The 72,089-nt window shown below is 32.4% G+C and overlaps 1 protein-coding gene and 2 long non-coding RNA genes across 3 annotated transcripts; 2 read left to right on the top strand and 1 right to left on the bottom strand.

The window, feature by feature from the left end:
- Positions 1-20,358: 20,358 nt before the first annotated feature.
- Positions 20,359-23,889, bottom strand: LOC126265900 (uncharacterized). Its single transcript, XR_007548388.1, has 4 exons — positions 23,683-23,889; positions 22,393-22,470; positions 21,079-21,179; positions 20,359-20,805 (listed from the first exon to the last, which is right to left on the bottom strand). It is a non-coding gene; the product is annotated as an uncharacterized LOC126265900 (long non-coding RNA).
- A 4,921-nt stretch (positions 23,890-28,810) lies between these two features.
- On the top strand, positions 28,811-31,048 carry LOC109606043 (uncharacterized). The gene is made up of 5 exons (XM_020022615.2): positions 28,811-28,990; positions 29,424-29,522; positions 30,100-30,255; positions 30,304-30,417; positions 30,507-31,048. The coding sequence occupies exons 2-5, from the start codon at positions 29,426-29,428 to the stop codon at positions 30,731-30,733; spliced, it is 594 nt and encodes a 197-aa protein (XP_019878174.2). The 5' UTR covers positions 28,811-28,990; positions 29,424-29,425; the 3' UTR covers positions 30,734-31,048.
- A 3,956-nt stretch (positions 31,049-35,004) lies between these two features.
- On the top strand, positions 35,005-36,564 carry LOC109606044 (uncharacterized). The gene is made up of 3 exons (XR_002192034.2): positions 35,005-35,139; positions 35,319-35,433; positions 36,206-36,564. It is a non-coding gene; the product is annotated as an uncharacterized LOC109606044 (long non-coding RNA).
- Positions 36,565-72,089: the final 35,525 nt, after the last annotated feature.

Here is a 72,089-nt window from a genome sequence, read left to right as displayed (position 1 = left end):
TAACTTGCTCCTGTTGCAGACATGCACTACTGTGGGCCTGTTGTGGATGTACACTACTTTGGCCTGTTGCAGACATACATTACTGTGAGCCTTTTGCGGACATACGCTACTTTGGGCCTGTTGTGAATGTTCATCAAGATTTCCTGTACTTTACCATACAGTTTTTGAACCAAATTTTTATTTGGTTGTGAGTTAAATTTTATAAATACGACGACCATTTACTTCAAAATAAAATGAACTTAAATTTTGAAAATTTTCATTAGATAAATAGTTTAACGCACCCCTATTTGTACTACCTTGATTGCAAATTGTAACTCTAATATTTATACCAAGAACTTGAAAGATACGTGATTTTAAATTAGAAAAATGGTATGCCACAACTTGTTTCCAATTGTCAGACAACCCTCGAATTATGAAAACTAGAGCATGCTCAGCTTTACTAGAAGTTTCACCAATATGAACAAAATCTTCAAAAGTACAAATTTCTTGATCTTTAATATTAAAATGTAAACCTGAACTTTATTATTACATTACAACGATTCACACCACAAATTTCTACAGAATTGAACAATGTATTGTTGAAGAAAAAGTCACAACACAAACATAATTAGTACAGGTACCCAATTCAAGTAGTACACGGCCGTATCCTTGTTGTTTGGATAGAATAGCGTGCTCATGTTGAAGACTTGCACTACTGTGACCCTTTTGCTGACATGCACCATTTTAGGCCTGTTGTGAATGTTCATCAAGATTTCCTGTACTTTACCATACAGTTTTTGAACCAAATTTTTATTTGGTTGTGAGTTAAATTTTATAAATACGACGACCATTTACTTCAAAATAAAATGAACTTAAATTTTGAAAATTTTCATTAGATAAATAGTTTAACGCACCCTTATTTGTACTACCTTGATTGCAAATTGTAACTCTAACATTTAAACCAAGAACTTGAAAGATACGTGTTTTTAAATTAGAAAAATAGTATGCCACAACTTGTTTCCAATTATCAGACAACCCTCGAATCATGAAAACTAAAGGATGGTCAGCTTTACTAGAAGTTTCACCAATATGAACAAAATCTTCAAAAGTACAAATTTCTTGATCTTTAATATTAAAATGTAAACCTGAACTTTATTATTACATTACAACGATTCACACCTCAAATTTCTACAATATTGAACAATGTATTGTTGAAGAAAAAGTCACAACACAAACATAATTAGTACAGGTACCCGGCTTTTTATGTATGTAAGAAAACCTTCACTGTTCTCTTGCATATGTGTGCCGTTTTCGTTTTTTTTTTTTCATTGTGCGGATTTACATTTGGATTAATATCTTGATGATTTATAATCATTGACCTATTGTCCATTTGTGGTTGGTGGTATTACACAGTGTTCAATCAACAATTTGATTTTGTAAACTTTTGCTAGTTCTTGGTTTCCATTCAAGATTTAAACTACAAGAACTTATTATTAGGTTTTTATTTTGCTCCTTGCGTACTGCATGTATTTACTCGACAATTTATTTAAGAAAATCTAAAGAATTTTGATGAGCATGAATATCTAAAAATTTCTATAATTCATATGACAATAATAAATTAATTAACAAATTGCTGGGGTAAATTAATTTATTATTTTTATCACCATACTCCTTAAAAGACATAAAAAAATGATTTTGATGATGAGTCACATTGTGGAATTTGAATTTTTTTCAATAAATACACAGCTACATAAGCAGCACCCTGAAAGGAACTACTTTCATTAAAATCATTTTCAACATTTATTAAATCTGACTCGAAAATACAAACATTCGGGTTCGAAACAGGCTTAACGTAATTTGAAATACATTTAGGGAATACCCCTAAAGAATCACCACCATCATTTTTTGAATTACTATTAATTATTATAGGACTTAATTTATTTAGAACTACTGTTTTTAAAGCTGCAATAAATTGGTGATATGTTGGTTTAGTATTAAAAAAAACGTGTTCTCGAACATGGCAAAATATATTTTCAATTGGATATTGATTTAATAATCTAGTATTCAAAAATTCATTGTCTTTCTTTTGTAAATCGCCCCATAAAGAAATGATAGCCCTTATTGCGACCACCCACCCTTTAATAAAATTGTACTAGTTAGTAATATTTTTTCCACTAGTGTTGGAACTAATTTTGTCAAGATGGCTAGAAGCCGACCAATTTATACCCGCCCGAAGGGCAAAACAAGCGGCGGAGACGATTAAAAAAGACGAAGTTCACGTTAAAGAGAGTGTTGTTCTCGACACATCGAATTCGATATTTCGATTTTATTCACAAAATATATTTCGATAAATTACATCAATTAAGACAAAAACAACGAGAAATCAGCAAAAAGGCAACAGCACGCGGTATTCCTAAAACTAAGCTAAACTAAACTAAAATATACTTTATTCGTCTTTTGATAAAATACATATCATTGTTTCGTACAACTCGAGTCTCCAGTGGGCACTATGTATCGTAGGCTCCGTTCTTGGGGGGGTGGGTTACCGAATGGAGTCCGGGGTTGTCCACCATTTGGGAGAGTGACTTGACCAATTGCCGGTGTAGTGGCATCTCTGAGCGTCAACAACGATTTTGAAGGTAGAATAGGTCCAAGACCCCCCTCACATGGTCGTAGCATTTCTGGGGGCATTTTGTCTCCAATATGGATTAGATAATAGGATTTGTAAACAAAATTAGCAGAAAATGTTGCTGGATGGCCCGTTCTGTAATTTAGTGTGTTCGGGAAAAACTTTGGCAAAAGACCTGGACTAGAACTAATAATAATAACGTTTATTGTCATAATCCTTAAAAATCTAACAACACATTCAGTATTACAAATTTTCCAATTTAAAAGTGGGTCCTTCGAGTGCGGTTTTGGGTGCAGCCATCGGGAAACGGGAATCCAGAGCTTCTCCTTAGCCAACTCTGGTGTCGATCTTGTGACATTTGTCCTACAGTGTGTTGTGTATCATGATCAAAGCTCGGCCACCGTCGCGCTGGGCGCATCCTCGAAGGTCTTCCGGCTGTCCGTGCGAACCTCGCATTCTTGTCTGTCCGTGAATCTTCTGGGTCTACTTTGCAGGGCACCTATGGCATCAGTCGACAGGGGAAAACAATCTGTAAAAAACCCTCTTTCAGTAGTTGGACTGGTTGTGTGATCTGGGTTGCGTTTTTGTTTTTGTTTGGTGGGTGGGGTTTGTTATTGTCTGGTCAGGTCATTGACCCGAGACCTGTATACAGTCTGTTCTTGATTGAATTTCGGTGTTTAACTTTGCCGAATGTCGTTGTCTGTGTTAATTAGTCATGGGGGCTCCCAAAAAATGGGTAGGGCTTCATGGATAAGCTGGTGGCGGTGGGATGAGTTTTTGTTGAGGTGATGTGTGTCCAGTAGTTGTCTTGTCAAGGGGTTGTTTTTGACTCGGGAATGGAAGTATTTGTTTGCGATCTCGCTTATCTGTGTCTATTTTTGTGATTCCGGTGTTTTCGTGGAGGGTGTCGATGTTAGTGGTGTTAGGTAGGTTTTTCGCGTGTCTTAGCATTTTGTTTTGTGTGCGTTGAAGTGCCAGCATGTTCGTCTTTGTTATTGTCGACCAGACAGGGCAGCCGTAAGTTATGATGGGTCGGATCAGGGTTTTGTAAAGGAGAATCTTGCTCTGCACGCCGGGTGGGCTCTTTCTGTTGATGAGCGGATAAACGGTCTTAAGTGCGCCGCCTCGTTTGGTTGGTGTGTTCCTGGAAAAATAAGCGTTTGTCGAAGTGTATTCCTAGATACTTGACGCACTTTTTCTCCCGGATGCTGACCCCACCCACGACAGGTGGTCGAGTAATTCTGGTGTTGGTGAATTTTGGACGAGAACTAAAATACATTTATTTATTTAGACGTTACTAGCTAAAATCACAATACATTCTGTACAACTAAATATATGTGTCTCTAAATTATATATGATTGGTCCAGCGATGGGGGTGTCGCCACCGACATCGGGGACGCCGAGAACACGTGGGTCGGTGGTCGGACCGTGCTAAGTTGTCCCAGAATGTTTCAGTCGTTAGATGGAGCCAACCTTACACGCGGGCGTTTCCAGAAGGCCTTCTGGTTTTAATTGTCCATAGAGTGTTTGGATATTGTTTGTATTTTACATTTTGTGGCTCAACAGCATACTGGGGGTGTGGGTATGGGAAAAGGAAGTGAAAAAACCCATTTGCAATCTTTGATTGTTGATTTTTGTGAAGGTGTTTTGTGTGTTAAAATTGTTTGGGCATTTGGGTTTGAGATTGAGGGATGGGAAGGTTATGGTGGTTCATAAAATAGAGGAAGGGTTTCGTGGATTAATTCGTGTTTGTGGGCAGGATTTTTGGCATCGTGTCTTGTGTTTGTCAGATTTATAGTTAATGGCGAATTGCGCAGTTTTGATTTGTAAAATTTATTGGCTATATCGGTTATGTGTTCGTCTATCATTTTCAGTCCTGTGTCGTTATGCAGTTCTTCAACTCTTTCGTATCTTGTGGCGTTTTTAACGTGTCTGAGAAGTTTGTTTTGAATTCGTTGAAGAACTAGCATGTTTGTTTTAGTTATGGAGCACCACACCGGGCAACCGTACGTCATTATCGGTAGGAATAGGGATTTATAAAGGATCAACTTGTTCTCAACACTGAGGACACTGCTCTTGTTGATTAAAGGGTAGGCTGCCCTCATCGCGGTAAAAACTTTTGACTTTAATTTATTTATATGCTGTTTGAAGGACAGCCTTTTGTCCAAAGTTATTCCCAGGTAGTTGACGCAGTTCTTTTCCACGATGCTGACTCCTCCTATGACAGGTGGCTGCCGTATTTTGTTGTTTGTAAACTTTTTTATAAAATTGATGAGTTCCGTTTTTTGAGCATTAATTTTTATTTTCCACCTGACATAGTATTTGGTGAGGTTCAGCATGTGGTACTTGATCTGCGCCATTGCCACCTGGGAACTGAAGCTGTGTGAGTAGATAGCAGTGTCGTCAGCATAGAGAGCAAGCTGTATTTGGTGGTGTTTGGGAGTGTCAGAAGTGTATAGGGAGTAAATTTTGGGGGCGAGGACCGTGCCTTGTGGTACGCCAGCAAGGATTTGTTGGGGTTGGGAGAGTGAATTGTCCAGTTTGACGCGGAAGGAGCGCCCTCTCAGATAAGAGTTGAGGAGGCGCACCATGTACTCCGGGAACTGTAGGATTCGCAGTTTGTGCACCACACCATCGAGCCAGACGGTGTCGAACGCTTTCTCCATGTCTAGAAGCAGTAAAACCGTGTTTTTCCCACGATTATACGCTTCCTTGACAGATGCCACGATTCTGGCCGCCTGTAATGTGGTGCTGTGTTTCTGACGGAATCCGAATTGCTCCGGCGGGGTTACGGAAAGCCTCCGATCAAATCTGTTGATTCTTTCGAGGATTATCCTTTCGGTCAACTTGGACAAGGTGTTTAGGAGGCTGATGGGTCGATAGGAATTTGGGTTCTTTGGGTCTTTACCGGGTTTGTTTATGGGTATGACTATTGCGGATTTCCATTGGGTGGGGAAGTGCTGGAGATTGAGGATGGAATTGATGATGTACATCAGTTGGATGATGGATTTGCGGGGGAGGTTCTTTAAAAGGATGTTGTCAATTTTGTCGGAGCCAGAGGCTTTGTTTGAGGGGAGGGTTTTGATTGTTGACAACAGTTCTTTTGGGGTTGTGATTATTTTGGAAAGGATTTGCGGAGGGATTACGATGCGGTCACTCGATGCGATCTCTTCGCCGATTGTCTGGGTTGCTGTCTGTTCAGGAGACAAATTATCGGTGTCTCTGCGGTGTACAGAAGCGAAGTGGGTGGCAAACGCCTTCTCACTGCTTGTGAGGTACTCGGAGTCGTTGAAGTAGAGTGAAGTAGGCTGAGTTTTATTGTTTCTTAGACGCCGCAAAAACGTCCACAGAGAATTGTCGTTGGTGTTTAGTTTTCTGAGTTTTTCCACCCAAACTTCGCTTCTGTAGTCGCGTATTTCTTGTGTCGTCTGGGATTTTAAGGTGAGGTAGGTGTTTCTGTCCTCGATTCGTCTGAACCTGTTCCACTTTTTCTTGTATTTGTTTTTGATTTTTATTTTAGCGATTATGTTCTGCGGAAGATCATCTTCGGGCGGTTTAATTTTAATAGTTTTACATGAAAGATCGCGAGCCCTGATTGTGTTTTGTGTAAAAATGTCGACTTCTTCTTCTAGGATGTTGGGTGAGGTGATGTGGTTGTTTATTCGGGTGTGGGTATTAAGGAAGTTTCGGAACTTGCTCCAGTCTGTTTTGTTGTACAGGATTTTTTGTTGGGATTGTTGACGGAATTTTAAGGATGTGAGTTTTACCAGGACGGGGACGTGGTCAGAATCAAGTTCATGGATTACGATGGGTTGGGAGATTCCATCGACACTTTTACACATCGCAAAATCAATGGTGGTTGGCGTTGTGCCGTTGTTGGGGTAACATGTTAGTTCATTCGAAAAGAGGATCAGCGTGTCGGTGTCAATCAGGTAATTCTGTATGGCGACTCCATTTGCATTGTTGACATGAAGCACATTCGAAAATTACTAAAAAGATTTATAATATATTCAAATTTAACAAATTTATCTTTTTGAATTCGATGTTGCCACGCAAAAATGGAATATAAAGGAACAGTACCGGTTTCAATGTACCAAAAGAAACATTGATATGTTACTTGCATGGTTTTCAAAAATTGCCGTACCGAATGATCTATTTAACTAAAAATTTCTACAAAATATCAAAAATAAATAAAAATACATGGAACAATGTTAATATGATTTGTGAATTGTTGTTTTGATAAATAAATTGTTTAATTAATTATGTGTTTTATTTACATTCAAGATGTTTAGATGACAAAATATTAAAAATACATAATTCTAGTGAAAAACAATAGTTGGATTGAAAATCTATGTGTAATTTATTATATTTTTCATATGTGACTTATGTCATTTATGTGGTTGAATTCTAAAAAAGATAAAATTCGGCTAATCACAGTTTAGTTTATTAATTAGAATATTAATTTTTTAGTTACTCTTGATTTCTTTGATAGTTTAATTATTTAATAATTAAGTAAATTTACAAAGGGAAATAATTTTTTATTATATATATATATAGAAAAAATTGTTAATAGAAAAATCTATATGTAATGTATTGTCTTTTTCATAGATAAAATTATTTAATGATTAGGTAAATTTACAAAGGGGAATGAATTATTTTATATAAAAAATAATACATTAATATATAATTAACAAAAAAATATATTTATATTAAAAAACATTGTCAATTGACAAAAAAAAAAATCTATTACACAGGATTTTGCTTCCTGATTCAATTTAAAGTCCTCATATACATATTATGATTTTTAAGTTTATTTCACTATATGAATTCGTGGAGGTACGATGGAAATAGATCTTCCGAGGAACAGCTATGGTCTATGTAACGAAAAAAAAATGCACAATGCAAATATAGTAAAAATTATTAATAATTAAAAAATAATAAAAATACATTTTTAATTAAATACAATTATCTATTTAGTAAAATATATTAATTAATTAATAAACCATATCAATAAATTAAGATTGTACTTACCAACATAATAATAAATTCAGCACACAGATAATCTATAAAGTAAGATAACTTAACTTATATACAAATTGATATGTTGCTTATAATGTTGGTATTAGACATTACATTTATTATTACAATCATATTAGAAATAAAATAACCTCAAATTTGAAAAAGATGCTTTATATATTAATATACTTTTTTTATCTGTTGAATAAATTAATGTTATTCTATAGGTCAAATAGTCTGCCGGACAATAGACTCGGCACTTTTTAGGTATGTTAATTTTATTCTATATATTATTAAAAGTGGGTATTCTAGGTTCCAACTACAATGGGAATTAGGTAGTTTTATTAAAATATAGAATTTTTTTCTGTACTTTTATTTTATAATTCAATAAAATGAGTTCTTAGCCTCAATATCTGTCTGATTACTGTGTTAAAATGTGTTTCAATATATATTATATTATGTTTCAATATATATTATAGTGATGTTCATAATCCTAATTTTAAAAATAAATCTTTTTTAAGCCACCTTTCGATTGCAAATTAAATTTCGTATGGCATTCAATTTGTCAATTTGTAATATTAATCCCTCTATCAAAACATGTCTGTGAAGATCATTTCTCTCCATCAGATCTCTCTATAACAAGAAAAATTCGTCGCCTTAAATCTAAAACAGTTCCTTTGCCACTTCCAAGTATCTTAATTTTAATATTTTTGAATATTCATTGTCTAATTTAAATTCTAGTCAGTCTATTCTTTCCACTTCCAGAGATTTTAATTTTAATGTTTTTGAAAGTTCATTGTATAATTTGAATTCTAATTTGAATTATTAATTTTTTTGTTCTTTGTAATTGTTGTTGAAGAAATTTATTGTGTTGTATCTGTATTTATTTATTTATTTTTGCTATATATAGTATGTAGTATACAGAAGACTGATGTATTTTTTTATAATGTACAATAAATAATTGATAATAAAAATGTTTTAATTCCATAGCTTGTTTTATTTCTCACAATTCACCCTATAATATACCAATTAATTTGAATTTGAAACTATTCCCGGCAATTTTGTCAAATGTCAAAACAGAAAACTATAAAGGCGACATCTATTGAATAATTTAAACACTACAAATCAATTTATCGTCCAGTGTTGCTTCTCATTTTAAGTAAGAGAATATAACCTGTAAGGAATAATATTTTAATTAATGAGTAATAATTATGGAATTAGAAGAAAAAATATATTTACCAAAAAAAATAAAAAAATATAAAGCACAATATCAACTATAATTCAACCACAAAGAATAGGATCAAATTGAAACAGCCGAATGTTCCCGAATTTACACTCGTTTTCTAAAATTGATATGTTGTTTATAATGTTGGTATGACAGTTGGTAATGGTTATTTAACTAGATCTGGTGGTGTACTTATTGACCAATCGCAGCGCAGTATTTTAAATATTTCTCGGTTTGTTTTCTATCCGAGGATGCCAGGACGATTGAATAGAACCAACGAATTAAAATAGTTTTAGGTAAGTTATTACTTTTAAACCTTTACTAACTTAAATCGTAGTTGTATTTTATGCTTTGTAATTAAATAATTTATTTCATAGTATGTTCTATTTTAAATTACAATCATTTTATAAATAAAACAATCTCCAATTTGAATAAGATTGTTTATATATTAATATGCTTTATCTTAACTGTTGAATAAATTAAAATTATTTTTAGGTAAACAGGCTCCCGGACCATTGATTTAACCAAAATAAACTCGGTACTTTTTAGGTATGTTAATCTTAATACATATATTATTAAAAGTAGACATTTTAGATTTCAACTATGTACAACAGAAAAGATTTGATCAATGAAAGTAAGGTGAGGTAATTTTTCTGTGATTTTATTTTATTATTTTACTATTTTATTTTATTATTTTATAAAATTCAACCAACAGTTCTCAGCCTCAGTTTCTATCAGGTTACTGTGTCAAAATTTGTAGCTATCCTTCATGTTCCAATACATGTTAATAATTCTAATTTTAAAAATATTTTTTGTCATCTTCTGGTTCTAAATTAAAATTAGTACGGCGTTCAGTTTGTAATATTAATCCTATCAAAACATTTAATGTCCGTGAAAATCATTTTTCTCCATTAGATTTCTCTACAACAAGAAAAATTCATAATGTTAAACCAAAACAGTTATATTATAAAATCGCTTTGTTAATAAGTTAAATTTTGTATTCCTTCCCCTCCCTATCTATCTATATTTTGTTGAAAAGTTTCTCCTGTTCTAAGTAATCACTCTAACAATTCCAATGGTTCACTTAATCACTATTACAGTGATTCAGTTAATTTACGTTATGATCTTCCTTTCCAGTGGTTTAAATTCTTCTAATAATATCAATGGATTACATTTTTATTTGTATTTATTTTGTTGTATTTGTATTTATTTTTGTTGTACATTGTTCTTAAGAAAATTTATTTTCAAATTTAAACTACAAGAACTTATTATGCATTTATTGTATTTACTCGACAATTTATTTAATAAAATTTACCTGACATTTTTTTGTTTCTATTAATCGAACTAACAAAATATAAAATTATTCTTTTAATTTAAGTGAAATCATAGAAATATTTAAAGTTGCTATAATTTTGTTCAATAAAAAATAAAAAATGTACACAAAATAGCAGAAAAAAAAATTATAAGTATATGTACAAATTCAAGTAGTACATATTAATTGTTATAATTATTCAATTATGTGAGAAAGTTTTAGACATTAGAACTTGAACACAATTTGTTGTTTAAGTGAAATTAGTTAGTAATGATAATTTTGAGACTAATAATCCAGGATCTATTTGTCAAACAGTAAAAGAGATTGGTTCAGACATTTTGAAATAATAAAGAATGCCAAACAAAAAATTGTACTATTTGGTGTGTTTATTTTGGTCAATTATACCAAATTTTAAATATCCAGCAATAATAAAGTAGAATGCAAAAGTCATAATTTTACTATTATAAATTAATTACTTAAATGTTTATATTTTTTTAAACATTTTATTTTTTTATTCTATCTTTAGTTATAAAATACTGTTAAATAACATACAAAGCAACAATAGAAAAAGGTTTCACATAATTTTATAAATCAAGATTATTTTAGTGACTATGACTACTAATATAATAATGTGTATTGTAATAATTAATATTACTAACTAATCAAATGAAATGAATTTATTTATTGTTCATCATTATGTGATACTTGAATATTAAAGCCGGTCCTTGGTCTTTTAGAAAGGGGTTCTACCTTTTAATTAAAATAAAGGGTTCACCGGTTGAACTCCGAAGTATTTGGCGTCCTTTGTCCATTTCACTTCATTTCCATCGATGCTGATGTTTTCTGCTGCGGGCAGTCTTCTTTTTTAGAAGGGTATTGCTTGACACTGCATTTACCACTTGACGCACCATTTACGGATGTCATCCATGGCAGTCTGAAGACGTCTTTGGATGACTCCAGTGTTTCGCAAGCTGGTCTCAGGAGCCGTGTCATCTGCGAATTGGGCGATGCTATTATTTATTTTTAAGAGGTTACAAAAGGCTTTTTTGGGGAGGCTTTTGATCATTGCATTTGTAGGTTTGAGATTGTTGACAATGACCAGCAACTTTTTGAGTGAAGTTGGTTTTATGGCTCCAGAGGTAGGTGCTTTGTTCTGTATTTCTCTGTCTGTATAGTTCACTGTTTCAGTGTTATCGTCATCGTCGCCCTCAAACTCATTTAATCCGCATTTGTTTCCCATGGTGTCGAAGAAGGCCTCCGCTATTTCTTCGTCCTGGTACACTATTCCATTTGGGTCATGTATTGAGGGGATAACAGTTTTCTCTCTGCTTAAGGGAACATTTGCCATGCAGTTTGATTTTCGTGGAGAGCTCTTTGACCTTTTTTTCTCAGACGCCTTGCCTGACATCTTTCAGTACCCTTTTGAGGTGTTGGCTGTGGTCATTCAAGCTGTAAATTTCTTAGTCGAAATGGTTCCTCGCATATTGTCTCCTCAGTCTTCTATTTTCGAAGATGAGGTTTCTGATATTTTCAGGGATGTCGTAGAAGTTTTGGAGTATTATTGGTGACATCGTGGTGGTATCAAAAGCGTCTGTAATTTGGTTTTGAAAGTCGTCCACTGCGTAGCCAATCTCCTTAAAAGTTTCCATCTTTGGTATGTTTGTGAGCGACCTGTTTAGTATAAATTGGAAGCTTTTCCAGTTCGTTTTCCTCTCCTGTGCCCATGATAAGTGTTAGTTTTTAGCTCTGCTGTTACAATCCACATTTTTGCATTTTCTTCCCTTATGAGTGGTAATTAGGGAGTTTATATATGAAGTTACTTTGTATTTCCATGAATGTGTTATGCATTATGATGTTTGAGTTCATGTAGTACGACAGTAGCAACGACATTGATCCAGACACCAAGGACTCCTCGAATGATGATAGAAATAGAAGGATGATTTGTTTATTCCCACAGACCAGTTACATACCTTAACAAATGTCATTATTCAAAATAAAGAAAAAAAGAAGAACCACCTACCAGTACTACCCAGGGGAATTCAAATGGGTGACATTGTAAGTTAAGAGACAGTGGTAAGTATCAATGATCTTTTTCTTTTGGACAAACATTTCTCTTTGACACATGAATGTTAAGTAAAGTTTAATGAAAATAAATAATTTGGAAATAATATTGAAACTAATAATACGGGAATTAATAAATTAATAATCACAACGGAACAACCAACAACAGATACAAAATTAAAGGCGCAAATAGCAAACCAGTTCCATTATATAAAAAGACTCAATTAAGGGACTTGGAAGAGACCGTTAAGGAACAAGCGGCTCAAATCCAACTACTACTGACCCCGTCCGGTAAATTCTCACTCAGCTAACCCTCACCTTAAGGTAAGTGACATCAATAAAAGAGGGCAAAGAGCCACACCAGTACCAGTCTCTCAGATATAGATTGAAACAACGTCCCCTCCCTTTAACCCGAATGACCCGGTATCGCCAGTCGTACTGACTTATAAGCGAAAAATTAATCTTTCGTCAGCTTAGGAAAGTGGGGGTTTTTAAGGAACACAAACGAAACTGTATCCTACGACAATCACACAAGTCTACTGTAGCTGAACAAGCACTGTCAGATGGAAATCATAAGTTAAAATTCCAAGATAAAAAATTGCTTACCTTGACAACTGGATATCAAAACAGAATGATTATGAAAGCAAAATAAATCCATAAACACGGAAATAAGTTCAACAGAAAAAAAGAAGTATTGAAGCTGGATAAAATGTGGACGCCAGTGCTCAAAAACACCAAAATTGCTAAACAGATAAGAACGGCCAACGAACAGGACGAAATTTCCTGAACATCAGTTGTCCCAAGTTGTCATCAATAAAGAATAAAGAGAAGCGTCTCTGTAAAAACCAGTCTGTCGGCGCTTCAAAAGTTAATTTTCCGTAAAGTTGATCTTAGGAATAAGATCAAGAAACTGGAGAAAACTTTTGGGCGAAATCAAAGAGCTGAACATTAAGTGCTATCGATAAGTCCTTGTAGTACCTCTACCCCTAACCCTAATCCCAATCCCAATCCTCCATCCCACGGATTCAATGGAGAAACAAATTAATATCGATAGTTGGAACGCCAGAGGGGTAAGACAGTACCCCTTAGAACTCTCAGAGATCCTGCGGCAATTCATTGAACATAAGAAAATTGAGACTTCCTCCTTTCTAAGTAAGTCGATTAATGTCGAACTTGTAACTAATGGTCGAACTCTGAAAGTTGTGTGAGCTTATATAAGGCCTACGGATAGAATGTCGTAACTCAATCTTACCTCTCCATTCCATCCGAGCGTTCCAACTCAATGCAATTACAATTTGCAATTCCAAGCATATGGCATACTTTAGGAATAAGATCAAGAAACTGGAATAAACTTTTGTGCGAAATACAAGAGCTGAACATTAAGTGCTATCGATAAGTCCTTGTAGTACCTCTACCCATAACCCTAATCCCAATCCTCCATCCCACGGATTCAATGGAGAAACAAATTAATATCGATAGTTGGAACGCCAGAGGGGTAAGACAGTACCCCTTAGAACTCTCAGAGATCCTGCAGCAATTCATTGAACATAAGAAAATTGAGACTTCCTCCTTTCTAAGTAAGTCGATTAATGTCGAACTTGTAACTAATGGTCGAACTCTGAAAGTTGTGTGAGCCTACGGATAGAATGTCGTAACTCAATCTTACCTCTCCATTCCATCCGAGCGTTCCAACTCAATGCAATTACAATTTGCAATTCCAAGCATATGGCATACTTTAGGAATAAGATCAAGAAACTGGAATAAACTTTTTTTGTGCGAGATACAAGAGCTGAACATTAAGTGCTATCGATAAGTCCTGGAAGTACCTCTACGCCTAACCTTAATCCCTATCCTTCCTCCCATAAAGGACTATTTGAGTGATAGGGAAATTAGGGAAGAATTCTGGAATTTACAACATGGAAAAGGGTTGTCCACAGGGTTCTACTTTGGGCCCTGCACTGTGGATAACCCTTATGGACAATTGGTTTGATTATTTAAAGACCAAGATTGTTAAAGATGGAGTCAAGCTTTATCCTATGCTGATGAGCAAGTACTAGCAATTAGAGGGGAACATTAAATGAAATCGAGAAGAAATGGGAAAGTGTGGAAGAAATTTGTTTTGAGTGGGCAAAAAAAAGAAAATTAAGGTATAATGAGAAGAAGACAGAAGAGGTTTGTGAATACTTAAGGAAACTAAGAACAGGGAGTCCAAAAATAAAAATGGGCAATTGCCAAAAAACATTTAAGTTGCCACTTGACATTCGAAGAATTAAACATTTTTACTGGTTCAAGTGGAGGCAATATTGAACTCCCATCTAATGACATCCTTGTCGGATGATCCCAATGACCTAGTTCCTCTTATGCCCACTCAATTTTCTTTGGGACGAATAATGAAGTTAATTACTGGTTGTTACAATAAAAACACAATGGCTATGGTGAAAACTAGGTTTGATGAAATTAAGCGAACTTGTGTCCACCTTCTTTGTCTGGGACTGAATAATTATTTGTCTTAATTTTGAAAGCTACAGCTTTCAATGTGAATGAGACAGTTCATAAATATGTTAGTGGTGTGTTTATTGATTTTAAAGGCGTATTTGATAATCTAGATGGGAACGGGTGCTTACAGTACTGTCACACCAAAAATTACTTGTGAAGCTCCTTTTGTGATCTCGTCCACTTGCCGGGGTAGTGCAAAATGAAACAGGTTGAGAATGCACAACCAAAATGTATAAACTGTGGTGATGCTCACAGTGGTAGGTATCGATGGTGCCCAAAAGCATCCAAACCTGTATCAAAGGATATGTCTGCTCCAGGGAATATCGTTCCTAGATCCTCTCCAACAATGTTATCTTCCAAACCTAGAACAATCTGTACAGGTATAACGTTTACGGCTGCTGTTTCACCAAAAACTTGATTTCCTCCTCTTTCTACCCAGTTAAACCTATTTAAGAAGTGACGGAACATCCTCAAAGGACAAAATAGTTCAGGAACCCTGAAACCGTTTGAAAAAAAATTAAATCAAAAACCATTGCTACTAGTGTAACAATAGTGATAAAAGTCAATATAACATACTCCAATGTTTGTGGAGCAGCAGGTTATAAACCTTAAATTGACAACGCATATCTATATTTGTTCGGGTTTATAGGTCGACGTTTCTTGAAATTATTTCCTGACGTTTCGCTAGCACGAGTGGCTAGCATCTTCAGAGGTTTGATGTGGTTCTTGTGTTTTATATCTGATGACAACTTAAACAGATTTTCTAAAACTAAAGGATATAACTCAAAACACGGGACTTGTATCAAACATAATTCCTGTCCTGTGTCTGCAGGAGACTAAAAACTGTCCCAGGAAGCAGGATGGCGTCTATAGGCTATCATTTCTATAGATATGACAGAGACACTCCTAATGGAGGCTGTTTTCTGGAGACGGATCAGGAAGTTACGATGGATAACATCACCATAGTGCTGAATACTACTTCCGGACCTATCAAGATTACCACCACGTATAAATCCCCCAATCTGCCACTGATACTGGAGGACATGCAAAAATTGGCTGGGTCGGATACGCCGACAATTGTAGTTGGTAGAGGGTTCTTCCCAGCGAGACGAGACGACTTCAGGAGCATCACCAGCTTCCTCAGGAATAAGGAGGAATTTCACTCATACCTACTCCCTGAAGCCAAACAGATCCAGGTGGTAATTAGAGGACTGCCCCCGGCAATGACATTAATACTAATAAAGGTTGCTCAGTTGTAGAGGTTTGGACACGCACAGACAAACTGTACGTTGTTTAAAATGCGCTGCAGATCAAAATAGAGCGGATCCGGCAAATGCGCCGATCTATCCGATGAAGTCGAAGAGACTGGCATAGAATACCACTCAGATGCAAGCTGGTACCACACTTGGAGAAACCTCTACGAATCCCCGGACGTCCTCTGCGCCCACCTACAGCCATGGAAGGAGTAACAACGACGATGAGCACGGTTCAAGCCACCCTGACGACGCTCCTTAAGTTAACCCAGCATTGACAATCAGAAGCATTAAGATAGTCTGGAAAAACGTGAAAACAAGATCAAAATGGAGTAGGGGAAAAAAGGAAGAAACAACGCAGAAAACCATTAAAATATCCAAAAAAATGCGAACTGTGGGGGTGATCATCCGGCAAATGATCACCCCCCCACAGTTCGCATATTTTTGGATATTTTAATGGTTTTCTGCGTTGTTTCGTCTTTTTTTCCGCTACTCCATTTTGATCCTGTTTTCAACGTTTTTCCAGACTATCTTAATGCTTCTGATTGTCAATGCTGGATTAACTTAAGGAGCCTGTACCACACTTGGAGAAACCTCTACGAAACCCCGGACGTCCCCTGCGCCCACCTACAGCCAACGACGATGAGCACGGTTCAAGCCACCCCGACGACTCTCCTTAAGTTAATCCAGTATTGACAATCAAAAGCATTAAAATAGTCTGGAAAAACGTGACGTCACAAAAACCCAAGCACCAAATGTCGCCAAATCGATCCAGTTCCCTACCAAAGCAAAATTGAACCAAGCTCATTTTATGTCGTGCTTGTGGAGACTGAAGATTTGGTCTATAAAAACTTGTAAGTAGTTGGCCTGAGTCAAAGTATCTTGAAAGACTTGCTTGCATCCAAGCAAATAATCCCAAAATCTTCATCAAAGAAATGTGTCATGTGACAGGTTTAACAATTAATCAAATAAGATATAGTGGAGAAAAGCCAATCTATAATGAATATCTAAAAGCATCTTAGAAGTCAGTAAAGTCAAATCCATCTACTCTCCTCCTCAAGAAGATATGTATGATACTTTGACTGAATTTCTAGATAAAACCATCCGTTCTAGAAAACCAACCGCCATATCCTGGTTCAAACCACTGCTGTGCAATGGCATTAGTCGATGGTGTAGTTATTTTAGGCGACAATACTGAAGAAATAACCAATCATCCTAAATGCAAACTACTGCAAAGCCAAATGGGTCTGTTCCTTTTGCTCTCTCGTCCAACAATCAGATTTATACAGTCAGTCGCTAAAATTTGCAAAAGCTGCTGAAACTGAATGACTTGTCTTTCTACAATGTCGCCAGTCTACATTTTTAATCAGAAAGTTGCATCAGAGTCAGAAGGGGGTACAGGTGAAATAGTAATACTAATAACAAAATTGTCAACAAATTTGGGGATTAGAATTAATGTTAAGTGTGGAATAAACTTACTCAAGAAAGATACGATAAATTTCTCAAAAAATGATGAGGAACTTGTGGAAATCTTAGATATCCCTCTATCTCCGATGTTAAAAAGAAGCTGAAGATTATTGTGAAAACGAAAAACACCAAAAGCAGCTATTGAAGTTATGGACCAGATCAAGGAAAAATTCGTGACCTCGAAGCTACAACTTTATCTGATGATATAATTATGATAACTGTTTAGTTTTATGAGAATAATGAAAATAGTCGTATTATGTCAGGGCTCAAAAAATAAGTTTTACATTAAAAAATCTGCTGAATATCGAGTACAAATTCAGAAGAGGATTATTTGATTTGATAGGTTTATCAAAATGCGTCCCGGTGATTAGAAACGAAGATAACACCAATCACAAAAAATGGAGGCTTTAGAAAGCAGGGGAGTTTAGTCTCAACGACATAGGCAATAGAGCACATGGCAGAACCTATTAATAAATTATCAGACTCCAAAAATTAGTATTTGGTTTTGTTATATTTTTGTTTAAATTATTTTTTAAGTAAAAAATTCTTTAGTCGCGTTGGACAATTTTTGGTTCCTTGTTGATTTGGCTGGTAAGCTCGGTTACTAGACCAACAAACTATTGTCTATCTAGAGGTACCTAAAAAACTAGACCTTAAGAATAAAATCTCGGAACTAGGAGGCGAGTTACAGAGAATGAATGTTGATACTTATTTAACTCTATACTTTGGAAGCTGTAGATGCTGTAGATACTGTCGACAAAAGTGTGAAAACTGAAAATTAAAAGCCTTTCCTAACAAATAATAATATATTTAATGTATTTTTGAAGGAAAAACTTCCTAAGCCTTTTTGTTCACGACACCGCAGTGTACTGTGACACTTTTTGGATGGGTGACATCTCGTGCGTTCGCGTCACCGACATGCTTATAGCAGTATGTGTCCGTAGCTATACAGCTGACAGTGCTGTGCATCTTTTGTGGAATTGAATGAATTTAGTAAAAAATTTATTTAAATATGTCCAATGATCGAAAACTACTACAAAACATACTAACAACGTTTCCACATCACACAACTCAGGACAATGTTGATGAATGAATGTTGATACTTATTAGTTGATTGTTGAGCATTTTGAAATGAGGCACCGCCGCTTCTTGGCTCATTAGATCTCTGCAAGGGACCTACATGAGGCTAGTGAGGTGTCCCATACTATGTTCGTAACAGACAAGTCTGTTTCGAATACAACATTTCCTCCCTTTCGGAGCTGCGGCGCAAGCATGCCCTCAATCTCCGGATATCTATCTTTCAACTCTCTAATCCGGAAATTGCATGCTTGCATGACATCCAACCCTGTGAATCCGACAGATACAAGAGACCTTGTCTCTTGGCTGTCTAGACCTCTGCGTCTCTTTGGGACATCTTTTCATTACTATGTAGCGATTGCTACGTACCTCTTTATTTTTTCCCTTCTTTCTATTTTCCTAAACCTTTATGGTTAACTACTCTTAGACCATGATCTTCGGATCGGTGCCCGTCTTGTAGATTTCCCCCTCTTTGTTCCAATAAAAAAAACCTTATGTAATTATAACTTAAAAAATTTGGAATGGAGGATGCGCAACCTATTCACATACCGGTACAACCAGAAATAAGGCTGATCAAAAATGACAGTGATCGCCAGAAGGGACGCCAATACAGGGAATTGGTAGGAGTACTTATGTATGCGACGATTGGTACTAGACCAGATATAGCCCATGTAACCACTGTTTCATCACAGTTTAACGATTGTCATACAAATATTCATTTGGGTGCAGCAAGGGGAGTTTAACGTTAACTTCAAGGAACCAAGGATTGTGAACTCCGGTACTCTACGTGCGATAAAGATATAATTGGATATGTAGATGCAGATTGGGGACGGTGTTTAATTGACAGGATGTCATATACCAGATATGTTTTTACCCTCTCTAATGCGGCAGTTAGCTGGAAATCTCAGAAACAAAGGTTCATAACCATAGCCTTATCCTCAACTGAGGCTGAATATGTCAGCATATCAAATTTTATAAAAGAAATTGGTTTAAACGAATTACAAGAAATTATAATTAACAATGATAATTTTGGTGCGAAAGTATTGGCTGAAAATCCCGTGTTTCACCAAAGAACAAAGCACATAGACATCAGGTACCACACTATTAGAAATATCATTTCAAAAGGAGATATTAAACGTGCTAACCAAGGCACTTCCCGGGCCTAAGCATTATAATTGCTTATTAGGCATCATGTGCAATAGAGGCAGGAAGTCTCCCACCATAGGATAGACTTCTACTGTCTCTGTCATGCATGATATCTCTCTCTAAATTCAGACGGGTGAAACGCACTTCTTACTGTATAAGTATGTTCATACTATAAATGTCTCCACGATACAAAAATTAAGATGTGTACAGTCTAAAAAATACAGATTGGTCCGAAATTGAAATTGCTGAAATTTCTTTTAGTCTTTTCCATAATAAATTGATAAGTGCCTTTAATATAAATTGTCCACAAAAAAAATCAAAACAAACGGATTAAAAAAAAATACAACAACTTTAGAATTAAAAAACAATTGGATGTAGCCGAAAATATAATGGGAGCAAAAAAAAGAATTACAAATGCTGTATAAACATCTAAAAAGTGATTTTAACAAATTAATCCAACAAATATATCAAAAATTCTGCGAAAATAAAATAAATACATGAAAAAACAAAATCAAAGCAATTTGGAGCATTATAAACGTAGTTACATAGAACTATAAAAATAAAGAAATAAGTAGAACTATAACTGCAAATGAATTTAATACCTATTTTATTAATATTAACATAAGCAAATTTTGACAGTAAAGGAAATATGTTTTTGTTCGAAATTACTCCTGAAAAAATGGAGTAAATTCAAAAGTACTCATGGCAGTTGAAAGCGAAATCATTTTTCCGTTGTGTGATGTAATAAATGCTAATAAATGATTGTTTCAATTAAGGAATCTTTCCAAGTGAATTAAAATAAAAAATAATATACCAATTTACAAAAAAAATAATGTTGATATATGTAATAACCATAGACTAATGGTTTAAGACTGAATACAGGAAAGACCCAGAATATTTTCCTCTCCAAAAGACTTAAGTCCAGTCCTGAGACCATACAGATTTTAGGATTTACTCTGGACAGTGCCATGTTATGGATTCAGCATATAAATAATTTAGCAAATAGAAGTTGTCAAATTCTGTCTATTGCATACGAAGAATAAGAGAGAAATAATGGATGAAAATACAGCAAGGGTGAGGTACTTTTCCGAGTTTCACAGTATTGCGACATGTGACATTATTATGTGGGGGTGCTTCACCACATCTAAATAAAATTATAAAACAAATTTTGAAAAATGGTTCGGACTATCAAGGAGCTTGGCCACCCCTGTACTATACAGTAGGAAAAGCGTTTGACCTGTCTGAATTTAGAGAGAGACATCATGCATGACAGAGACAGTAGAAGTCTGCCCTATAGTGGGAGAGTTACTGTCTATTGTACATGATGCCTCTTTCTGGATTCAGATGGGTAAAACTCTTTTCGTACTGTATATGTATTAAATTACACAAGAACCAAATTAAATCAATGTATACTGACCTTAAATATTTTGCTTCAGATTTCAGATGTATTAGAACATTGATAAACACAGCTGCATAAATGTAATGGTGAACATCATTTTAGTTTTTCAGATATAGACTCTTAAAACATAAAACAAAAGATCAAAACAGGCACAATCTATATGTAGACTGTAAAAACAAAAAATTATCGATTATCTATTGCCTTCTAATTAAGAACACATGAATGATGTGGAAGTAAATTACCAAGAAAAAATCTTAATAGTACACGTTACCTTTTAACACAATATTAACATAAAGTAGCAAAAAGATAATGAGAATTGTTTGAAAATTAAATTTCAATATTATATTGTATAACTCATTGGCAGTGTTCTAACAACCGTTTACAGTAGTGGTCAAAATCATTCTGCATTCAGGATAATTTGGTACAATTTTGATACAAAAAGACCTTATGACACAAGTATCATATTAATATAGCATAAGTGTAGATTAATATAAATATGTTAATGATTAACAATTATATTTATTTATATTTTGCTTTCAGCTGCCCAGATGTAATGGTGGACATGAGTTTAGCTTTTCAGGTATTGATATCTAAAAGATAAGACACAATCTATTTTAGAAGACTGTAAAAACAGAAATATAATTGATCATTAGGACTATAGAATAAGAGTACTGTAATAAAAAAATACTAATTAAAGTAAATACACATTGAAAATAAAATACTGTTCACAATGATTAATTAAATCACACAAGTAACAAATTAAGTGTGAATGCATGCTGACCTTAAAAATGTTGGTTTCAGTTTTATTTAAGTATTGAACAGTTTTACAGTTATTGATGTCTAAAACATAAGAGAATAAATAAAAACTGCTACAAATCTATTTGAAGACTGAAAAAACAAAAATGTAAAGCATTCCATTTTAACATTATCTATCTTATTTTGGCAAATATTAATCAGAACTGTGTAAATTAAGTGTAAATTAAAGAATAAACAATGAAACTAGAAAAGAATGACTATGATTGTTCTACTTTCAGGGTTGCATATTGGAACATTTCTATCTATTGCTTACTGATTAAAAACACATGAATGGAAGTAAATTACAAAGGAAAAATCAAGTAAACACAGATAAGATTAATGGAAATTTAAGGTCTTTTGTAACCATTGTTTGAATATCTATATTTGTTTGAGTTTGTTGACGCAACAACTACAAACCCAAACAAATACAGATATTTAATGGGAATTATTGCTTGAATATTATATTGTATAACTCATCTGCAGTAATCTACAGAATCTACATTTAAGTTACTCAAGTGACATAGTAAATACGCATACCTTTCAGATTTAATTGTAGATGGAGCAGACTGCTTCACACATAACCTAAATGTATGTCAATTTAGTTTTCAACACCACCTAAAACAAAGTTAACTGGAACAAATATGTTAGCAGAAACAACAGTAATATAATTAAATCCATTATATTTCTAATATTTTACATAGTATATTTTAATGGTTATTTTAACCTTGCAAAACATTTTACAATAACTAACTTGTTAAAATTCATAGAAAACCTAAGTAGTACCAACCCAATGTTATAAATAAGAAATATAACTAGGCACGATTTCGGGATGTGGTCATGTTGCCATATTCAACGCAGTGTTGCCAATTCTTATACATTACAGATATATTTTTGTCCATTTGTCACTTTCTATTTAAAATTTATATTAAATGAGTATAGGTTAGGTTTAAAATTAAATATTTTGCATAAATTTTATTATATATTCAGGATACATCACTTCTCTATCACACATTTATACCAAAAGTGTAATATAATTATTATAACTAATATAACTGCTGTAAAAGTAACTTTCTGAATTTTGACAAAAGCAATAACTAAGCAGGAACCATGAAATGACTTAATGCAAGTGAATTATCACTTCAAATTCAATGAATGAATTTATTTACCAGAAATATATTTACTTAAAGCAAAAACATCATTTGACCGTCTTCTATAACCTAAAATCTAAAAAAGTTACAGCGCCCATGACTCAACATTCTGAAATTTAGTAAATTATTTTCTCTAACTAAAACACTAAATATTCCCTGCTAATCTCGGAAATTTTGGTGTTGACTTTTCTTCTAGATTACAGATTCTAATTTTATAAAAATAAATAATATGTAAATTTATATTCCTTATTATGAGAAAAAATTATTAACGAATCTAATTTTTTCATCTTAAAATTATAATTAAAAAAATTAAACAAATATAAAAGTAATAATGGGGAGTGACATATATCAATCGAAAAACGTTTGTTCCCACTGAATTTTTAGAGAGACATAATTTATGACAGAGATAGTAAAAGTCTCCCACTACGCAGCATATTTGCAGTCTTCTACGGTCTCTATCATACCTGGTGTCTCATTCAAAATAGAGTCAACATCAACAGGTATGTTACACACATGTCTCTCAAGTGCTATTAAAAGATACCATATTCTAGCCAGGAGCTCAGAGGCGGTTCAAGCATAACCAGGTTAGTTACCCGCATGTCTCACAGGCTCAGAATACCACAATCCAACCCTGCCAAGCAGGAACCTTATCAATGTTATTAAATAAATCTGTTCATACCTTATAGAATTTCCGTATCAGGCCAGGTTCGTACCTGTTCGTACGGTGCCACTGTAGTTCTATGTCGGCTGCCAATTCTTTTGAGTAAGTACCTCTCATTAGCTGTGGTTATTACAACAGTTCCGATCTTCATCGGGGTTTGGGCCTATAACCTATGAAAACTAAGGACGGTCTTGAATTATCTCAGAGGATGTGGACTATGTGCGACTGTTCTATTCGATGTTGTTCGAACAACTAAATTAAATTGTTCATTTGATTGACGATCTAAACAATCTCAACAGCTGAATGTGGCAACGTACAAACATGTTTCCAAAGTAACGTAGAAACAATCTTGTATCGACAACAAAAGCAATTCATAGCTCACTGCAAACACTATACACACTTATAGATTGCTCTCTCCCTCTCTCGTAAATTTTGACAGTGACATCTATTGGGACTGAACAGTACTAAAGTAACCCGGCAAATTTAAACTCCCTCATATAACCTATTAGGGTAATCCCTTTGGCTAGGTTTATTTTTTTTTTTTTAATTTTATTATATATTACGATTTTTCTTATCGAAATCTTGCAATATTACATAAAATTAAAACAATATTTTTAATAAAAAATTCAGACCATTAATATTCATTTTTTGTTTTCATTTTTATAAATTTAATAAAGGCTTTAATTGCTAAATTGTCTAAATTTTTATGCCTATTGTCTTTTCCTTTTACCAAATTATTTATTATTTTTGTATAATAAAATAAACAAATATTTAATGCAATTCTATAAAAAAACAAGTTACCATTAACTCAGTGCAATTAACATATGATAGTTTTTTAAACATTTTTTTAATAACGGCACCAGCTACATACGGTGTAGACATATCTGATCTTTTACACAGAGTGTGATGGTATTCTGAAACAAAATCAATTTCGCTATTTGACTCACTAGCGTCTTCTTGAGCAATGAGGTCTTTTAAATTATACAATGCCCCAGTCGATAAATCCTCCTCACAGTTAAAACTTGGGGAGTGTGATGACATAAAATTGTTTACTATCAAAGCTTTGTTTGAGGAGGTTCACATTGGATTGACATTTCTCACTCCATGACTTCTTATTTGACCGTAAAAGTTCTCGAGAGGGTTCTGGCTAAAAGACCTGGAACTGACGAATTTAAATCCCATCTCTAATAACTTTTTCAATAAATATAAGAAGCCACGAAGGGTAAAATTCCAGTTTTTTAGTGATGGTGTGACAATTTCATGGGAACAAGGAGGAGAATTAAAATACACTGATTTTAGAATAGGAAGGGATTGTTGCCAGAACATGAAATGTTTAGATTTGAATGTCCCCACACTTCAAATATTTTCCTACAGGAGGATTTATCGCACTGCCATTGACACTGTCAAAGAGTTGGTCAAAAAAGAGTAATAGATCTGCTGTTTCTGAAGCCTTAGGGTCCACAAAAAATTGACAATTTGGTGACAGCTCATTACTGATTTCAGCCCTAATTTTCAAAGCTGTAGCAACAGTGCTACTAAACACTTGAGTACAGTTTTTTACCCTCAATTTTCTTATTTTATGAGGTAGGACAAGTTCATCTATCAACTTTGAAAATTGACTAAAATTCCCCATTTTCTGGTCCATTTTATAAATATCTACTATATGTGACCAAGCTACTTTATCCCACTCATCCTACTTCAAATGTAATAATTTATTTAATAAAGAATTTCGGACACCTTTTACCAAGTGGGGAGGATCAAACAAATGGACGATTTCTTTGCCATCAATTAAATAGTGTTGAAATTTGTTTTCAATATTTTTTTATATAATAAGTATTCGTTTGTTTTAATAAGACATTAATGGCGGCGTTATTTGTTGCTTCTTGATCACATACTGTAGAGACAAATTTCAAACCTGATAAACGAACATGTCTTATTACTTCTTTTAATACCCTCACCAACTCTACTGTTGCAGTAGTTTGTTCACAAAAATAAAAACAAATGGGTTATTTCCAACTTCTGTGAACAATGTGATTGTCAATAAAACTCACAGTGGTACCATTAACATCCTTCGAAACATTTGAGGTTTCTGTTTGCCATTATATGTTTCAATTTTTGTTTTGTTTCTAAATGTTCTTTTGTGTGCCCTTTTAGCTACTCTCGTAATTTTTTGTATTGTGCACTTCAACTCAATGTATTTTTTATTTAATCTGGTTGCTCTCCTTGGACCTGAAAATAAGGTTTAAATTAACAAACAATTAATAAGAAATTTTTAAATGAAGCAAAAATATTATGTGATAATTATAGTTGACTGACAAATTTAACTAATCTATGGCTCTAAATTTAATTTATATGATTTTTATGAAAAAACTTTTCTTAACATACCAATATTTTTAAGAATATAAACAAAAATGTTGTTATACAATCTGTTTTAAGGCTGCAAAAATAAAAATAAAAATAAAATAAAAAATGAGACAAATCATAAAAACATACTGGTATCTACAATCTACCCCTGCCATTAATATATTTTACACTTAGTTCTTTTGGGAATTTGTTGATTTTCTGCTGCCGTTGTTGTATCATAATTCAGCATGGAGGATGTCATTGAAATATTTGAAGTTGAAGGATTTTCAGGTTCTTAGATAACATTTAATTCTGAATCATTTTCCATAACACCGAATATTCGTTTTCTACTATAAATTTTTGTAGGTTTTAATATCGATTTTACAGGACTAAATTCCACATTACAAATAATACCCACAATTTCTAAAATAAAAATGATTAATTTATATCATGTCTTTGAAAAAAAAAGTTACCTTTTATTTTTTTAGGAGTTGTTGTAAGGGTTTCAGCAGGGGATGGAGGCAAAAAATTATCATTTTGCGTTTTTACGTATCCTACAAAAAATATATTTAAATAACATTAAAATTTAACTCTAATACTAAAAATTACCAGGTAAATGAAGTGATGGTAAGTCTCCAAATCGTAGTTTCCATTAACTTCTCTGCAGCTATCCTCAAAATGTAAACCACAAACAAGGTAATTTCCTATTTGTTTATCATTAAATTGCAAACGTTTCTCATTATTAATTCTTTGAAGCCAAATAGGGCGAGTTTTTTTAATTGTAATAATGCTGTATCTATAATTTATATTACATGGTTTACTATTTACAGAATATAATATTTAATGATGATTAATGGTTAATATTACCCTTTTGTCTTTCTATAGTTATGGATTTATTTACTCATTATGCGACAAACTGCTCAATTTCACTGAAGATACTTATTGATGTTATATGTTAGCTAGTGTTAAATGTTAACAAATAATCCAAAATCCCCAAAACTATAAATCCCATATGGAACCACCTACTTTATCCCCTTCTTAGAAACCGAGTTATACAAAATCACAAAAATAAAATTGTTATCCTTTTATGAATTTGTTAATATAGTTAGGTTGTTTTTAACCTGAGTTTTAATTATATTCACGGATTAAAAATTTAAGAACAGTGATACAGTTAGTGAAATTAACTAAAATTGGATATATGTGATATGTATGTATTGGCTGTGATACATCACATTAGTTGAAGAAAAACTGATCCACAAGTAAATATTGAAATAAATAATCGTCACAATTGTGATGGTAAATTATTTTATTAAAAATATTTTACAAGTAAAACTTTACGTATACATTCTAAAAGCATATTTCTTTATTTATTTTGTTCAATTAGATAATAAAGCAAATTTTTGTTGCAGAAATTTTAGTATTTTAAGGATATCTTCTTCCACTGGAACAATATTAGAAACTAAAAATAATGAAGAAATTAACATTAGAGATTTGTGAGTGGTAAATACAAATTTTGTTATCAACTATCCTGGTGTATATTTGTACTAATTAAGATTATAAACAGATATACATAAAAATCAATAAACCGGTTGTTTCAATTATTTATTTATTATTCAAATTTTCAAAATATACGAACTGACTTCTGTCCAAAACGAAACCAAGTAAATTTGTATTTATGTAAATCATCACAGAAATTAAATTTTAAATTTAGACTTCCAACCCTATATATTAAATAGTAAAATCAAAGTCTTTTTGAAAGACACGTTACAAAAGAGAGCGATTTATTTTACCCAAGATATCGATGATGTTAGATTACAAAATTTTCATTCAATAATTAATTTCAATGTGAGCAAATCTAATAAAAATATGAAACTGAGAGGTTTAAGATTAACTTAAATATTTGGCAAAAAGGTTGAACTTAACGAATGTTTAAACAAATGATTTGCTAATCGACAAAAAGTAAGCATGATATAACTAAAAGAACGTCGATATTGACACTAGAAAAAATATTGTTAAAATCTGCCGAAACAAATAAATCCCAGAATTTTTATAATCGCGGATTCTAGGAAGGGGTGAAGTAGGTGGTGGCTTAAATCCCTTAAGAAACAGAATGTCTGCAACAACGATCCTACTTCCATCAATCAGATGAACTAAACAAATGTTCCTCTTCTCAACTTTGTAGCCAAACTAATTTAAGTTTTTCTATAAAATACTCTAATCTAAATAATAATGTACTTGGTCTAAAAAACCTTAATGCAATTCAAAATAAAATTCAATACATTATTTCAATGCAATTACAATTGTTTAAGGAAAAACCACTGTATAAATACTGTTCAAAAAAAAGACATGTAGAAATCTAAATGGAACTTTGAACCCACTGTGCGACCACACCCTGACACTTGAAAAGGGTTCGAAAAGAAACAACATATGTTAAAAATCAAGTAACGTATAGATTAAGATGTTAAAATAAATTTTGCCCGATTTTACGACTAATGTATAAACATATCATATCCAAGATTAGTTTTAAGAAAACCCTTCAAAAATCTGAAAAAAATCGTGAGATCCAAAATAAAGTGGTGGTTTTTCTAGTTCTTATTTCAGCTGCAACTCATCAGTATTCAATTTAGAAATAAATATAAAAATAAACTTGCTAGAACTAGAATAACAATTGATAAAAGCAAAATTTAAATGTATATTTGTCATAAGAATTTAACTGTTTCAAAATATTTTACAAGTCCGGAAAAATGTAGTTTAATCCTGAAACTTCAAGTCAAAAAAGGTGAGTTGGCGACCCTGAAAAGGATCCATTTTGTGTTTGCACGGCTAAGACAAAGATACAACATTTAGTTTTGGGTATTGTCACGCTAGAAAATAAATTAAGTCTTGAGTATTGAGAAGTATTGAATGATTACAGAACGTCGATTTAAATTTATTCGATTACTCTTTCCTGGATATTGAACAAATTGTTAAATATTCGTGAATGGTAAGTACAAATATCGTGGTGAATGTGTGCATTGTTCGGAAATAACGTGGATGACTAACAACTGTGATATATTCAAAATCAAATCAACTGATTCGTCAAATAATATAATACTAATAAATATAATTTACTAAATATAAAATAAAAAGTAACTTGATGTGGAAAAATTAATTGTGTTTATATGAGAACGATAACAATTTACTTTGTATACACAAAAATTCAGTTCTTGTTTTTGTTGTTGAGATTTATTATTTACAATAGTTTCCAAATTTTGGGAGCCATCACCTTTGACTCTCATTTCTTAGGAATAATTGCTTATTTAATCAGAAATTGATATTAGAACAAATGATCGAAATCGTTGTAAAATATTTGTTTTTTTTGTATTTATTATAAACTCACATTTTTATTTGTTTCAATTGTTAATGTTTTGTTGTAGCGATGGCAAATTACCCAGAGCGTAAAATAGTACCAGTTACTATAGATATTACTGGCAGTAGCAGTAGCAGTCAGTATCCTGCATATCAGCCACTACAAGGTAATGCAGGGTGATTCACCTAACTTATTCATTAGAAGTTTATGAAGAGAGGAAAATGATACTGATTTGAAAGTTTTAGAATAACTGTGAATAATATGTTTTTCTAATTAATTTTAAACAAAATTTCGTTTTCTGTTTCGCCAGAAATTATATGGAATTAGTTATTTTTAATGGAACACTGTGTATATTTTGGATTTTTTTAATCAATTTAATTATGTTGAAATATAACAAAAATATCAAAGTTATTGATGCACAGAAGTAAATGTAAATAACGAACACCCTGTATGAAACTTCTATACCAAAAATGAACTTTCTAGCAACTAATATAACATTAATAACTCAAAATCCTTCACAATTACATGTATAATTTATAAAATACAAAAATATATAAGGTGTTCCATTGAAAATAACAAAGTTGATACCACTTCCAATGAATAAATTTGAAAGTTAGATCAATTCGAATTGTAATTGCTGTAAAAATTTCAAACCAATACCGTTGTCCGTTCTCCATAAACTTTTAATGTAAAAATTAGGTGAACCACCCTGTACTATATACTCACTAATTTAAATATTAAAGTAAATCAAGATAAAGAGTCTAAATACTTGAATCTGGTGGTGCAACTGCAGAGCCAACTGATAGAGCAGCAAAGGCAACTCAATTTGTTGGCGGAACAACAAAAAGAACTTCAACCTCAGCCGCAGCAGCAGCTGCAACCTGCTCAACTCTCAACAGGTAATAATTATTAGTTTAAAGAAAAATTGATATTAGTAGATATATTAGTTGCAGAAAATCAAGGTGGTAACGTAAATCAAGGAGGTCAAGGAAAAGGAAAAAAGTCTAAAAAGAAAAAGAAAAATTCAGAAAGGGTTGCTGATAACTCCATGCCATTTTACGGTAATGTTGTATTAAGTATAAGTATTAATAATTTCAATAATATTTTGTACCTTTTCATCATTAATATATTAATATGAGTTTTTTAATAGAATACAATGAGTTCTATGAATATATGAGAACGAGGAATAGTCACCAACAACACGGAGGAAGAAGTGGAAGAGGTAGAGGAAGAGGCGGAAGAGGTGGTAGAAGAGGCAGCAGAGGTGACGGTAGAAGCGGAAGAGGGAGTGGAAGAGGTGGAACAAGTAGTGGAAGAAACGGAAGAGATGGTGGAAGGGGAATGAGATTTGGAAGCGTAAGGGAGTGGAATAATTAATTTTACTCCTTGTGACGACAATTCGTCTAATTTTGGGAACATTAAGAGAAAACTTGGACTGAAGTACTTGCCGGCATTTTATTTTATTACTTGATTTATTGTTTTTTATTATAAATTTATTTATTTATTTTTAATTTGTTAGAAGTTAAAATTGTTTTTGTTTATTTTATGATTTCGTTAATGTTAAGTTTTTCTCTCAATGAAATTGGTAATTGGTGCTTTCCTGCCCCACGACGATTTTTTCTTACTAATTGTAAGTTAAGCAATTTCGAAACATTTATTATTTTGTAACAAAATAAAATTTTATCAATTATATTCTTACTTGTTTTCTTTATAAATTTCTTGTTTCAAGCAAAAAGTGAATCTAAAGTTGAATAATAAAAATGTTTCCAATAATTTAGTATACTATATATAAGGTGTTCCATTGAAAATAACAAAGTTGATGTCACTTCCAATGAATAAATTCGAAAGTTAATTCAAGTCGAATTATAATTGGTACAAAAATTTCAAACCAATACCGTTTTCCGTTCTCCATAAACTTTTAATGTATATATTAAGTTAGGTAAACTACCCTGTACCATATACTCATTAATTTAAATATTAAAGTAAATCAAGATAAGGAGTCAAAATACTTTAATCTGGTGGTGTAACTGCAGAGCCAACTAATAGAGCAGCAAAGACAACTCAATTTGTTGGCGGAACAACAAAAAGAACTTCAACCTCAGGCGCAGCAGCAGCTGCAACCTTCTCTCAACAGGTAATAATTATTAATTAAAAGAAAAATTGATAATACCATTTCAGTCTATTCGACACTAAATGTCATCTTAGTTGTAGAAAATCAAATATTAATAATTTCAATAATATTTTGTATCTTTTATTCATTAATATATTAATACGAATTTTTTAATAGAATACAATGAATTCTATGAATATATGAGAACGAGGAATGGTGAACAACAACACGGAGGACAAAGTGGAAGAGGTAAAGGAAGGGAAGGGGTGGTAGAAGGGGCAGCAGAGGTGACGGTAGAAGCGGAATGGGTGAAAAAAGTGGCGGAAGAAAGGGAAGAGGTGGTGGAAGGGGAATGAAATTCGGAAGAATAAGGGAGTGGAAAAATGAATTTTACTCCTTGTAAGAACAAGTCGTCGAATTTTGGGAACATTCGGAGGAAACTTAGACTGAAGTACTTGCCCACATTTTATTTTATTATTTTTGGCAATTATCCGTCTCATTTTAAATTTATTTTATGTATTTCATTCAAAATATAGCTATAATTAATTATTATAAATTCATTTTAATATAAAATATCTTAATATTTTTTATTATTTTATTAATGTTTATATTTTATTTAATGATATTTTCCAAAATATTATTACTTATACTATATTGTAAATCATAACTTAAATAAAAATATAATTTTTGGCACATTTAATTTATTATATTTTAAATTGAATAATAAATTATTTTATTACTAGATAAATATATAAAACAATTTTTAATAGAATGATAACTTTATTTTGTTCCTATTAAAGTCTCCATACTATCCATCTCGTTTAAAACTTATTTAAAATGTCTTTAGTTCGTTGAAACAATAGCCATTGTTAGACAATAATTTAATTTAAGTTTATAATTTTACTAATATTTTAATATTGTTATAATTATTTTTATTTACATTTATCTAGTACTCTAAAAACTAAAATAACTTCATCTTCTTAACAGATTTAATTAATTTTATTTAAAATTAAATAATAAATCTAATCAGTTTGTTACAAGAACTATTATCTTTAATTCTGCTAATAAATCAGACCAGGTATAATTTATTTTATTTTAGATTAAAGAACAAATTATCATATTAGAGAAACAATATACTCAGTTCAGATATTTTTAATACAAAAATTATCAGAAACTCTATATTAAGTAATAAATAATTTAAAGATACAAAACAGTGGTTAATAGAACGATAATATTTAATGTTTCTTCGAATTTGATTAGTACCTAACTATATTAACAAAATAAAGTAAACAAAATTAATAAAAATATAAAATTAATTGAAGGATAACATATTAAATTGAACACTTGTCAAAAAGGTGGTACTGTATGAATAATTAAACAAGGTAATCATTCAAATTTTTTATGTACTCAGTGTCTAAGGGGTTTTAATAAGTGGTAATAAGTGGTACCTGATGGAAACTTTACTATTAATACTTCAACCAATTAAAATAAATGAACAACTGTACCTTTTCTCACAGAACATCCTTTTCTACTCTGCACAACATTGTTGATAAACTTATTTAATAGATTTACCTATTATGAAATCCTAATCTAAATCTTAGTAAATGATCTAAAAACTTTATTGTAACTATTCTTGATTTCAACTAATTTTTCACAGTATTTAAATATACATAAATATAGGCGCAGTTACAGAAAAATCGTTGTACTTACAAACATAATTATTTCATATCAGTTGATTAACTCAATCTGGTAAAGTTGCAGAATCGGTCACTCTAAGGAACATTATATAGCGCATGCGTCGTAAGGCGCTGATTTCGCGCTTCTTGAACATTTTGAAGTGCAGTGTTGTCGGTTTGCAACGGTCAAAATATTCGAATCATTTTTTATGGTTGAATTATTGTTGTGTTGTTGTGTATGTATTATACTTTTTATTTTTTTGGTAAGTATATTATTTCTTCTAATTTGATGATTATTGCTCATTATTAAAATATTATACTTTACAGATTATATTCTCATGGCGTTTTTAAAAACAATATATTATTCCTATTCTTCTGCTAATTACTTTCTTAATTTATTTGTATGCTCATTTAATATATTTTACTTTATAGATCTTTCTCATTTTTAAAATATTATACTTTTATTCCTTTAGTAAGATTATTTTTAATTTGTTAGCAGTCATATTTTAAGTTATCTTACATTATAGATTATTTGTGTGCTGCATTTATTATTTTTTTTTGTACAATCTTAATTTATTGATACGGGTCGTTAATTAATTAATATATTTTACTATATAGATAATTGTATTGTATTTAATTAAAAATGTTTTTAATTTTTATTATTTTTTAATTTATTCCAATTTATTAATAAATTTATACTATATTTGTATTGAACAATTTTTTTCGAGTTACATAGACCATGACTGTTCCTCGGAAGATCTGTTTCCATCGTACCTCCACGAATTCATATGGAGAAATAAATTTAAAAATCATAATATGTTTATGAGCATTTTAAATTGTATTAGTGAGCAATATCCAGTGGAATAGTTTTTTTTGTTTTAATTAATTTTTTTTTATTATAAAATATATAAATATATCTTTTTTGTTAATTTTATATTAATGTTGTAAATTTACCTAATTATTTAATAAAGAACTTTTAATTAGATAGTTAAACTACCAAAGAAATATAGAGTAAATAAAAAATGAATATACTAATTAATAAAGTGATTTGCCGAATTTTATCTCTTTTCGAATTCAACCACATAAATAATATAAGTCATACATGAAAAACATAATAAATTACATATATATTTTTCTAAAAATCATTTCTCTACATATTTCGTTAAAAATGAAATCTGGCAACTATGCTGTCTAAAATCTCCGAAACAGACGATTTCAAATCCAGTTGACGCATGCGCTACAAATATTCCTTAGAGTGACCGATTCTGCAACTTTACCCTCAATCTTTTAAACTATCAGCAACATCAATTATCAACATCAAAATTCAAATAATGCACTATTTGAATGTTTAACAGTATGTGTAAAGTTAAAATTTAAAACCATGATAAAAACCACGAAACACCCACAAAGAATGCCTTAGAATTGCCAACCCTATGTTATAAAAGAGAATCATAACTGGGCGCAATTTCGAGATGTGGCCATGTTGCCAAGTTGACTGCGGTGAGTCATCCAATAAGAAATGAGCCCAATTCTGACAAATCATCTGCACACTTCAGACTCCTGGGAATTTTTAAATCGTGAAAAACAATAAATTTTTAAAATTCCATTGTGTAGAATGCAAATCTATAAAACGAAAACTATAAAATGAATTTTCGACATTATTAAATTAATGCAACTAACAAAATTACATCACTGCCTCACCTAAACTATGTAAAAGAAATGCAGAAATAAATTAACAATATCGAAGCGAAAATTACAATAAATCGTGGTAACTAGACAGTTTAGATAGACATTACGGCAACGTCGCGTTTAAACATCTGAACGGTCCGTTGAATCCCGCACATGCGCATATACTTCTGCACGTTACCGTTCTCTGCACGTTACCCCATTAATTAGTACATAATTAAATTGTAATTGTTGTTAACCCCTCAAAAGATACCACCTGAAATATGAGCAGCCTATATCTATAAATAATGAACATGTACTGGATTATCGAGGTTCGTAAAATCCACAATTCATTTACTGTATTATTTGTAATTTTGTAACAAATACTGTAAAATCATTTGTAGGTTAGTTTATTTATTTAACTTGCCATCGAATTGCTTTCTTACAGTTTTGTTTTTCAAGTTTTCAAATTAATTTATATCATTTATATTCTTAATTTTTTATGTTTTAGATAGAGATTGCTGACAAACCTTACAATTGATGCGGTTGTGTTCATCCCTACTGAAATGAGTCAGGAGTCAAAATATTAGTTCAGTGTAAATTCACATTTCCAACAGAACGTTATGGTATGTATGTTACGTTTATGTTGTACAATAACCCGCAGGTATATTATGTATTTTTTAAATTTATGTATTTAATTAATTTAATGATTAATGTGTCTATTTTCCAAACAACATAACTAGAATTGTGTCAATCTTACACTGGACTCGTAGTGATTTTTACAAGTTCTATGAATATTTATCCACTTTTAGTTTCATTCTGTAATAATCATGGTGAAATAACAATCTATAAGAATGTATTGAACTGGTTGGCAAAATTTTTTGCAATTTTTTATAATTAAAGTAGTTTATACAAAATTTTAAATGAATATATTTTTCACAAAACCTGTTTACTTTTGTAGTCAAAATTGTAATTGGTTTGTAATAAATTTTAAACAATTGTGATTTTACTAATATTTTGAGTTAGTACTTTCAATACAACATTACAAATGAATAATTGCATTTGTCTATACTAAATATTAAGCAGACACTTTGCAGTTTGAAATGATTAGAATATATTAAATTTTGTACAACCATATTTGAGGAAATATTATTGGTTTAAGATTTAGTGTAATCAGAATTTTGTAACAGTATTTTGTTCATTCCAAACCATTTAAATTTTCAAAAAATGTTTTCTCATGATATTAATGAAAAATTTTCACTGTTAATACAAACTATTTGTTTAAAATTTCCATAAATTTTAAACAAATAGTTGAAGATCACTTCGACGTTAATTAAAATACAAAAAATTGAATTTATCACCATGTTTTTCTAATATAAATGCTTTTTTATATTTTAGGTGTCAATGACTGATGAGTTTATCCATATTCAAATGACTCCAAAATCAAAATATTTTTGTGAATATAAACTTATCTTGCCACATGTGTGATTTTTGGATTGAAATGTATCATAAAGAGGCCATTTCACACAATATATGAAAAGATATTGAAATATAGTAATCAATAAATAATTTTCATTAACCTGCTCTTATGGTATATAATAATCTTATAAGATAACCAGTCCTGATTTATTTTTTTGTATTTAATTTGTTTATGTATGTGAGTATTAGTAGAAAGTAATCAGAATCATGCCTACATTACTCTTATTCTCTTAGTTTTACCCAGTGTATTACCCCCAAAAATAACAATTTATAAAAATTTATTTACTATTTATTATGACTGAAGTAGTTTATATAAGATTTTAAACAAATATTATTGCCTAGATCAATTCCAAATTGTTCATAGTGCCCAAAGATCTATTTACTTTTGTAGCTAAAAAATACTATGTTACAAACTAATAATTGTACTTCGTTTGTAATAAATTTTAAACAACTTAGTAATTGCAATTGAAACATGGCATTATAAATGAATAATTGTTTATATGAAACATTTGTTTCTACTTAAAAAAAAACAATTTTCGAAATGATTATGTATATTATCTCTTGTTCAACCAATATTTTCTCTTTCTTGCTATTTATGAAAAATTTACACTATTAAAGCAAATAATTGCAATTTTAAACATATAATTTTTTTCTAAACCCATCGTAGGAGAGAAAACACTTCAACATTTATTGAAATACAAAAAACAGGATTTGTCACCATGTTTTTTCTTAAATAAAAACTTTTTTATATTTTAAATGGTAATAACTGACAAAATAAGCTGTTACATACATTTAGGACTTCTTAGAATTTATCCAGTTGGGTTTATCCATATTTAAATGAGTCCAGGATCAAAAGAGGTCGGTATAAATTCATTTTACCATATATGTGAATTATAAATTTAAATGTATCTAGAGAAGCGATCTCGCATAATATATGAACTAATATTGAAACTGACACTGTTATAGCAAATAATTGAAGTTTTAAACAAATAGTTGAAGATCACTTCAACGTTAATTAACATACAAAAAATTGGATTTATCACCATGTTTTTCTAATATAAATGCTTTTTTATATTTTAGGTGTCAATGACTGATGAGTTTATCCATATTCAAATGAATCCAAAATCAAAATATTTTTGTGAGTATAAACTCATCTTGCCACATGTGTGAGATTTGGATTGAAATGTATCATAAAGAGGCCATCTCACACAATATGTGAAATAATATTGAAATATAGTAATCAATCAATAATTCTCATTAATATGCTCTTATGGTATATGATAATCTTGTAAGATAACAAGTCCTGATTTATTTTTTTGTTTTTAATTTGTTTCTTATGTATGTGGGTATTAATAGAAAGTAATCAGAATCATGCCTACATTACTCTTATTTTATTAGTTTTAACCTGTGTATTATCCCCAAAAATAACGATTTATAAGAATGTATTGCTGTGAACTGGTGGATAAAATTTATTTGCAATTTATTATGACTGAAGTAGTTTATATAAGATTTTAAAATAATTGTACTTCGTTTGTAATAAATTTTAAACAATTTAGTGATTGAATAATGAATAATTGTTTATATGAAACATTCGTTTCTACTTAAATAATGACAATATTTGAAATGATTATGTATATTATCTCTTGTTCAACCAGATTTGTGAAAATGTTTTTGGTTTAGGATTTAGTATAATCAATAATTTGTAATACTGTTATGTTGTTCATTCCAAATCATTCAAAGTTCCAAAAAATATTTTCTGTTTCTTGCTATTTATGAAAAATTTACACTATTGAAGCAAATAATTGCAACTTTAAACATATAATTTTTTGTACACTCATAGTAGGATAGGATTTGTCACCATGTTTTTTTTCTAAAATAAATGCTTTTTTTATATTTTAGGTGGTAATAACTGACAAAATAGGCCGTTATATATACGTTTAGGACTCCTTAGAACCTATCCAGTTGTGTTTATCCATATTTAAATGAGTCCAGAAAGAGGTCAGTATAAATTCATCTTACCATATGTGTGAGTTACGGATTTAAATGTATCTAAGAGAAGCGACCTCTTATAATATATAAACTAATATTGAAATCAATAATTCTCATTAATCTGCTCTTATGGTACAATATCTAAAACGTTTGCTATAAGATAACCAGCCTCCATTTATTTTTTTGTTTTTAATTATTATATATATGCGAGTATTAGTAGAAAGTAATCAGAATCGTGCCGACATTACTCTGAATCTCTTAGTTTTATCCTGGATTTTACCCTATAAATAACATTTTATTGAATGTGAACGGGTGGATAAAATTTATTTGCTGTTTATTATGATTGAAGTAGTTCATATAAGATTTTAAACAAATATTATTGCCTGGATCAATTATAAATTATTTATTGGTTGGTAATAAATTTTAAGCAATTAAGTTTTTACATATATTTTGATTCAGTATTTTTAATTAGTTTGCTATTAATGAAAAATTTACACTGTTAAAGCAAATAATTGAAATTTTAAACAAATTGTTGAAGATCACTTTAACGTTAATTAAAATATAAAAAATTGGATTTATCACCATATTTTTCTAATATAAATGCTTTTTTATATTTTATTTGTCAATGACTGATGAGTTAACCATATTCAAATGAGTCCAAAATCAAAATATTAGGTGAGTATAAATTCATTTTATCACATGTGTGAGTTTTGGATTGAAATGTGTCATAAAGAGGCCATCTCACACAATAATTGAAATATTGAAATATGGTAATCAATCAATAATTCTCATTAATCTTCTCTTATGATACAATATCTAAAACGTTTGTTATAAGATAACCAGCCTCCATTTATTTTTTTGTTTTTAATTATTATATATATGCGAGTATTAGTAGAAAGTAATCAGAATCGTGTCTACATTACTCTTATTCTCTTAGTTTTATCGTGTATATTACCCCCATAAATAATTAAATAATTTATAAGAATGTATTGCTGTGAACTGGTAGATAAAATTTATTATATAGTATAGTAGATATTATTTATTATTTGCTATTTATTATGATTGAAGTAGTTTATATAAGATTTTAAACAAATAATATTGCCTAGATCAATTATAAATTGTTTATTGGTTTGTAATAAATTTTAAACAATTAAGTTTTTACAAATATTTTGATTCAGTATTTTTCATTAGTTTGCTATTAATGAAAAATTTATACTGTTAAAGCAAATAATTGAAATTTTAAAGAAATAGTTGAAAATCACTTCAACGTTAATTAAAATACAAAAAATTGGATTTATCACCATGTTTTTCTAATATAAATGCTTTTTTATATATTTTGTATGTCAATGACTGATGTGTTTATCCATATTCAAATGAGTCCAAAAACAAAATATTAGGGGAGTATAAATTCATCTTACCACATGTGTGAGTTATGGATTGAAATATATTATAAAGAGGCCATATCACACAATATGTGAAATATAGTAATCATCCAATAATTCTCATTAATCTGCTCTTATAGTATAATATGATAATCTTGTAAGATAACCAGTATGATTTATTTTTTTGTTTTTAATTTGTTTATGTATGTGATTATTAGTAGAAAATAATCAGAATCGAGCCAACATTGCTCTTATTCTCTTAGTTTATCCTGTGTATGACCCTCATAAATAACAGTCTATATGAATATATTACTGTGAACAGGTGGATAAAATTTGTATGATATTTATTATGATTGATGTAGTTTAAATAAAATTTTAAACAAATATTATTGCCTAGATCAATTCCAAATTGTTTATAGTTTCCAAACATCTGTTTAATTTTTTAGCTAAAAAGAACTATGTTACAAACTAATAATTGTACTTGTAATAAATTTTAAACAAATTAGTGTTTGCAATTGAAACGTGGCATTATAAATGAATAATTGTTTATATGAAACATTCGTTTCTATTTATAAAATACAAAAAATAGGATTTGTCACCATGTTTTTCTAAATTAAATGCTTTAGGTGGTGATAACTGACAAAATAAGCTGTTACATACATTTAGGACTCCTTAGAACATATCCAGTTATGTTTAACCATATTCAAATGAGTCCATAATCAAAAGAAGGTTAACTATTCACCACAGCTCCTATTCCTATTATTGACTTCCAGAATTAATGGTAGTTTTATAGAATTAGAAATCAAAATGAAGAAAATTTCAGACAGTTTATGTTATTTTAAAATAAATGTCTCTTCTAGAAACTAAGAAAACTAAAGTCAGTTTACGATACTGAAAGCCTAAAGAAATAAAATGTCTGAACAAAAATTTTAAATGAGGAGTTTCAAAACCCCACCCACAATCATCCTTTTTACTCTTGTTGTTTTGTAGGATGTTATTATTTAATAAGTTTTAGGTATTATGACATGTGATCAGGCATCCAAGGATTCGTTCAATTGTTTCCAGCTATGGCCCTAATTTTAGTTAACTGGAGAATTGTGGTAAAATAATACATCATAAAGAGTTCACATATGTCTGAAGAAAGTGGGATAAAAAATTTAAAACTGGACAGCCATGAATTAATTGCAAATAGAAAAAATGTTTTAATTAATGACTTGATTTGTCAGCAACATTCTATAATTTAGAACTTTCTGATTTTTAATAATTCAGTTTAAAAGTTAAGTTTTGTTTATTGTCAATATGTATAAATCCCTAAATATGTCATTTTAAGGTTTATAACCTGCTGCTCCACAAACCTTGGAGTATGTCAACTTGACTCAAAGTTGTAGTGAAGGTTGTTAATTTGTGTAGAATTTCCTTCACGTTTGAAATTGGCCAATTAAATAGACATCACTCAATAAGTCTCCGGTCTAACTAATAAAAACGATTTCTTTAAACACATTCATTCAACGGTCCACGTAAAGTCAACGGTAAATAAAATCATACTTCGATACTATGCTTTGTAATTCAATAATTTAGTACTTAAATTGTTTACTTTACATTACAATCATATTAGAAATAAAATAACCTCAAATTTGAATAAGATGCTTTTTTTATCTGTTGAAGAAATTAATTTTTTTCTGTGATTTTACTTTATAATTTTATAAAATTCAGCCACGTCAAAATGTGTTTCAATATATATTATATTATGTTTCAATACATATTATAGTGATAATCCTAATTATAAAAGTAAATCGTTTTTTAAGCTACCTTCCGATTCTAAATTAAATTTAGGCGTTCAATTTGTAATATTAATTCTTCTATCAAAACATGTCGTGTCTGTCAAGACCATTTTTCTCCATCAGATTTCACTATAATAAGAAAAATTCGTCGCCTTAAACCTAAAACAGTTCCTTTGCCAACATTACTTTTTCATTCCCATATTCCTTCCACTTCCAGGGATCTTAATTTCAATGTTTTTGAAAATTCCTTATCTAATTTTAATTCTAGCCAATCTATTCCTTCCACTTCCAGAGATCTTAATTTTAATGTTTTTAAAAGTTTATTGTCTAATTTGAATTCTAATTCGAATTATTTATTTTTATGTTGTTTGTTATTGTTGTTGAAGAAATTTATTGTGTTGTATTTGTATTTATTTATTTATTTTTGTTATATATAATATGTAGTATACAGAAGACTGATGTATTTTTTATAATGTACAATAAATAATTGATAATAAAAATGTTTTAATTCCATAGCTTGTTTTATTTCTCACAATTCACCCTATAATATACCAAATAATTTGTATTTGAAACTATTCTCATCAATTTTATCAAATGTCAAATACATTTATTGAATAATTTAAACACTACAATTTATCGTCCAGTGTTGTTTCTCATTATTAGTAAGAAGTTGGTACTTGGGTGTTCTGTTGATACATCATTATTATCATTATATTACAATTATAAGTAATGTAGCTGCTGTAAAAGTAAATTATTTTCTCTGCTCATCTCGAAAATTTTGGGGAATTTCCATTACCAAATTATAAAATCAAATATTACAAATCCCCAACTCTCCATTTCTCACCAGTCTGAATCAGATGTAATAAAATATTACGTCACACTGTCAGAATTATATTATATTCTCGAAAAAACTCATCAAGAGACTGGACCCAAACGAACGTTGGGAATGAAAAAGTAGGTTAATAAATGGTATTGTAATACCATCATGTCTACAATGTCAACTAAAGAAAAAGCTTAAGAAAAAGGGGCTGGTTACAAAGCTATTAATATCCATTCAGTTTAACAAAAGAGGTCAAGTCGATCTTATAGATTGTGGTACCCTGATAATCGCAGTAAATAATACTCCACATTCCCTCCATCTTTTTCAGCTTCAGAGGAGTAACCTTTGGAGCTTCTTCTTTGGGAGTCCTGGTCTCTTTTCTGGGGATCCTGATTTCTTCTCCGGGGATCCTGGTTTCTTTTGGGTGACTGGTAAATATCTCAGCTGCTCCACTGGTCGATGTTTTATTGGGTCTAACTTCAGAATCGGTTGGGTTTTCTTGTGGTGCTGGAATTGTCTTAACGTGGGTCCCATGTCATCTATAGGCCTTCCCGTCCTTTGTTAACGTTAACTAATTTCCTTCTCTCAGCCTCACAGCTAACACCGGTGAAGTGAGTAGCTGTGAGGCTGTTGGTTCTACCCGTGAGGACATAGGGCTTGTAAAAAGTCCAATAAGAATCATCTCTGTGACATCTATCGAGAAGATGAAAGTCGTGGAACTCCAAAACAGATACTCCTCTCTTACTGAAAGTCAAATGAACACGGAATTGCTTAAAGATAAAACAAAAGGTTAAAATAAACATAACAAAAACACTACCAAGGAGGAACAAGCAAGTTCGATCAACAGTAACAATCGTCTATAGACTTCCTTTTTCAATCGAGAGTCTACAGAGTCCGGGTCGATGTCATCAAACATCTTTAGCCTTTTAGATTCTTGTTCCCCTTCATTCAAAGAGACAGTCTTATTGTGGCATGTTAGTGTAGAGTTTCAATATCCCATAGGAAATCAGTCAGATCTTTAGATATTCGCCTGTAACGCGTCGGGAAGACCTTACTCAAAAGAGATTGTCTTCTGCGCCTGATAACAGGAGATTCTCTTCGATAATACCTCCGAACTGTGGATATCTTTGGGTGGTGAACTTTTAATAAAAGAGTATCTTCTGCGATTCTTTCTCACCGGAGGGACACTCCTACCTTCTCCTCTCACCGGAAAGGATCTTGTGGCTGGAAAGGCCCTTCTATGTCCCCTTCTGTAAGGTATATCTGTCTTCTTCACTGGATATGCGTCTCATGGAGGAATTGGCCAATTTCCTTTTCAACTAATAAGTTTTTTGTTTCAATTGCTGAACAGTTCATTTTCAATTTCTCTTAGTTACCTCCTGATGACTCCCATCATCATCTAGGATGACGTCATACTCTTAATCTTCCGTTTAAATTATTCCGGTCTCCGCTAATTCTTAAATTGATGGATCCCTTTTTAGGCGTATTTGAATTAAAAGCCATTTTAAAATGTAGGTGAATGTGATATAAAGTAAACTGCAGTCGTATCAAACACGGCAATGTTACCTGTAAACATTTTGAGGTAAAACTTCTACTACCTACAAATCAAAATAAATTACCTGGTAAACTGCTCTTGTACAAATGATTAATCATGGATGCAAAAAATACTCATCCAGAAATCAATCAATTTTTGTTTTGATTGAATTGTCTCGACCATAAATTATCAATTAACTTATTATTTAACCATGCTTGATTAATGATTAAAAGACAACGTTTATAATTATTCGTTTATTTTGCAAAATGGCATTTGTTAAGATACATAACCGGTCTGTGAGTGTCAAATTTTTGAATGAACAAGTGGATTCCGTAATACACGGATCGTCTATCAACTTCCTTTTTCAATCGGGGATCTACAGTGTCCGGGTCGATGTCATCATACATCCTTGCTCTTTTAGATCCGTGATCCGCAATTGTCTTCCTTCTTTTCGATGGTTGTTCAGCAATTATTTCATTATACAATTGATTAAACTCGTCAATCCCATAAAACTCTTCAGTTCGTTTTCTTTTTCCTGTTTCTTCAGTCACAGAGATTGTCTTATTATGGCATGTTTGTGTAGAGTTACAATATTCTATATATCTCTTGGACAAATCTTTAGACATTTCCCTGTAACCCCGATGCTCCATCCTTGAAGGATGGTGTCTTCTGCCTCTCATCACAGGAGATGCTCTTCGATGGTACCTCCGAACTGGAGACATCTTTGGGTGGTACCTTCTAGCAGGGGAGTATCTTACGCGTTCCTTTCTCACCGGAGATAATCTCCTATGTCCATTAAAAGCATGAAAGGATCTTCTATGTTCCTTTCGGACTGGTAGGTATGGTATATCTGCCTTCATCACTGGATATATCTTACTACTCCTTAGTTCTTCTTTTGTTGTTTGATTTGAAGTGAATGTCGATTTTTTTGGAGTATCCGGTAGTTTATCTAATATGGGTGTGGCTAAAAACGATTGCGCCTCATGGAGAAATTTGACGACTTCACTGGGAAGGCCAATTTCCTTTTCAACTAATACGTTTTTTGTTCCAATTGCCGAGCAGTTCGTCTTCAATTTCTCTTTGTTACATCCTAAATTGTCTGATGACTTCTCATTATCACCTAGCAATGACATAGACTTCATACTCTTCATCTTCCGATTAAAACATTCCGGTCTCTTGTATGTTTTACATTTATCTTTCAACTTCTCATTGCTAATTCTTAAATTGATGGATCCTTTCTTAGGAGTACTTGGTAATTCCTCAATTAGGGGCATTTCTAAAGTTTTCCTAGCTTCATTGAGGAAATTAATTACCTCAGGGGGCAATTTTGTATCAGATGACTTTGCCTTAGGTGGCGATTGAAAATTGTCATCCAACGATGGCATAGACTTCAATGATTTAAAAGGCATTTTAAAATGTGATATAAAGTGAACTGTAGTTGTATTAAAAAAATAGCAAAAATTTAAGTAATATATACTGATATTGTTACCTGTAAACATCTTGAGGTGTATCGAAGTGTTAAACTTCTACTACCTGGGCATTAAAATAAATTATTTGCCAGGTAAACCGCTCTTAGCAATTTGAGAATTTAGCGATCTACAGTTTCGTAAGACAAATCCAAAGAACTTGGATGCTGATGCGTTTTGTTAATATCAATATTGTTCACTGTACAAATTGTTCATTAAATTCTAATTATTTAAAACAAATGTAGTACATGCATATACATATTTTACATAATATATTATAGAAATAATTATATAGTTATAGAATAAGTAAAATTTAACAAATAAATATATTTTTACGATCTTTAGACATACACCTGTAACGCTCCGGGAAGACCCTTCTCAAAGGAGATAAATTATTTACCTGGTAAACCGCTATTAGCAATTTGAGAATTTAGCGATTTACAGTTTCGTAAGATAAATCCGAAGACCTTGGATGCTGATGGTTCCTCAAAGTAGGTACTTCGGATCCTACCGGTGTGTATCTAGGGGTCTAGATATGGTTAAACTAGCTGTACTCGCAACTTCGTCCGATATCGTGTTGAATGCGATTGTTTTCTAGACGGCGATCTCGAGATTCCATAGATTCTTGAACCTTTAACAATGAATGACGCGTTTTATCTAATTAAAATCATTTATGCCTCTCAGAACTACTCTCATTGGACCTAGACATGGACATCCGTAATCTGCAATTTGTAAGACGACATTCCCTATCTTGTTCACATTCATTTTCACGTCGCAATCTTTGGCTTTTGACCTTTCTCATGTTTTTAGAGAGATTCATCAAGAGACTAGACCAAACGAACGTTGGGAATGAAAAAGGAAGTTAATAAATATAAATAAATTGTAATACCACCATGTCTAGAATGTCAACTAAAGAAAAAGTTTAAGAAAAAGGGGCTGGTTACAAAGCTATTAATATCTATTTAGTTTAACAAAATAGGTCAAGTCGATCTTACAGATTGTGGTACCTTGATAGCCGCAGTAAATAATACTCTGGTACTTTGGTAACCTCGTTTATTCAAATCACAATAATACAGATCAATAATATATTAATTAAATAATAACACTAATTATAACACGGTCTTCACTATGCGAGTGTTGCCGTCTGAATGAGTCATCATTATTTATCGATAGGTCTCCACTTCCCTCCATCTTTTTCAGTTTCAGAGGAGTAACCTTTGGAGCTTCTTCTTCGGGTGTCCTAGTCTCTTTTCTTGGGGTCCTGATCTCTTCTCCGGAGATCCTGGTTTCTTTTGGGTGACTGATGAATATCTCAACTGCTCCGCTGGTCGATGTTTTATTGGGTCTAACTTCAGAATCGGTTGGGTTTTCTTGTGGTGCTAGAATTTTCTTAACATGGGTCACATATCGTCTATAGGCCTTCCCCTCCTTTGTTAACGTTAACTAATTTCCTTCTCTTTTGGAAACTTTGTATTCCCCCTTTCCAAATTTTCTACCAATTTATTTGATATTATTAAATTCTGTAATAGTACTTTGTCATCTTTTTTGCTTTTGCTTTCCTTTTTTGATCTTCCCTTTTTCCTTTTATTCCTTCCGTCATGTGTTTTATTGCCTCGGCTGTCTGTGACAACGCCTGTGCCGTCTGGGTTAAGGCCTGTGTGTTGAGGCTGAGGATGTATTTAATGCACCGACAATGCTGCCCAAAACCTCCATTTTTTGTAGATGATGTCTCTGCTTCATTTCTAGCTTTTTTTAATATTCCGCATGCTTCCTACCCTAAAGGGCCTTTCTCCATCACAACTGGCCCCGATACGTCCGGAGCTGACGAGGGGCCCGGCATGTCCGGAGCTGACGAAGGTCCCGGTACGTCCAGAGCAAACAAGCGGCCCGGCATACCTGGAAAAAATTCGAAGTTAACATTTGGGAGGGAGACATTTTGCGACTCCTACCAAAGTTGGCTTGAGGAGACAGGCAATATCTCCCTCAAGCTGGCTAAGGCCCCTCCCGTTTTTGAAAGTTCTTTTCTCTGGTTGGCGAGTTTCGATTTTGTCCTAGCCGCTATATCGGACCACGTCCGTCATAATAAATAAATTGATAGTAAAGTTATAATGTTCAATTTATACATTAACCTTCCTCCACCTCTGCCAAGTCTTTTTGGGTCCCATCATCCCGTTAAGAATAGCTGTGGCTTCTTGCCGAAGACGATGACCGAAGACCCCCCTGCAAACAGATAACACCGGTGGACTGAGTAGCTGTAAGTAACATCTATCTGTCCGACATCTCAAGATCAGAGTTGGTACAAATGGCCCTCTTTGCGGATGATACGGCGCCGTTTGCCCAAGATCGAAACCTAAGCTTTATAAAATCTATTTTACAGGCGCAGCTCGAGGCGGTGGAGGAATGGGCGGACAGGTGGAGGATGACGGTTAACCCGGCCAAAACACAGGCGGTGCTGTTCACGAGAAGGAGGGAACGTCCGATGGTGACCTGGGGGTCACCCCGGAGCCGGGCTGACCTGGACCTATTTATTCTCTTTTAGTTTTATTTATACACTGGAAATTGTTTAATGACTATTGTCTTAATTTTGTTAAGAACATTTATTTTATTTTAACATGTACCTAGAATTAAGTTTTAATTCTGCACCTAGGTGAGTTTTCAGTTTTATTTATACAATTGATGTTTGCCCATATGGAATGTAAATTAGATTTAAGTATTATTCGTACACATCAATTTATCAATCACACAGAAGAGTTGGGGCAAAAAGGTCTTAGTACCTGACCCCAAGCTCGGACCAACTAAGTCCAGCAATTCTAAAGGTCACAAGACAAATCCGAAGACCTTGGATGCTGATGGTTCCTCAAAGGAGGTACTACGGATACTGCCGGAGTGTGTCTAAGGGTCTCCCCGGAGCAAAATGGTTACAGGCGTATGTCTAAAGATAAAGATAAAGAAAGGAAAAAGAAAACGGATTGAAGAATTTTGTGGAGTTGGCCTAAATATAGAAAATTTTTGTTTCAATATAATTATATATGAAACTAATAACATAATTAAAATATAAACTTACATAACAAAATTATACTGAGAGAAATACTATTAGTTTCATTTCAAACACAATTGTATTAATTAACTTCGCGTTTAGTTAATATCAATGTTGTTCAGTGAACAAATTGTTCATTAAATTCTAAATTATTTAAAACGAGTGTAGTATATGCATGTGCTTATTTTAAATACATAATATATTTAATTTAAATATTAGAAATAATTATACAGTTATAGAAAAAGTAAAAAATTAACAAATAAATATATTTTTAACCATCTTCTCAAGATTATTTTTTAAGACAATTGACTTAGAGGCAACGGTTTATGATTACAAGAAACTTACAGCCTCGATTAGAAAACGAGGGGTCTAATAAGTATTGAAACTATTCGACAACGGCTTAGAGAAGTTAATTTGCCACCCTTAATCCTGGATCATCGCAGATCCCGGCTAATTTTGATAGAAGCGTATTGGGATTTTGTCTGAACACATATGATAGACGCGTTCGTCTGTTCCGAGGGACAACTAAATGATATATATGCTCAAAGTAACTTCGTAAATACCATCAGTTGGTTGGTTCACTTATGGTGTGGGGAGGCATTTGTTAGTGGCCAATAATGGGAACCTTAATGCTGAACGTTACATTTTGGATATTCTAGAAGAACATGTAGTGCATTTTAAGCAAGCTCCTTTTACTGGTCCAAATTTTTTACTAAATTCAGGATAATGCACGATTACATACAACCCATGTTGTCCGAAATGACCTTGCTGAGGTTGAGATTAATGCTATGGTCCGGTCAACTCTCAGTTCAATAAACATCAGTGGGAGACGTTTAAGGGACCTTCCTAACCGTCAGAATAACTTATAGAAAATGGAATAACTTCTACTCAAAATTTGAGAGAATTTTGACAAAAATCAAACTCAGATTTTGAGTATGAACAAATGGTGCGAGGTTCTCACTCGAAATAGAAGTTGAATACCCCTATCAAATTTTTATTTTTAACATCTTTTATAACAGTTATAAATAAAGAGATGAATTTAGTGTTTACGGTTATTACGTATTAGTCTATCCCCGACGTACGACATCGTACATTTCATTATCTTCTTATTAATCTTTGCGCTCTTATGTCCTGTGTCTCGTTGTTTTGTGTGTTTGTATTTTTACATAGTGTTACTTGAAGCTTATTGCTACATAAAATAAACGAATGTCTATACGTATAAAACGTACTTTTATTTCAACATTTTAAGTTTTTGAGATTTAAACCTAAATAGGTTACCTCTCAAATTAAAGGTCATATGTAATAGATATTAAATTTAATTTTTAACTTTATATTTATACATTACATATAAAATTTTTGATAATTGTTTAGAATCACGACTCCACCTCAGTTATTGTAAACTCATTTCTACTAGTACTAAAAGACAACCTTTATAATTATTCGTTTATTTTGCATAATGGCATTTGTTAAGATACATAACCGGTCTGTGAGTGTCAAATTTTTGAATGAACAAGTGGATTCCGTAATACACGGATCGTCTATCAACTTCCTTTTTCAATCGGGGATCTACAGTGTCCGGGTCGATGTCATCATACATCCTTGCTCTTTTAGATCCGTGATCCGCAATTGTCTTCCTTCTTTTCGATGGTTGTTCAGCAATTATTTCATTATACAATTGATTAAACTCGTCAATCCCATAAAACTCTTCAGTTCGTTTTCTTTTTCTTGTCACTTCATCCACAGAGATTGTCTTATTATGACATGTGTGTGTAGAGTTACAATATTCTATAGATCTCTTGGACATTTCTCTGTAACCCCGATGCTCCCTCCTTGAAGGAGATTGCCTTCTGCCTCTCACAGGAGATGCTCTTCGATGGTACCTCCGAACTGGAGACATCTTTGGGTGGTACCTTCTAGCAGGGGAGTATCTTACGCGATACTTTCTCACCGGAGATAATCTTTTATGTCCCCTTGTGACATGTTTCCTTCGGACTGGAAGGTATGGTATATCTGCCTTCATCACTGGATATATCTTATTACTCCTCATTTCTTCCTTTGTTGTTTGATTCGATTTCTTTGGAGTGTCCGGTAGTTGTTCTAATACGGGCATAGCTAAAAACGATTGCGCCTCCTGGAGGAATTTGACGACCTCATTGGGAAGGCCAATTTCCTTTTCAGCTAATACATTTTTCGTTTCAATTGTCTTCAATTTTTCTTTGTTACCCAGTAAATTGTCTGATGACTTCACATTATCATCCAACAATGACAATGACTTCAAACTCTTAATCTTTCGATTAAAACATTCCGGTCTCTTGTATATTTTACATTTATCTTTCAAATTCTCATTGTCAATTCTTAAATTGATGGATCCTTTCTTGGGCGTACTTGGTAATTCCTCAATTAGGGGCATTTCTAAAGTTTTCCGGGCTTCACTGAGGAAATTAATTACTTCAGGGGGCAATTTTGTATCAGATGACTTTACCTTAGGTGGCGATTGAAAAATGTCATCTAACGATGGCATAGACTTCAATGATTTAAAAGGCATTTTAAAATGTGATATAAAGTGAACAGTTGTATTAAAAAATAGCAAATAGCAACAATTTAAGCAATATATACTGATTTTGTTACCTGTAAACATTTTGAGGTGTATCGAAGTATTAAACTTTTACTACCTGGGCATTAAAATTATTTACCTGGTAAACCGCTCTTTGTAATTTGAGAATTTAGCGATTTACAGTTTCGTAAGACAAATCTCAAAATCTTGGATGCTGATGGTTCCTCAAGGGAGGTACCCGGATACTACATTATTGCAGATATCATATTACGTATTTTGTTTGGACCATAGAATAAGAGTAAAGTAAAGTTATTTTATATCTAAAGTTTCTGAAATTTATTATTTAGGTCATACGTTATTAATTAGTTTTTAATTTTAGCTTTATGCTCGACGACCGGATATCACCACAGAATGATTAGGGACGTAATAGTAATTCATAAACACGGAAACAACTTCAACAGAAAAGAAGCATTGAAATTTGTTAAAATATGAACACCAATGTCATTCACATTGGAAATATGTATCTTCTCTCTGTGATAAAAATAATGAGAAGTACATACATTCGTGTAGTGTCCATTTTGGTCATGGAATTGAAAAAAAAATTGGAGCCAGTAACGTTGGAAATGAAGCATTAAAAATGTGATTCGGAAACGCCCACCGAGAATGTTAGACTGGTGAAATAATTGAGGATAAGAAACTTCACTGAAAACCTGAAAAGACTCGTGAATAAAGTATATTTGATTAGAAATGTCAGACAATGCTACCAAGTAGTACTTGAGAAAAAACCCACCGTGAACTGAGTAGCGGTGGGTAAAAACAAGTGATATGAGGATAAAGAATTTAGGAAAACTGAATGAAAATAGCTGAGACTAGGCAACTGCTAACGGAGTTAGTGAACAAACTTTTCATATTAACCAACGCTGCAATGCAGTTTTTTGGAGAACCCGCCGTGAATTCAGTAGCGGTGAGTAAGGTAAAATGAAGGACATGGAGTAGAAAAAGCAAAGGTGAATGGAAAGAATCTTTAGGCGGGAAAAGACGTCGTCCCGTCTGGAGACAAAAGGAAATTGTGAGACGAATTTGGTAATGGATAAGGAGGAGTTGAGAGAAGGGGTTGCTCTCCGCTGATTTTTGGTGAGTGGAGTTGGGATGGGGTTCTTCTTGGCATGGAGGCGCTATGGTAGTTGGTAACACAAGGGTATGGGTTTGTGGCCGTGAGGATGGGTAACCAATGGTTCAATATGAAATTAAGAAAGGTTTCTCGACCAATTATCTCGACGGATTCGAACTCCGAGATGTCCGTCGATAACCTTCCTCCTCCCCCGGTACCAAGAGCTATTTCTAACTCTGTGCCAGCCCTCAAACCGGCGCGTAGGCGCAAGCATCATCCATCCTCAGCCTCATCTTCTGAAACTTCGGATTCTGAGAATCCAACCTCTCAGGATGAAATACAGATGGAAAGAAAATTTCCCAATCCACGTCAGCACTGCAGAAGAAGCTGGCCGGTAGTGACATTCGTTACCGCCAAGCTAAAAACACCTCCCCAAAAGCACCCAAACCTAAATATTCCTCAGCCCCAAAAAATGTGCCCCGATCCTCCAAACCTATCCAGGCGCCGAAACCAATGATCTTTAGTGCGCCTTTAAACAATTAAAAGGTTTTCTAGATCTGTGTGTTTTTTTTAGAAAATTTATTAAGAATTATTGTGATTTGTTAATACCTTCAAATAAATTATTATATAAAACTATCAAATGATTTTGGGGATCTGAAGAAAATCAAGTTTTTAATGAAATTAAAGCTCGGTTTCTAAACACAATTGTTTTACATTTTCCCAATTTTAAGAAAAAATTTTATGTTGAAGCAGTTGAGAGACGTGCGATTATTTAATCAACATCTCGTTAGTGTGGCTGGTTCTCAACGTGATGAAAATGCAGTGATAGAGTCGAATCATGGTTTCGTGGACCTTCCAGATAGTCCTGGGAACCAGGATGAGATCCGGACTTTACGGACGGAGGTGTCACAACTTAGCGAGGTGGTTCAGAGTCAAACGTTGTTGAGGGCTAAGTTACTGGAACGGGTGGATCCACCAAAGGAACCAGGAGCGATCGAAGAATTGTTTTTGCTTGTTTAGTAGAATCATCATGCTGATCACTGATGAAGAACAGGGGAGATCCAAGCAACATCCTGGATGTGTGAGCAAAAGAAGTTATATCGTACCTGTTTACTAACTGCGACTTAAAGGGTGTTGTAAGCCAGTCGATCCTTCTACGATCGTTCGTGTCACGTGTATAAAATACATATTTGAATAAACATGGACATTGATAAATACCAAAGATATCAATAAATCTTATTTGTATTCATTATTTGTGGACCTCCTTGATTATTCAGTTCTACGCATTCAGAATGGGGTTACTACATTTTGTAATTATATTACTGAAATTTGACTAATTGGCCGAAACATTTTTCCAGATTTTGCGGCACCTACAGTCAAGGATACTTATCAAACTACAAATACTGAAATTTTACCGATTACTGAAGATGTTTCTGTAATCAATCAGGTTAATGCACAGCCTATACAAGAAACTGAAGCCACATCATCAGGTGCATCATTCTGTGCCAAGCATTGTAACATCTCCTACAACCATTTTAACTTTGCAAGACGGGATCACTGAGACCAGATCAACTTCACCTAGTATTTTATCCCAAGATGGTTTGGTTAGTCCTCCTCAACCGAAATTACCAGCAGTCATTCCTGTGGACAATAGTGTGGCACCCGCAATACTAAGTGTACCTTTAACTAGCAACAAATATGTACAGTCATCCATTCAAAAATTACCTAAGGCCGAGATACAAAATCGGCGAAAGAAAGGCAACTGAAAGTCCTTATAAATTAGAATTAGAATAAAAAACAATGACATGAACAATGCAGTAACTCTTAAAAAGAAATAAAGGTTTGTGATAATTGTGCTACAGTGTAGCATTATTTTTATTCCCTTACTTTAATAATTTAATTATGACGTAAGATATTCACCTCACTAATTTATAATTGTTAAAGTTGTTATTTTTGTCCGGCTAACATCAGTTTGCTTACTGATAGTGTTATGGCACGAATTGAAACATGACTGCTGCACGAATGAAACTTTTGGATCAGTGTGAATATAGAAAATATTCCACAAAAACGCATAATATATTTAATCATATAAACATAAACTGTAATTTCTCCAAATCGGATTTAACAACACCGTCCGCAAATTAGAAGTAAAGCGGTCAGTTAGGGACGTACGTTTTGGATAGATTCATACTTATCAACTGCAAACACAACATTGCTAATTAATTATTATTATTGAGATGTGTTAATTTCTTGGAGCAGTGTATCTGTTGTGGTCGATATTGGTTATATTGGACATAAATACAAATAAACATTTATTTCTTAAATGTTCATGTGTTCATTTTTTTTTGCATGGAACAAACTCTTGATCATTTTTATTAATTAAAATTATATAATGTTATGTTTTGTAATTAACTGTATGAAGTATACGATCTTAGCGTTCCTACAAAAGAATCATCTAGATGAAATAAATCTTATTCTCCTTAGTTCAATACAAATATCATTAATATATTAAAAGAAAAGGATAATTTGTACCGCATCTATAAGAATAATAAATCAATAGAAAATTATGCCTTTAAGGAATTTCGGAAACAATATAAACACCAAATCAATCTGTTTCGATGGGGGAAATTTCGTGCTTTCGCGTCACCGACATGCTTATACCAATATATCTGTAGCTATACAGTTGACATGATACACTGAATATAAGGTAGGATATTGCGCACGGTGGGCGGTGCTTATTTTAGCGCTATTGACCTATAATTACTATGCCCTTTGGCAATTTTGTTTCAATAAGCATTACTAAAAGTAAATAGTTGAATATACATATACTTATTTAACATATGTACGGTATTCTTTTCGACGTTTCGTTTCTGTGTGTATTGTTTTTTACATAATTTCTGGACTAAATTTGTGTATTAAAGTGATAAAAATGCGGTGTGCTGTTGTAGGAAGTAATTCTGACAACCAGTGTAAACGAAATCCTATCGGAAATGTTAGATTTTTTAGATTTCCTAAAGACAATCATCTATGCAAAACGTGGTTACATCTCACAAAGAGAAAAGACAAAGTAAACGCAAACAACGCTGTAATGTGTTCCAAACATTTCTATGAAACTGATTACAAAGTTATCTTAAAACATATCCTTCTGGGTTACACTCCTAAAAATTTTTGCACACTGAAAGATGATGCTGTTCCTACTCAAAATTTACCCCAATCACTTGTATAATCACCTTCAACTTCTGAAGCTGGAAAAAGAAGAAAAGTTGCGTACAAAAAAAGAGAAACTTCATGTTTTAAAAAGAACATGTTTGAGGCTGAAAACACGTAAGTTTTTGAAATATCAAATTGTGGTGGTGTGTTGATTTCATTGTGTGAGACTAGCTTATCTTTTTGTTTAACAGGGTTGGAGAAGAGGCAGCTCAGCCTGTAGTTATTAATGATTGTAAGGTGGAGGAAAATCTCCGTAATGTAAGTTACTCTACGCGTGACGTCATGCGTGCGGCCGATCTAAAACTGAACACGGGAGTATCCGGTACTGACAGTTGACATATAGTGCTGTGTAATCTTATAAGTGAAATTAAATGGATTTAGTGAAAAATTTATTTAAATATGTCCAATAAACGAAAACTACAACAAGTACTACAAAACATAAAACGACAATCGATGCCGCTTTTATGTGAAACTTAATAAAGAATAAAACGTTTTCATTTCTTACTTTAGTTACCATAATCTAACAAAAAGCCTAAGTATTGTTAAAAAATTAATGATAACAATGATGCAAACATATAAAATAATGTTAAAAATCAAGTACATTGATAAATACAACCATAAATAATATGATTGTATATTAATTGTTATTTCATTTGAATTGTTTTTATATTTTATCATGATCCTGTGCAGCCCGGAATATATTTAAATACTAAGAAGAAACATATAAACATGCATAAAATTGTTGCTCGGAGTGTCAATAGATGTGATAACCATTTCGATGTTTAATACTGAAAGTTCTAAGTTTTTACTTGATTCGCAGTGATTCGCTTCTTTTCGATAGTTGTTCACCAATTATTTCATTATACAATTTATTAAATTCGTCAATGCCATAAAACTCTGCAGTCCCTTTTCTTTTATCTGTCGCTTCTTTCAAAGAGTCTGCCTTGCCTTATTGTGGCATATTAGTGTAGACTTGCAATAACCCATAGGAAATCTTTTAGACAGATCTTTAGGCATTCGCCTGTAACCACTTCGCTCCGGGGACACCCTCCTCAAAGGAGATTCGATGGTACCTCCGAATCTGGAGTAGGAGAGTAGGAAAGTTTCTTCGGCGTACTTGGTAATTCATCTATTAGGGGCATTTCTAGTTTTCCGTAATTATTAACTTATTATAAATCCATGCTTGATGAAATGATAGTAATAAAAGACAACTTTCATACTTATTCGTTTATTTTGTAAAATGGCATTTGTTAAGATACATAACCGGTCTGTGAGTGTCAAATTTTTGAATGAACAAGTGGATTCCGTAATACACGGATCGTCTATCAACTTCCTTTTTCAATCGGGGATCTACAGTGTCCGGGTTGATGTCATCATACATCCTTGCTCTTTTAGATCCGTGATCCGCAATTGGCTTCCTTCTTTTCGATGGTTGTTCAGCAATTATTTCATTATACAATTCGTTAAACTCGTCAATTCCATAAAACTCTTCAGTTGGTTTTCTTTTTCCTGTTTCTTCATTCACAGAGATTGTCTTATTATGGCATGTTTGTGTAGAGTTACAATATTCTATAGATCTCTTGGACAAATCTTTAGACATTTCCCTGTAACCCCGATGCTCCATCCTTGAAGGAGATTGCCTTCTGCCTCTCATCACAGAAGATGCTCTTCGATGGTACCTCCGAACTGGAGACACCTTTAGGTGGTACCTTCTAACAGGGGAGTATCTTACGCGATCCTTTCTCACCGGAGATAATCTTTTATGTCCCATTGTGACATGTTTCCTTCGGACTGGAAGGTATGGTATATCTGCCTTCATCACTGGGTATATCTTATTACTCCTTATTTCTTCCTTTGTTATTTGATTGGAAGTGTATGTCGATTTTTTTGGAGTGTCCGGTAATTTAGCTAATACGGGTGTGGCTAAAAACGATTGTGACTCATGGAGAAATTTGACGACCTCATTGGGAAGGCCAATTTCCTTCACATTATCATCTAACAATGACATAGACTTCAAACTCTTAATCTTCCGATTAAAACATTCCGGTCTCTTGTATGTTTTACATTTATCTTTCAAATTCTCATTGGTAATCCTTAAATTGATGGATACTTTCTTAGGAGTATTTGGTAATTCCTCAATTAAGGGCATTTCTAAAGTTTTCCGGGCTTCATTGAGGAAATTAATTACCTCAGGGGGCAATTTTGTATCAGATGACTTTGCCTTAGGTGGCGATTGAAAAAAGTCATCTAACGATGGCATAGACTTCAATGATTTAAAAGGCATTTTAAAATGTGATATAAAGTGAACAGTAGTTGTATAAAAAACTAGCAACAATTTAAGCAATATATACTGATATTGTTACCTGTAAACATTTTGAGGTGTATCGAAGTATTAAACTTTTACTACCTGGGCATTAAAATTATTTACCTGGTAAACCGCTCTTTGTAATTTGAGAATTTAGCGATTTACTGTTTCGTAAGACAAATCTTGGATGCTAATAGTTCTTCAAAGAACATACAGTATCAAAAATGATGAACGTTTCTACTCGTGTATTGAGACGGAACATCAATACCCCTTTGTAAACAAAACAGAAAGATATACATGCAATTATGTGGGCGGGCCGGACTGACTGGAGGGGATTATTTGGTTTTGCTGCGTTTAGCATGCGGTTCGTCTCCGCAGATGAGTCGGTGTCTTTGAACACTTTATTTAATTGTTTTTAGTTTTTTTTACCTATGCATTTATTTATTTTATTTAATTGTTGGGATACATTTTTATTTTAAAAAAAGAAGTTTATTTTTATAATACTTATTTTTGTTCGCATATGGAGAGTTACAGCATTCGCAAAGATTAATTTATATTGTGCGCAAGCGCGCACTAGCACGGCGCATTGTCTCTGAGAGTGGGAATTCCTACTATCGGGCAAAATTTTTCTCTCTTTGTCGTGCATCCATCTCTTACAACATCCAGACACGAAGAGCATTTTTGGTACTGTATACGGTTGTATCCGGGTATCTCTTTTGAGGAGAGTGCATTTAAGGGTTTCCCCGAATGTCTAAAGATCTTCTATGGAATATTGCAACTCTACACTAACATACCATAATAAGATAATCTCTGTGAATGAAGAAACAGGAAAAAGAAAACGGATTAAAGAGTTTTCTGGAATTGACAAGTTTAATGAATTGTATAACGAAATATTTGTTGAAGAATCATCGAAAATAAGGAAAACAATTGCGGATCAAAGATCCAAAAGATGATATCGACTGACATTAGAGACAACTGATTGAAAAAGGAAGCCGTTAGACAATCCACGTTTCATTATAATTATATGAAACTAATAATATAATTAAAATATAAAACAATGATAATAATGTAATAAACAATAAATATTTATGGTTAAATTAATTGTAAAAATAAATTATACGATTATTAAAATAATCATATTTAATAAAATAATTCTGGGAGAAATACTTTTATTTTCATTTCAAACACAATTGGGTTAATTAATTTGCGTCTTGTTAATATCAATATTGTGTAATAATATGTACAAATTGTTCATTAAATTCTAAATTATGTTGCGGCCAATTTTGATAATGGATAAGGTGGACCTGTTCCTTAAGTACGAAGCCAGATCTTCTCAACTGGTACACTCAATGGAGACTGAACATTAACCATAACAAATTTGAGGTAGTTTTCTTTTAGACACGCCCAACAAAACCTCCCAAACTCCATATCTACGACCATCAAATAGAATAGGGCCCCTCCGCTAAATATCTGAGTATCATCCTCGACAGATAACTTTCCTTCCACCCCCAAATGAAGCTGACAAAGCAAAACGCTTCATGGGCGGAGGCTGTATCCCGCTCACATCCGGCGAAGATACCGTTTGAGTCATGGACCAACGAGAAGCCGCAAGTTGGTCATCTACGTATATTTGGATGCACTGTATTTGTGCATATTCCAAAGCAGTTTCGCAAGAAATTCGATGCGAAGTCGGATAAGCAAATCTTGGTTGGCTACCAAGGAAACTCCAGCAATTTAGGAGTTTTCGATTCAATCACAAAAGAAAGTGAGTATGTCAAGGGATGAGGGGGTAGCAGACGATCCATTTGTGTTGAAGGATTTCGACATTGAAGTTTTTGAATCAACTAGTGATACTTCTTTTGATGGACAGATACAGGTGGATAGTGTGGAGAGACCGTTTCCGAGGGCCATTACAGGAGCCTACGGGCCGACCTCCACTCAGGTCATGAGAGCAATAGCGGGATGTGCGCCATTGTGGATAAGGGCGAACACGACCTATGAAATGAGGAAGACAGGTTGAACGAAGGAAAAGGCAGATGTGGGAAAAAGAATAGACCCTTGTACAATAGGGAACAATAATGAAAGAGTAGACGAAATTGGAAAAGAAAATGGAAGAAGAGTAGTGATAAAAAGTGAGGGTGGGGAAGTAAGCAAGAAAGGAGCAACAACGGACAAAAAAACGATACAAGCCATAACTGGACATGGCAATTTCGAGGCGTATTTGAAGAGATTCGGATTGAAAGATACGAGGGGGATATGCGATTGTGGAATGGAGGGGGAATAGATAAGGAGAACATAGAAGTAGACTGGGGGGTAGAAAGGAAGGAAAACTGGGGAATGTGGGTAGAATTTTGGGGGCACATTGTGGAAGAGGAAGATTGAATAGAGGTGGATGTATATAAAGAAATTTGTAATATATGTAGAGACAAGAAGATAAAAGGAAAAAAAAGGGTTGAGTAACCGCTAATTTTTGGACTGAGGTTTTGGTGGTGGGTTCCCTTGGCAGGGGTTCCGCTTGGTAGTGGGTGTTTGAAACGGAATGGACCAATGGCCGAAAGGCGAAGAGGTCGGATTACTGGGATACTCGTAATCATGGTCCCAAATGAAGTTGACAAAGCAAAAAGCCTTGGCAGCTTTCGTATCTTTGAAACCATTCTAGTATATGATATTGTTATTCAAGTTAATTAATGTAATATTATTTTTGAATGTCATTGTTCAAGACTTTAATAAGTTGGTAAAAAGTTTAGACTAGTGGCCTTATATTGGCAGATTCCATTACATCCCGATTCTACTAAATATATTGGTTTTATGTATAAGTTTTTCGAGAGCTATGGATGTAATTTTGGGTTCCGAATTAAAAAAGTATTCATTCAAGAATTGCCTAAGGCCAAGATACAAAATCGGCGAAAGAAAGGCAACCGAAAGTCCTTATGAATTAGAATTGGAAGAAAGACTGAAATCTAAAATGATTTGTTCAAAATCTACAAAGACTATTAAGAAAGAGACTGTTAGAGATAATAAAGAAAATGATGAGCGGGAATTCTTTTGTCCTACATATATCCACCGAATTAAGACTGCAGCGTCTGTAAGAGCTGGTGACATGTGCAATGCAATAACTTTGAAAAAGATATATGGTTTGTGATAATTGTGCTACAGAGTAACATTATTTGGTAAAACTGCATTATAGCGGCCTAAGATTAAGTTGGCAATTCTGGAACCTCGAAATTGGACTCAACGTTTCCGCTGTGAATTTTTATATTTTCATTCAATATTTCATTTCTAACCTGTGTTCGTGTTTATATTTTTGTGTAGTTTTATCTTCGTGTTTATTAATTTGTGTTAGTTTGATTTATAGACAATTTTTATTGTGTTTGATTTGGTATTATATTAAATTTGTTGGTAAGTAAAAAATTAATTTAAATATATATTATATTATTAATCTTATTTCAACTATTTCAGATTGTGCTATAGCTTTAGTTTAATATTTTTAGGTATTCATATTTTTATTTTAATTATAATATTAGCTATGAATAATAATAGTTTTGAAACAAAATTGTTTAGTTTTTTTTAAGGATTTGAATATAATGGCGCCAACAGAAATTGTTGACAAAGTCCTCACTGTTGAGGAAATTAAAATTGAAAATCATTGTTTAAGAGATTTCCCCGAATCAAAAAAAGAGATGATGGAGTGGTTGGCCAGAAGAGGCTTAATAAAAAACCATTTCACGTGCGATGTGTGTGACATAGACGGTTTTCGGTGGAAATGCCGATTATGTACCACCCGAAAATCGATAAGGTGAAACTGGTTCTTTTATTTACTGAATCTTATTGTAAATTATTAATAATTTTTATTTAGGCATGGCTCATTTTTTGCTAACAGCAAACTTCGTTTTCTGCAATCAATGATCATCATTTATTGTTGGAGCATAGAAATGCCAGACGAAGACATTAAGAGGGAGGCAGGCACACCTTGGTTCAAATTCCACCCACACAATAGTGGACTGGTGTTCGTTTTGCCGGGAAATTTGTGAGGTGGACCTCATAAATAATCCGGACGTTATTGGGGGTTTTGATGAGGAAACTCTCGAGCCCAAAACGGTGGAGATTGATGAGTCCAAGTTTTTCCACCGCAAATATAATAGAGGTCGGTGGACTGAGGGAAAGTGGGTATTTGGAGGAATTGAAAGGGGAACAGGGAAATGCTTCCTTGTTGAAGTTCCTGATAGGACAACTGCAACCCTCCACGAAATGATTCAGAGGTTTGAATGTATTTCTGATTAGGGATTTGTAATAGCTTATAATTGATGAATGCATGCTCATTTCCAAATAAATCGCAGATTTTCCATGGAAATTTCTCGATTTATAAGGAAAATTGCACTGTAGTTACTATTTTTAGACAAAAAACAATTTATGGTAATATATGCCAAACCAAATGGATGACAGGTAACACGTTAATAGTATTAAGATTTTATCAATTATGATTTATTATTTTACAGAATACCTTTTGAGTTAATTTTATTATTATCTTACAGAATACCTTTTGAGTTATTTTTATTTATAGTTTCCTTTTTAAAATTAAAAGTGTCATGATTTAATAGGTATATTTTACCCGGATCCCATATAATATCAGATGGATGGAGGGCATATGATGGGGTAGATACAATTAGGGATGGGATCTACACTCATGATAGAATTATTCATGAGAGAAATTTTGTGGATCCTGATGATGCCACCATCCATACACAAAACATTAAAAACATGTGGATGAGGGCAAAAAGAAAGTTGCGGCGCCAATTTGGAACGTCTGAAGCCTTATTTGTTTCCCACCTACATGAATTTGTGTGGCGGAATAAATATAGAATAAACGGAAATTTTTTTAGTTCAATTTTAGTTTGTCTTAGGACACAATATGTTTTTAATTAGAGTGTTTTATTTTATATTTTTATTTATTTTATATATTATATTATATATATATTTACATATTTGATTTTTTTTCAATCAAAATTTTCCGTAAATTATTGAAAATATAAATTAAAAAAAATTAGGTTACGCTATAATGTACATTTTCTGCTCGTCGGAATGTTACAAAATATCTCACTAAGTAATAAAATATCAGATACGGCAACGTTGTGAGAATTCTTGACGATAATGCGCCTGCGGGAACTACCAACATAATTTCAGGCCGCTATAATGCAACTTTACCCATTATTTTTATTCCCTAACTTTAATAATTTAATTATGACATAACATATTTTTCGTCCGGCTAACATCAGTTTGCTTACTGTCCGGATAATGTTGGCAACAGTGTGGCCATTTAGAAAACCGACTTTCTGGGGTCTAAGACCATTTTGGAGTGTTCGTTTTCGTTGATTACCTTCGGCACGTATCGGTTTTCGAATTGAAACACGACTCCTGTTGAACCGTTTGCAGTTATTTATTAGAATAAAACTTTTGGGTCAGTGTGAAGTGAATATAGAAAATATTCGTTTCAATATAAACAAATGCAATCAATAATAGAACTACAATTATAAAAAAATAATGATAATAATATAATAAATATTTATTTATGGTTAATTATTAAAATATTTAAATATATATATATATATATATATATATATATATATATATATATATATATATATATCATATATATATATATATACATCATATTTAGTTTAATTATTATAAATAATTTAGTTAGTTTATATAAACGTTGATTCTAATTAAAATTTAATTTCATTAGAAAGATTTTACAAATAATAAATAATTTCAATCAGTACCCAATGCATTATATTTGAGTACTAACACAAACACTATCTCGTTATCTGTTCTGCATTTCTAATTTTTTATATTTTGAGTATTGGACCTTCCTAATTTTTATTATGTATCTTTAGATTTTAGATTAGGTTTATTTTGGTAAATTTTTAGATTTAGAATTTTTAATAAGAACGACAGATATTAATTTAAATAATTCTAATAAAAAGTTCGTTAAATTTAATAACGATTGGCTGAAAGAAGTAGGATCTTGCATTGAGAAACAAATATTTTTGTTATTGTAAATTTTGTAACAAGTCATATAAATAATAAAGTGGTGAATTTGTCTACATTTAAAAGACACATAAAAGTCTAAATCACAAAATATTGCATGTGGAATTTATTTATTTAAATAAAAAATTCGAAACAAAAAAAAGTCACAAGTTCAAATTTCAGTGGACTGAAGATTCTTTATTCAAATCATTTTTTGAAGGAGATACAAATGATGTTCTTATGTTTAGATATAAAATATGTGGATTGTCGTTTTCTTTTCTTGGTTGTAAAATAAATATTGAACGTCACCGACTTCATTATCATAACGAATTAAACAGTAACGATTTTGAAGACGTAAGTAATTTCGAGTTACTTGAGGGTTTTCCCGAAATGAGGAAAAGATCTGAGGAGGCAAAATTTGTATTAAAACCAATGAATATTGTTATTGTTAGATGGATAGATTATTGGCAGATTCTATTAAATATATTGGTTTTATGTATAATCATAGAATGTATCAGGTTTTACCCCACTGTCTTCTGATAGTGCGTTGGGAACGATTAGAAGCAAAGATTCATTTTTTACACGACTTAGTAAGGCTTGTCCTAACGCGATTAAACTTTATTGCCCTTCTCATACATGCAATTTAACTTTAAAAACTGCTTGTAAACAAATGCCACCGTGGATTCATGAAGTAGTAAGTTCCTAATTAAATTTGGACGTGATAGTGCGAAACGTGAAGCAGATTTTGAATTTTCTTTGGCAAGTTTGCAAAGCTCGAGTGCAAATTAATAAAGAATAATAGTACACGTTGGTTAATTATTGAACGTTTGTTGTTGTGTCGGCCGACCACAGTGGCTTATTTAGCCGATATGACAAATGAAAAAGGAGAAACAAAAACACAAATTACAAATAACGTTAACCCTAGAGTAAAACAATATTCTGAGAGAACATTGCAAGACTGGTTTACAATTATTATTTCTCACGATACTAAAACCTATCTGTACTTTTTGATATTTATTTTAAATTATTTTAATATGCACAATGCCTTTTTTCAGTCATTGGAAACAAGGATTCATTTACTGTATAGTTTCACAGAAATGTTGCTTGTGTCAATCCTGCGACGTTTCCTCAAACCTGGTTTATTAAGGCATTTCGACTGTATAAGACAAATAAAACTCGATGTTTTGACCAATCATTTAGAAAATATCGATTGTGGTGAAGAATGTAACAACATCGTCAATAATTTGCTTGTTGGTTCTGAAGAACAACGAAAATTAGGAAAGGAGATTCAGTCGAATTGTTTGAAGTTTTACATTTCAGCTGCTACAGCGATTTTGTCACATTTAGACACACTACGCAACAATGATGACTTTCTGGCAAAATTAAAAATTTTTGATCCTGAGAAAATTATCGATAACGATAATTTTAATACAATGTTAGCCATATCTAAAATATTGAATGTAGACATCGACAGAGAAGAGTTATATAAAGGATGGTGCGATCTTCCTAAACATATTTCTCAAAAAATGGTAAAAGAACTGAAAGATACAAATTTCGATCAGAAATGGAAGAATATTTTCAACTTAGATAATGAAAAATTTTAGCAATTTATTTAATATAATTAACGCGATTCGATCGTTACCTAACTCGAATGCTGATGCTGAAAGAATCTTTTCAGTTTTCCCTGATGCATTAGTAACGTGTAAAATTAAATATCGTGGGGAACAACTAACTCAGAATTTGGATGTTAATGACAATTTACTTGCACGAATGACACCTGTCTTCATATAAAAGGGCGCGACAATAAGTGAAGTCACTCGCCAGCTTTCATCTTGAGGAATTTGAATCCGAAGTACCAACAGTCCTATAAAAATCAGTAAATCAATTCAGTAAATTATGAATTTATTTTATTGTACACTTCAATCTTATGTGGTACTTATGTGTACCAACCGTACCGAAAGGGTTAACCAATCGGTTATTAAAAACATGTGACCTTCCATACGGAGTAATGTGGACTACCAAATAGCTGCAGTGGCATTTATTTGTAGGGAGTTTCTAAGGGAAGGGCAGATTAATTATGTTAAGACTGCCTTGTAAAATACTCAATAAATCTTTCTACAATCATTTTTACATTATCAGTGGACTAAAAGGAAATAAATCCATGAAAAAAAGATTGTACAAACTATCCGTCATGCTATCAAATTTTATTAATGTCAATAGTTCAATTCGTATCTTCATCTTCAGAAATGGCAATCCTAGTTGCCGTTGTCTGGGTTGTTTAAATCATCAATCTGTAGTAAACATTTAATATTACACTTTTACGTAAGTTCCTATGATGTATTCATATTATATTAAAAATTTTATTCTTACTTACTCTTCTTCGTCAACTGTATGTGACACCCGATTCTGCAAAGAATTTATTCCTGACTATTGTTTGAATATCTATATTAATTAGGGTTTAAAGATCGACATTGATTGGAATTATTACTAATTTTATCACACTCATTTCGACATACTCTCATGTATACAGTACGAAAAATGCTCTTCGTGTCTGGATGTTGTAAGAGATGGATGCACGACAAAGAGAGTAAAGTTTTGCCCGGTAGTAAGAATCCCTACTCTCAGAGACAATGCGCCGTGCTGGTGCGCGCCGGCGCACAATGTAAATTAATCTTTGCGAATGCATTTAGTAACTCTCCGTATGCGTAGGGATGTAGTTCGAGTTCTTCGGATGCTCCATTTAAATTCCGTAACTTTGTATAATTTTCAATCTGTAAAATGAAATATTTTTTGAGGGTATATCAAAAACAAAAATAAGTATTCTAAAAATAAACTACTTTTTTCAAAATAAAAATGTATCCCAAAAATTAAATTAAATAAATAAATGCATAAGTAAAAAAAACTAAAAATAATTAAATAATGTGTTCAAAGACACCGACTCGTCTGCGGAGACGAACCGCATGCTAAACGCAGCAAAACCAAATGATCCCCTCCAGTCAGTTCGGCCCGCCCACATAATTGCATATATATCTTTCCTTTTTGTTTACAAAGAGGTATTGATGTTCCGTCTCAATATGCGAGTAGACACGTTCATCATTTTTGATACGGTATAACAATTACTCTACAAAATAATGTCTTCGTTGCAAAATGGTCAATATACATTTCGTCAAAAATACTTTTTTCTGAGCTTATCACCGTCGTGCATGTTAAAATTATATTGCAATAAGGTCTTCGTTGCCGTATGTTATTTGTATAATATGATGAAGTCAATATAGTTCACAATTTATTTCACATACATATACATGAAAGAAAATTCTCATACTTTATATTTAAAAATATGAATATTTTTTATATTGTATGCACATTTTTATCAAAAAGTTCAACAAAAATTGAATATTTAAAAAAAAAGAAATAGAAACCTAATCTAACGTTACCTGACCTATTTAATTTTCAGAAAGTTCATTAAAAATAGAATATTTTCAAAAAAAAAAAAATTATCAATACTAAATTAATTGAAATATAAAATGACATTTTTTAGTTTTAATTGTATTCTGCTATGCCAGGACCACCCCCACTGTTTTTAGACCCTGCAGAAATTACAAATGAAGCAAACATGACAAATATTTATAATTTAGGCAGGTTCGGATTCCAAACCAATCTAGAAACAAGACATGGTTTGCTAAGGAATTCGACTCACTGTGTTCCCTGCAATATTTCCACGTCATTTACCAAAAGAAATGATAGACAAGATGGTTATCAGTGGACCTGCAAGGGCTGCAGGAAAGCTCTGTCCGTCAGGAAAGATTCTTTTTTTGCCTTAAGCCATTTAACACTTCTGCAAATGCTTAGAATCTTATATTGCTGGACAACCGATATGCCCCCAGAAAAACATCAAATGGGAAGCAAACATATCCAGTGAATCAAGTCACACTATAGTTGACTGGTGCAGTTTCTGTCGAGAACTTTGCGAGGAGCATTTAGAGGCCAATCCCCAGGTCTTAGGTGGCTGGGACGATGACGCCCAAGAGCTCAAAGTAGTCGAAATAGATGAGTCTAAGTTTTTCCATCGAAACTATCATCAGGGACGTTGGGTTCCCGACAGAAGTGCTGAAACACTTACAGCTATTATTGAAAGGTTAGTTGATACGTTTGATTGTGAAGTTTAAGCTTGCATGGTACGTATTTAAAGAGTTTTTTATTTAGATTTTAGACAATTTTTCCAGAATTTCCGATTGAGTTCTCTTTTTATAAAATATTTTGCTTCTTTAATTGTTATAATTTAAACAGGTATATTTTACCCGGCACAATAATTGTGTTACATGGTTGGAGGGCCTTTAACAACATAAATCAACATGAAGTCATTAACCATCAGCAAAATTTCGTTCATCCTGAAAATAATATGGTTCATACCCAAAATGTTGGGAACATGTGGATGCGTTGCAAAAGGACACTTCGTCGTCAATTTGGAACTACAGAAGATTTATTTCCCTTATATATACATGAATTTATCTGGAGAAATAAATTCCAAAACGAGGACCACTTCAATGCCATACTTAAGTGCATCAGACAACAATACCCTCTTATATAATAAAATTTAATTCCGTATTTATTGTTTCATTTCATTTCTTTCGTATCATTTCCAAACAAACCCATGATATAGTAATAAAAAAATAAATTATATTTACTCCAAATACGACTTATAACAAATCGACAACACCGCCCGCAAATTAGAAGTAAAAAGGTCAGATAGGGACGATGTTATGTAAAAATATAAGAACCAACACTATACTGTTTACTACGGTTGTGATTTCCGAGGTTATTCAATTTTTGCACTCTAAAAAATTAAAAAAGAAAATAAATTTTTGAAATAATTAGTATTAAATGTTTTACTGTAACACACTTCTATTTTTATGTTTATTATAATGATTGTGGCAATACGATATTTTGCAGGGGGGCCAAGCAAATAGGGACGGAGGGGCAACAGCCGATGATAGACGTTCGGAATCGTCCAAAAGGCACGACCTTTATGTCTGGGGTTGTAGGAATTTTTAATATTTAATTTTAAAAATTGGTAATGGAAATTCCCCAAAAATTTCCGAGATGTATAGGGAATATTTAGTGATTTTAGTAATTTACTAGTGTCGGGATTGTAATGGGTTACGACAATTTACTCCGTAATAAATACTACACTGATTTTATAAATCGTTTACTTAGTATTAATTAATACGAACAAAAACTAAAATATACTTTATGTCACTGGGAAGTTGGCGCGCGAATTGCTAAGTGGTTAAAATCGTTGGACATTGTTACCAACCTTATTTATTCTGTGCGTTGTCAACTTCAGGAAATTAAATAAACTAAAACTCTACACTAGATTTTAGAATGGTTTTTAGGTTAGAGAAGAGAGCGTGGTCGAGGAATGTTGGTACTTTGAGAAAGTATATTTCTGGTAAGAATCTTTTTATATACCACTATATATAATTTAATTGTTAATATTATTTTACTTAGCTTGTTACAATGTTGTTTATTTAAATTGTTCAATCATTGAATTTAATGTAATTTTTCTTAATTCATTTCATTTTTGCTGATTAGTTATTATTTTTACCAAATTTCATAAAGTTCTTATACAGCAGTTGTAATAATTACATTACGGTTTTAGGTTAGATGACCTCTTTAAGAGATGTGTCTTTAAGGATCCCCAATGCAAAAAATACTTTCAGGTATATATATAATAATAATAGAATAAATTTTATAATGGATTTTTCTCAGCAATCTCTAGTTTTTGGTTATAATAATAAATATTGTAGTTATTCTAAATGTTCTAACAAATATCTTATTAATGTTAAAAATTTCAATTTTAAGAATAAGTCTTTCCTCTTCCACTACACATTTTTCTACAGTTCTTTCTGCTTTTATTAGTATTAATAGTGTTCAAGTATCCAAAATTCCTAGTTCTAGTTTTTGCCCTATTCTTTCAAATAATTCATTTGTATTTGGTAAATCAGTATCTTCCGTCTGAGTTAAAACTACAATTAGTAATAATATTGCTGAGAAGAATTCTTTGTTGTATAAGATGCATCGAAATACTATTTCTAAAATTTCAAAATTAAAAGCTTAAATTAAGATTAGAAAACATTTATTCTGATTTAATTCTGGTTATATAGTTTGTATATTTTAATGTTTTTTGTTTTTGCCATTGATATATAATAAAGTTGATGTGAAATATTTAATTGTTTTGTTTTTATATACCTTTGGAAAAACCTAACCTATACACATTTGAAATTGAAAATTTTAAATGAAAGGTTTCCCGCCCTAAAAAAGTGACAGATAAACAAAATATGTAAGAAAAAGCAACACCGCATTCAAAATGGTAACAAAATTTTCACGGTTCCTTAGAAACTGACTGTCGGTGGGTACGAAATTTTAACGAAGAAAACCGGACCAGTGCACTTCCAAGAACTGGCCGAAAAAGAGTGTTGGAAGATGCTCATATCCAAGAGGTCATACAGACCTTCGATCTAAATGGGTTTGAGCACACCTCGACTTTGGCTGGTCAGTTTGGTGTGTCCACATAAACAATTAGGAGGACGTTACATAGAGAGGGTCTCCATAACAGGCGGCCAGCAAAAAGGTGGCAACAGAATTAACAAGAACACTACATGGAGACCTGGGAGAACGTTAGGAGCACTAATTATTGAGCGAATTTCGTTGGTTCCATGAGCCAGCGTTTACAAGCAGTAATAGACGCCAATTCTGATCACACCAAATATTAAAATTGTTTTTAATAAACTTTATTATTTTTAATATATATGTATTGTTTTGATTATTCGGGAATATTACATTTTTGTTACTTTTTTTCATCAGTATTGTACTGAAATCGAAATTTATGTAATAGCAATAATAACATATAATTTATGTTATACTTGTTTTTCGTTTCAAAACGTTTGTTTTTGAAAAATATGTTTGTTAGTAAAATTAGTTTATAGATATTAGTACAAAACAATATTTTGAGCAACAAATCACCACAACATTTGTAACGTCCGACTAAATAAATAAGTTGTACCAGTAACCATCAATATTTTTGCCCTAACAACAACGGAAAAGAGAATATTCACAAACGACACAATAAAATCCTAAAAGAATGAATCGTATTGTACAAGATTTAATCGCTAAATTCGGTCATGTCATGCGTAGCGCTGAGCATACATCCAAAAAATATTGGTCGTGAGCAACGACGAACACTACAAGCAAAAATGAACCTTGAGGTGGGAATGCAATTCTGTAGCCGATAGTACGTTCTGGATACTTATAATGATCAACCGCAAAGACAACATTACCGATATTACTTTCTTAAAACAAATTTTTTTTAAGAGTAATTCAAACATTTTATTCAGACTCTAAAACTAGTCTGATGGATATTTGTGAAGGATTATCAATCGGTACTAGTAAGTACCGTAGTAACGTAGTAACGCTCGTGTCAAAAACATATTTAGCTACATCTGCAGTTTATAATCTCGTCATTTCCAATGATGAAAAATATTTAGTTTCAGATTGCGATTCAAATGCAAGTCCAGCGGAATTTACCGTTTCTGGTGATGGGACTTGAAAAAGAAGAGGTTTTAATTCTCTATTCCGAGTTACTACACTAGTTGCAAAAAATTGCAAGAAAGTTGTTGATACAGTTGTCAAATCTAGTTTCTGTCAAGGATGTAATCTTTGGAAAACTAAAAAAAATAATGATATTTCTGCGTATAATGTTTGGTATGAAGGGTCATGAAGAATTTTGTACAATAAACCATAAAGTGCAAGCAAAATGGAAGTAGATGTTGTTGTCGAGATGTTCTGTAGATCAGTTTATTTAAACATTGTGTTCTCATCTTGCGACCTGAATCACACGCAAAATTCAACAGAAGTAACAACTGTATACTCAAGAGACGATCGATTAAACACCTCCAATAACATTTCCAAACCGAAATCGAAGAGAAAATTTCGAAATCAGTGATAAACTTAATAAATAGGATAAAAGAGGTAAAATTACTACACACAACGATAAACCAAAAACACATTAAAATGGACTTCCTGATTTCTTGTTGAAATAAATAGAAAATATCTTAAATCCAACTGACACAAATATTTACACTTATAATAAAAGAATTTTTTTCTATCCCTCAAGAAGTTAAAAAATACCTCCTGAATCCTTGATAAGGTGGATAAAAAATATCTTAAATTCAACAGACACATAAGAGATAAATAAACCATAACAACTGCAACGGATAACTTTTAACAACAAATTTTAAACTAAATTGAGCCTTTAGATACTTGTTATAATTGTCAATTCATCAACTCCAATGTTTAAAGAGCAGCAGGTTATAAACCTTAGTTGAGACAATTGAACATGTACAGAAGTAGATATACAGTAGGAAAAGCGTTTGACCCGTCCGAATTGAGAGAGACATTAGTGTCCCAGTTTAGGGCACTAGAAGTCTGTCCCAAACTGGGAAACTTACTGTCTCTATTGTTCATGTTGTCTCTTTCAGGATTCAGATGGATCAAAACTCTTTTTCGTATTGTATACTGTTGAAGGAAT

Source organism: Aethina tumida, chromosome 6 (genome assembly GCF_024364675.1).
Source record: "Aethina tumida isolate Nest 87 chromosome 6, icAetTumi1.1, whole genome shotgun sequence".
Lineage (NCBI taxonomy): Eukaryota > Metazoa > Arthropoda > Insecta > Coleoptera > Nitidulidae > Aethina > Aethina tumida.
The sequence above is the reverse complement of the archived record's forward strand: the minus strand, read 5'-3'. Positions and strand labels throughout refer to the sequence as shown.

What these genes read in the sequence shown, in the direction of transcription:
- LOC109606043 (XM_020022615.2), top strand. Translation starts at nt 29,426, where the DNA reads ATGGCAAATTACCCAGAGCGTAAAATAGTACCAGTTACTATAGATATT. An exon ending in TGCATATCAGCCACTACAAG is followed by an intron (nt 29,523 to 30,099) that starts GTAATGCAGGGT and finishes TAAATATTAAAG; the next exon opens with TAAATCAAGATAAAGAGTCT. An exon ending in ACCTGCTCAACTCTCAACAG is followed by an intron (nt 30,256 to 30,303) that starts GTAATAATTATT and finishes TAGATATATTAG; the next exon opens with TTGCAGAAAATCAAGGTGGT.